At 40.3% G+C, this 72089-nt stretch overlaps 3 protein-coding genes across 7 annotated transcripts in view; 1 reads left to right on the top strand and 2 right to left on the bottom strand.

Annotated features, from left to right (window-relative positions):
* The window catches only part of RBMX2 (RNA binding motif protein X-linked 2), a 12011-nt gene extending 5277 nt beyond the window's left edge, over positions 1–6734 (bottom strand). Inside the window, exons 1-3 of the mRNA XM_080653910.1 lie at positions 6331–6734; positions 6009–6124; positions 4219–4270 (exon numbers count right to left, since the gene is read on the bottom strand). Coding sequence (XP_080510036.1) covers positions 4219–4270; positions 6009–6124; positions 6331–6395 — 233 coding nt within the window. The 5' untranslated portion in view covers positions 6396–6734. The remainder of the gene's footprint in view (positions 1–4218; positions 4271–6008; positions 6125–6330) is intronic.
* Positions 6735–12327: 5593 nt separating this feature from the next.
* Positions 12328–70511, bottom strand: SLC25A14 (solute carrier family 25 member 14). Of its 5 annotated transcripts, none has more exons than XM_080652092.1 (11): positions 70076–70470; positions 64413–64506; positions 61257–61404; positions 59789–59883; positions 57387–57472; positions 53732–53827; positions 48599–48723; positions 47747–47882; positions 39805–39885; positions 38797–38852; positions 12328–12454 (listed from the first exon to the last, which is right to left on the bottom strand). In XM_080652092.1, the coding sequence occupies exons 1-10, from the start codon at positions 70205–70207 to the stop codon at positions 38811–38813; spliced, it is 1035 nt and encodes a 344-aa protein (XP_080508218.1). In that variant the 5' UTR covers positions 70208–70470; the 3' UTR covers positions 12328–12454; positions 38797–38810. The 5 variants fall into 5 exon arrangements, with proteins under 5 accessions (XP_080508218.1, XP_080508221.1, XP_080508219.1 ...); XM_080652095.1 differs by lacking the exon at positions 12328–12454 and adding an exon at positions 69523–69945 and having other exon boundaries at positions 38402–38852; positions 70076–70193; XM_080652093.1 differs by lacking the exon at positions 12328–12454 and adding an exon at positions 69699–69945 and having other exon boundaries at positions 38402–38852; positions 70076–70193.
* On the top strand, positions 24306–25313 carry GPR119 (G protein-coupled receptor 119; the record flags this gene model as incomplete). Its single annotated transcript, XM_080652553.1, has 1 exon — positions 24306–25313. The coding sequence occupies one exon, from the start codon at positions 24306–24308 to the stop codon at positions 25311–25313; it is 1008 nt and encodes a 335-aa protein (XP_080508679.1).
* Positions 70512–72089: the final 1578 nt, after the last annotated feature.

Genomic DNA, 72089 nt, shown 5'->3' with positions numbered 1-72089 from the left:
AGCTGCTGGGGCGGTCGGTGCCCGCGTATGCAAATTAGCCCACCTTCTTTGTTGGGTTAATTTGCATACTCACTCCTGATTGGCTGGCGGGCGTTGCGAATGTATGGTCAATTTGCATCTTTCTCTTTTATTAGTGTAGATATATACAGAAAACCCAAGAGAATCAATGATAAACAATGATAAAAACAAACAGTATAACAATTCAGTAAGGTGAGACAGGATATTGTTAACAAAAATAAATTATCCTTTTACATACAAACAACATTCAGTTAGAAGATATATAATCAATGTATAAAGCCTTTATAAAGAAACCTTTTTAAAACTCCTGAAAGATACAAATATAGATTTAAACAAATATAAAGACACCCCTTGTTCTTTGATAGGATGAGTCAACATCATAAAGATATCAAAATCTTCCACAAAGTTAATACTGAAATCTAATGTAATCCCAATTTAAAATACAAGTTGTATGTTTTTTCCTCTGGAGCTAGATAAGTTGATTCTAAAGTCCTTGTGGAAAAATGAACATAATAGCTGGGAAAACTTTAAAAAAGAACAATAGGTAGAAGTAACTCTCCCAGATATTAAATACACTAAAAAGCTTTTATGATGGCACATGAAGAGACAGACAGACCAATAGAACAGAATAGAAAACCAAGAAAGAGACTCATGTATATATGGAAAAATCCCATATAATAAAAGGCTAATATGCAAATCGACCGAACAGTGGAATGACTGGTCGCTATGATGCGCAATGACCACCAGGGGGCAGACACTCAATGCAGGAGCTGCCCCCTGGTGGTCAGTGCGCTCCCACAGGGGGAAGCACCGCTCAGCCAGAAGCTGGGCTCAGGGCTGGCGAGCGCAGCAGCAGTGGCAGGAGCCTCTGCCACAGCAGTGCTAAGGATGTCCGACTGCCGGCTTAGGCCTACTCCCGATCAGTTGCACATACCACAAGGGCTCTCAGACTGTGAGAGGGTGCAGGCTGAGCTGAGGGTGCCCCCCCAGAGTGCACAAATTTCGTGCACCAGGCCTCTAGTCATATATAAGAGTGACATCCCACTTTGCTGGGGAACATATGGGCATTTTTATAAATGTTGTTGGGACAACTAGATAGCCACTTGAAAAAAACATGAAATTGGATCCTTATCTCACACTATATACCAGATAACTATAGATGGATCAGAGATTACAATGCATAACATTGAAACCACACAAGTACTAGACGAGAACACAGATGGCTGGATAGGGAGAAATACTTTCTACTTATGACTCATAATCCAGAAGCAATAAAAAAAAAACTAATAAATTTGGCCACATAGAATACTAGAGGGGGAGGCTATAAAGTGACAACATGAGGGAGTTTTTGGAACTGTTCTTCATCCTAATTGTGGGGGTGATTACACAACTCTATAAATGTATTAAAATTCCTAAAAAGTCCATTTTACCATAATTTAAACATTATTACAAATGAATGCATAAAAACAATAATCCTGCATAGCATAAAAATCACAATAAGTCAAAAGACAAATGACAAACTAGGAGAAAATATTATTTGCAATTTATATCACAGATAAGGACCAGAAAGGTATTTTTCCCTTTTGCTATAAAGAACATTATCAGGATAACTGGTGAAGCTGAATAAAGTCTTTAGATAATAATATTGTATTGGTGTTGATTTCCTGAATTTGATCACTATACTGAGATTAAACAAGAGAATGTCCTTGTGTTCTGGGAAATACACATTGAAGAATTTAGGAATAAATGGGCATCATGTCTGCAACTGACTCTCAAATGGTTCATAAAAAAATAATATGTATACATGGAGAAAAATAACAATAAAGCAAATATGGTAAAATGCTAACATCTGGGAGCTCTGAATAAAAGGAATAAAAGTATTCTGTATACTATTTTATAACGTTTAAGTTTTAAGCCTGAAATTCTTTCAAAAGAAAATAAGAACATAGAAGCTAGCTTGAAGGGACTCCTAACAGACCACATTGGAATAATTTGAACATCAAGAAATAATAATGATGGCAATGAAGTATAATACATCAAACTTTAATAAAATAAGTTCATAGTAATACAATACATGACAAAGTGTTATAATAAAGAGTTAATATCCTTAATACATGAAGGGCTCTTATAAAATCAGTAAGAAAATGAGGAACAAACTAATAGGCAATGGATATGAACAGACAATTGACAAAAAAACAAAACCAACAATGGCTTATAAAGCTATGAAAAAATATACTCCTCGCTGATGATGAAATAAAGGCAAAGTAAAATAATAATGAGAAGCCATATGGCAAATATTTTGAAGATAATGATTGCTGATTAGGAGTCAGAAAAATGGGCATTCTAGTGAGAGTGGAAATTGCTATAACCTTTTCAGAGAGCAATATCCAATGTTTATAAAACATCTTAAAAATGCTAACATATGGATCCCATAATTTCACCAAGGAAACCATCAGGAATACATACAAAGATATAGATATCACAATGAACATAGCAGTATAATTTATAGCAGCAAATATTGGAAATTATGCCCAGCAATTTTAAAAATGATAAAAAAAGGCCCTGACCGGTTTGGCTTAGTGGATAGAGCATCGGCCTGCGGACTCAAGGGTCCTGGGTTCGATTCCGGTCAAGGGCATGTACCTTGGTTGCAGGCACATACCCAGTGGGGAGTGTGCAGGAGGCAGCTGATTGATGTTTCCCTCTCATCGATGTTTCTAACTCTCTATCCCTCTCCCTTCCTCTCTGTAAAAAATCAATAAAATATATTTTTTTAAAAAAGATAAAAAAGTACACCAAATTAACAGTTTTTCCTTAAAGTACATTGTATTATCTTCTTTATACCTTTTTTCACCAAATGTTCTATAATGACTATACATTACCTTGATAATCAGAAAACAAACTATTTTTTAAAAGCCACTGTTATCAGTGACAAAGGCAATCTTCATGGAGAGCAATGTTGAGGCCATAGCAGAGAATTGGAATAATCCACACACTAGCTGATCATCACTCAATGCAAATAAGACAAAAACAGCTCTTAGATAGAAGGCTGGAGCAGGTAGAGGTACCATGAAGGGGTAGACATTATAGGCTGCACCTTCTGTGAACTTCCTGATGCTCAGAAGTTGGAGGAAGCAACCTCTATCCCTGCCATGGCCCTCTACCTGTGTGGACTGCCCAGGCCCTCCACCATGGCCCTTTCACATGTATTGCCCAATGTCTTTCCCATGGACTTCTGCCCTGAATGCTGCCCAACCACTAAGCCAGGGCCTTCTTCCTATGGGGTGACCCCAGCCATCCCTGGCCATGGCAACGTCTCTACCAGGGTGTGCTGGCTGTGTTTACTTGCTACATCCTGTTTGCCATGGTCCTCTACCTGTACATGCTATCCAACTTTCCTGCAATAGTCCTCTGCCCCTAATGGCTACACAACCCAGGGGCTGTGGACTTCTGTTCCTGTGAGCTGCCAAAGCCCCCTGGCTCTAAGGACTGTCTAATCACTCTGTGTAGCTCTGGGGTTGTACCCAGCCCCTCTCCTAAATCGGCTACCACTACCAGTGTGAGCTGCCAAGACCCTCTCCCACCCAGTGCTGCTGCGATCATCTCATAGAATGAAAAATGTAAGGTTCTCCTGTTCATTTGTGTTCCTCATCAGCCTTTGATTCTCAGCCTCTGGGTAAAGAGACAGACTCTGCTCACCAACCTTACACTCATCTAGAAACAAAGAAAGCAAACTACTGCCTAAACCTTTTGTTTTGTTTTTCACCAATTCTACTGTGCTTTGCCCAAATTCTACAAGGCCACACAGGTGTGGGCCCAGAAAGGCCCTGTGATCATGAAATACCCCTAGTTTATAAGAGCCCAAGGAGATGGGCCAACATAGTATCTTCCTGGGAGTTGCAGTCTGTTCCACTGTAGGCCCACACTGAACAATCCTCAGTGAAAAAGCAGTAAAAATACACCAGAATTCCCAAGACAGCCTCCTAAAACATCCAATTTCTTGGAATTTTCCACACTGGGAGAGTTCTAGAACCATGTCCTGTGATTGACCTAGACTAGAGTAGGAACTCCAGCCCTCACCATGCAGGCCGGCCAGTCAACCTAGAATGAAAACAAATGGCTTTTGTGATGCCACAAAAATACCTTATGGAAGCAAATTAGTCTGACAACCCAGAAGACAGGACATGAAAGGAGACTTACTGTGAGAATACACAGATGATATCTCCTTCGGTAAGTTCATAGGGAAGTCCTCCTAGAAGAGAAAACCACATTTCAGTTCAACTAACATTTACCAAATGTCTATTAATACCATGCACTAGGCCAGGCACTGAGGGTGCAAAAAAAAGTAAGCCACAAGGTCTGCCGTCAGAGAACTCATAGTCTGATGCAATGACAGAAGTGCATATAGACTGCAACAATAGTACAGAAAAAGGAGTGACTGAGTAGGAAGGTCAAAGTTTCCACTAACCAAACTAATCCTCCTCACATGTAAACTCTTATGGAAAAAGAAGATTGCTTCCAGAACAAAACTCTGCTTCCACAAACATATCTTGAACTCATCTGCTCCTTACTCACAAATTCACCACTAAGATCCAAAATCAGTTTAAATATGCAAATATTAACTCCACCTCACATAGACTAAGGATTAGTCAATTGTTAAGCATTTCATAGGAAATAAATTCCCCTGCAAAAGTTTCCTTCCTCATCTATAAAGTGGGGATATTAGTACTTACCTCACAGAATTGTTGTAAGACTTAAATAAAACAATGAATATAAAGTGCTTAGCACCATGACTGGTGCAATCACCTCTTTGAACAAACTGTCAAATTACTGGATGTGACACAAAATGAATAGAGAGATGGTAATATGAACATGAACAGAAGGCCAGAGCTAATCAGATGAAGAAAATGAATTCTGAAGGAAGGGGTTTAGGGTGGGAAGGAATTAGCAGTAATATGGGATAGTGGCTAAGACCATGAATTCTAGAATCCCATAGTTCTGGCTGTTCCACTTACTAGCTATGTGACCTTAAAAAGACCATTAACTTCTCAGTGCCTCAGTTTCCTCAGCTGATAATAATGATCTGAGACAGAGAAACACAAACACCATAAGATTTCACTTATATGTGGAATTATAAAACAAAAATGGAAAAACAAAACAGAAACAGACTCACAGATACAGAGAACAAATTGATGGTTGCCAGAGGAGAGGGAGGTTAGTGGGGGATGGGTGAAAAAGTAAAGGGATTAAGAAGTACAAATTGATAGTTACAAAACTGTCATGGGGATGTGAAATACAGCATAGAAAATATAGCCAAGTCCTAGCTGGTTTGGCTCAGTGGATAGAGCATCGGCCTGGGGACTGAAGGATCCTGGGTTCAACTCCCATCAAGGGCACATGCCTGGGTTTCAGACTCCCTGCCCAGGTTTCGGGCTCCATCCCCAGTGAGGGTGTGCAGGAAGCAGCCAATCAATGATTCTCATCTTTGATGTTTCTATTTCTCTCTCCCTCTCCCTTCTTCTCTAAAATCAATAAAAATATGTTTTTTAAAAAAGAGAATATAGCCAATAATATTGTCATAATTAAGTACGGTGTCTGATGGGTTTCAGACTTAATGGGGCGATCCCTTTGTAAGTTATTATAAATGTCTAATCACTATGTGTACAACTAAAACTAATACAATATTGTATGGCAACTGTAATTGAAAAATAAAAAACAACTATACAAATAATAACAACGGTCTGAGAAACAAAGTGGCAAGACTCTTAGTACAGTGAATGGCAGAAGGTAACTATCAGCACTGAGTTGCAGGGAGAGCAAACTAGGCAGGGGAGAAAAGAAATATGGAAAACAGATTTATGGGCAGACAACAGAAAGAAATAAAACTGGGTGATGAATGTCGGGAGGTATGAAGGGAGGAAAAGCTGAAATGTTAGGAAACAGGGCAGTAGAGACTGAGGAGCACTGATGGAGAAAGATGGGAACCTCACCCAGGAAGATCCAGGCGCTGTCTTTGTACTCGGAATGCCAGGACACCGTATCCGCCACCCCAAGCTGGACCTCTCGCTCATTCAGCTCATTTATCAGCTTCACTTTCGTTAAAGGGCTGCAGAGGGGGTGGAAGAGTAGACAAGTTTAAGTGCGGCCTGACCGGGGATGAGGAAGAGCAAAACTAGGGGACTAGTTTTCTAGAATTCGAGCCGCTCCCGCCCCTAGGCCGGGCAGACCACCCCAGCCCGGTAGGTCACCACCGTGGCCCGCCCCCAACCGATCCCCATCGCCCCCCTTCTCAGAAAGAAGCTGAGGTCTTACTTCATCTCCGCGGTTTCGCGCTCAACACAGAGGAATCCACTACCGGGAGAGGCTGCAGGGCGCATGTGCGGCTCTGGCACCACCCGCCCATAGGACTAGGCGGAGTTCCGCTGCTCCAGACTAGCTCCGCCTCACCGGGGCTCAGCGCCTGCGCACTAGTGCAGGAAACGACTTTATTCTTTGGATTGGGTTAAAGCCTTCAGAGAATTTTTTCTAGTACCTAGTTTCCTTCGTCTATGAAGTAGTGCAAGGGTGCGAGCCTGGTCTATTACAAAACCCCCAGTTCCTGGACGGACAACTGGCAGTGATTGGGTTAACTAAAAATGTTTGCTAAATGAAGACTTGAAAAGATGCCTGCTGTAAGGACTGTAGCGCCAGCTACAGTGCAAATCCCCACTAGGGCCAAGGGCGCGCGCGCGCGCACACACACACACACACACACACACACACACACACACACATCAAAGCATCCCTGTTCAGGGGTTAAGGCAGAAAAATAAAGCAGATATGTTAGAGGGTAAATCTCTTTTGTCCCTCAATTCCAATGCATAGATAACTGACCAGTCGGCCTCTATAGGCTTACTTGAATACCCAGTTTTGTGTGAGAGCTGCTATACTCACCCTTTTCCTTAGTCTCTCTCCTACTTAAGCAGGAGGCAGAAGTTAATATTGTTAAATTAATACCTAACACTTAAGCAGATAATGCTAGGTTATGTGCTAAGTAATTTGCATGTATTGACCCCTCTATCCTCAAAATAACGCCATAAAGTCTGTAGTTACCATCCCCATTTTATAGAAGAAGAAACTGAAGTTCGATGGAATTCATTAGCATGAAAGATACTCTGCCTCTACCCATGGGTTCTGGTTGACCTAATCAGTTCTTACTGGGCATCTATATTTGTCCTGTACAGCAAATCTGTACAGGAGTGTAAGGTTTGGTTCTCTGCCCTCAAGGAGCTAATAATAGTCTAGAGGAGATAATATATATTTACTTTATAAATTTCATATTAGAAGTAATCAGGAACCCATAAAAGAGATGGTGGCATATAATGTGATTTAAGCCATATTGAAGATTTGAATCCATCTTGCATGTGACCACATCAATATCTTGTCTCAAACCATGCATGGTCTAAAAGTGAAGGTCCAGAGCTGTGTAGTTCTGTGCAGACTTAGCTCTAAGCCTTTCATAAAAGCAATTTGATAATTATAGTGGTGATGACAACTATATCCTCAATGGCTCACCATGTTCACTCAATGTCCTGCCAAGAAGCAGAACAGAGGCTTCATTCATTCTCTGCCTCTCCCCCACTCTAAACCAGCTATTCATTAACTTTTTAGAATTATCTTGGCAATGAAAGCTAAACAGTGACAGATTGCACATGGGTTTTATCTGCTCCTAGAAATCTTGGGTTGCTTAGTTGTACGGTTGAAGTAGTCCCTGCAGATGCAGTATTATCTGGTTGGATTCTTCAAACCAGCTTTGCCTTTGTCATCACAGTTCAAAAGGAAGCTGAAGCAAAAAGAGAAGAGTAAGACCAATTAAAAGGGAGGACAATTTAGGTTGAGGAGAACATGACAAGACTGCTACTATCCAGTTGGTGAGTTCAGCAGATATTTTCTGAAGCTAGGAGAGCTGAAAACTGTCCCAGTTTGCCTGGGATATCTCAATGGATGTGCTTGGAATTTTTAGAAATTGGTATGTAAAATGATACATAGAGATTTTCATAAGTGAATGGGAAGGAGGTGGGGGTCCATAGGGCCCTCTAAACTTGTTATCCAAGGTGGCTATTAGTAATATCCACCAATAATATCCATGTAGCACCCACTGTATGCAGAGCTCAGTTCTAGATTCTGCAGACAATGCTAAGGAAGCCAAAGGCAGTCCCCACATTCAAGGAAAGGCTGAACAAAATGTCTAGCAAAATTAATCTCTTTACTTCATAGTTCTTCTGTTCCGAGTTATTATCTCATGCCTCCTAACTCTTTCAGTACTCTTATAACTGCCCAGCCCCTCTTCTCTAGTCTTTCCTCCCACTGGTCTCCAACATGAAGCCTCAACTTCAGCCAGACTCCACTTCTATTCATTTGCTCAAAGGCCCCTTTCATTATGCAAACTAGACACCTCTGCTGAGAGAGCTCCATATCCCAGGGCCACTCTCCTCCTGCTGAATGAAACCTGCCCCAGTTCCCAAACTCACATCAAGGCATCTCTCATGCAGAAAACCTTTTCTGACCTTGCCAGCCCACAGTGATGGTTCCCACTTCTGAATTCTGCAGCACATCCCAATTCTTTTATGTTCTCCCCACAGAAAGACTGTAAGATCCTAGAAGGTAAAGGCTCTGCATTTTTAAACCCTCAGCACCTCAGCCCTCAAACATTTTCCTGCACACAAAGTAAGCATCCAATACACTTATCTATATATATAAAAGGCTAAGTGACCGACTGTCCATCCATCTGACTATCCAACCGACTGACCTGCCAGCTGGTACATATGACAGTGCACTGGCAATTTAAAAATAAATGTTGACTCGCACATGTGCAATACATATAAAGCTCTCACTGGCGCCAATTGCACGCATGTGTTTTGATCTGTCATTGTCGATCATGAATTTGGTTGTTTTTGTTGACATTCTGAAGCTGAAAGAAAGCAGCATTGTTGACAGAATATGTCTGAAGACCAACTATTGGCAGAGCATGTGATGTTAAAGTTAAAGTTGTAAATACTTCATCACAAGGGAAATTAGTCAAGCACTCTGAAAGTGTTTTTACTCTTAATGTGGTATACAGGGAGATATTAGAATAAGTTTAATCAATTTATCAGTCATTTTTTTATCAATGTTGTTTTTATATCATGTTTTTGTTGTTTTTATATCATGTCTTTGTTGTTGTTATATCATATTATTGTTTATTTATTAATCAATTTATATATTATTAGAGGCCCAGTGCACAAAATTTGTGCATGGGTAGGGTCCCTAGTGGCTGCCTCCCTTTGCACCTGCCTTGGCCTGGTGCCGCTGGCTCATCTACTCCACCATCCTGCCATGGTCCCGCTCTCATTGGGGCACATTGGGCGGGCAGTGCCTCCACTGCCGCTGACTGCCAGCATTGCATCCCTGATGCCTGCCATGTTCCACGCCGCCCCCTGGTGGTCAGCAAACATCTAATTCCTGGTCAGTGGAACGCCTGCCCGTGTGGACAATTTGCATATTAGCCTTCTATTATATAGGATTTTCATATACATTTTACTAATTTTCTTCCATCTCTGACACTTCTATTATAAAGAAAGGGCAAATAGCTATATTAAAATATTTATTCTAATTAATTTCCTTTCAATGTGCATGAATCTGTGTACCAGGCCACTAGTTGGTTAATTAAATTGAAAATATACACAACTATGGTTACCTTTAGGGAAACAGATGAGCATAGGGGGAGAAAAACTTTTATTTTCCCTTTTTTCCTTTCTATACTATGATAATTTTCTTACCTTTATTCAGATATTGCTTACATTTGTATTGCCATGTTATCTTGAAAGAGAAATCATGACCTTTATTATTATTTCTCTCTTGGACTGTGACCAGCACGGCTAGAGAGTGGTCCACGAATCCCGAGTAGGGGCAGCTGGGGATTGAGAAAATGAAAGAAAGAGACAGACACAGAGACAGTAGAGAATGCTGGGACCGGGTGGGACAGATGTCCTCTGTTGGAGAGACAGTGACCCAGAACCAGTGCAGCGTGTTTTTTTATATACAGTATAATTCCAGGAAGTTTTCCTAGAGTTTAAAACAAAGGAAATTATGTGAAATCATGATTAAAGATCAAGCTATAGTCATAGTTAAAGATCAAGCTGTAATTTTTCATTCTTTGGGGCTTCTTTGTAATCGTCACTCCTGGCTAAGTGCAGATAATTGCGTGCGTTCCTTGCAACTGGCTGAACTTAGATAATGAAACCCACCCCCCTAGCACCTGAGCTAAGGGTCAGGCTGACGACGTACCTGCCTCTGCCAATGCCACTGGACTCAGCTGATTAAATAAATAAAGAAATAATTAAAGAAATGCTCAATGTGCCTTCCCAGGTGCTCTCTACACCTTATATTCTCACTTTTGTCTTTCACTCATTCATTCAAATATCTATTGAACAACTATTATATGCTAGATACTGTTCTAGGTGATGGGGTTATAACAGTAAACAAGGCAAGCAGAGTTCCTGTCTTCTTACAGTTTACATTCTTGTTGGGGAAAAGGAAAAGAAACATCCTATGTAATAAAAGGCTAATATGCAAATTGTCCCCTAGGGTGGGAGTTCAACTGACCGGGAGTTCAACCAGGGGGCGGGGCTGGCAGGCCAATCTCCCATGGCCCCTCCCCCTGGCCGCCCTCACCCCCAATCAGGGTGGGGGGGCCAATCAGAGGCGGGACCATCTGGCCAACCTCCTGCATCCCCTCCCCCTGGCAGGCCTGGCCCGATTGGGGTGGGCCACCCAGCCCTCACCCATGCATGAATTTGTGCACCGGGCCTCAAGTCTATATATGTATATAAAAGGAAAATATGCTAGGTGTCCAATCTTCTGACCAGTCACTATGATGCACACTGACCACCAGGGGGCAGACACTCAACACAGGAGCTACCGAGCTGCAGTGGCCTGGCAGCGGTGGTTCTTGGGTGACATACCCCAAAACCAGAAAGGAGGTAGTCCAATTCTTCGTGGGGCCGCGCAATTCCACCTTTCAGCCATGGGTTATGTTGTTGCTGGGACACTGTCGGCCCCAAATCTGGTTTACTACACACTTACATTTGCATTCCACACCCTGTACTACAGCAACTTTGCAGTGTGCCCTCTTGCACTCTGGGACCCCTCAGGGGATGTTGGAGCGCTGGTTTGGGCCCAATCTCTGCAGGCCAGGCCAAGAGACCCTACCTGCCAGAAGGACCCCACTCACTCCACAGATGCCCTTCAAGCCACGGCGCCACCCCAGGTGTGGCCAGCCAGGGAGGGACCATGGAAGATTGGCTCCAGAGCATGTCCAGCCCATGTCACCCAGTCCCACCCCTCCAGCCACCTTCTAATTAATTTCCTTTCAATGTGCATGAATCTGTGCACCACGTCACTAGTATAAATATATATTCAATGTTGATAAGTGCTATGAAGGAAAAATAAAGCAGGGTAAGGGTACAGGCAGTGACAGAGTGTTTCTATTTTACGAAGTGTGATCAATCAAAGAAGGCCTCCCTGATAAAGTGACATGAAGGCAGAGACCTGCAAGAAGATGGGGAGCAAGCCATGGGATATCTGGGAGAACAGTGTTCCAGGCAGAGGGAACAATAAGTGCAAAGGTCCTGAGACAGGAGTGTGTTTGAGAAACAATAAGGAAGCCAGAGTGGCTGAAAAGGAGCAGGCAAGGAGGAGAATGACAGGAGATTTTTGTTTATTTAACAAAATCTAATTTAGTAGCCAATATGTACCAGACACTCTTCTAGGTATTTTACTCACATTAACTCATTTACTTCTCACAATGACCCTATAAGGTAGACACTATTATCCCCATTTTGCAGATTAAACTGAGGTACAGAGTGATTAATTCACTTGCCCTAGGTCAGTGGTCGGCAAACCGCGGCTTGCAAGCCACATGCAGCTCGCGAGCTGCGGTTTGCCGCTCTGTTGACTAATGAGTTTGCCGACCACTGGACTAGACTAAATGTTACCGTGTAGTTGGAAGCTGTGAGGATTAGGCAATTGTGGCATATTGTGTGCAAAGAGGTAAAGGGTAGTATATGACAGTGGTCGGCAAACTCATTAGTCAACAGAGTGGCAAACCGCGGCTCACAAGCCGCATGTGGCTCGTGAGCCATGGTTTGCCGACCACTGCCCTAGGTCACACAGATGGCAAATGGTAGAGCCAGGATTTGGAGCCAGGTAGTGTCACTCCAAAATCTGCATCCTTAGCCACTATGCACAGGACAAAGGGGGGCAGAGGAACAGATCAGGCAGGGCCATATTGAGTAGAAACTTTGTATTTTGCTCAATGTGAGGCAAGAAACCACGGAAGGATTTTATTTTGTTTTACATTTTAGCAGGATCACCTTGGCTGCAGACTGGAGGCGCAGGGAGAGCAGATAGGGGGCACCTGGAATAGAAGCAGAAAAGCTAATTAGGAAGCTCTGCAATAATTCAGGCAAGAGATGATGGTGGTTTGTCTCAGGATGATAGCAAAGGAAGTGATATTCCAAGCTGATATTTTTTAAAAATATGTTTTTTATTGGGTTCAGAGAGGAAGGGAGAGGAAGAGAGGGATAAAAACATCAATGAAGAGAGAGAATCATTGATCGGCTGCCTCCTGCATGCCCCTTACTGGGGGTGGGGCCTGAAACCTGGGCATGTGCCTGACCAAGAATCAAACCATGATCTCCTGGTCCATGGGTCAACGCTCCACCACTAAGCTACACTGGCTAGGCAATGCTGGTATTTTTTAAGCTTAAACATATATTTAAAAAATAAATAAGAACACATAGGACATCAACATAAAGGCATATACTGTGCTTGTGAGTGCTCAGGTACTGGGCTAGATGCTGGGGATACTGCAGAGAATAAGACCACAAGACCCAGTCCCTGCCCATGACCAGCTCACAATGTTGCCAGACTATATATATATATATATATATATATATATATATATATATATATGAATAAATATAATACAAAGTGATGAATGTCATAATGAAGGTATGAGTGAAATGCTATTGGAACCAGATGAGAATTATTTCATTCTGACTACTGAGGGTAGAAGGAGCTGGGTGTAGAAAGCAGATTGTTGTGGGGAGAGCTAGAGAGATAGGTGCAATTGGATTGGGTCTTGATGGCAGTCACCATGTAGACAGAAGACAGAGGATGGGTGCCATGGAGAGAGAGCATTTCGAGCAGAGGAACCAGCAGAAGAGCCTCCAGAGGCAACAGCATCAAAGTGTGAAAAATGTATGGTGTGACCAGGGGATAGAATGGGGTAGGGCATCCCAGGAAGATGGAAGAATTCAGGCCATTTCGTGAAGGGCCTTATAGATTAAGCCAAGAAGCTCAGATTACAGCTTGTAGACAATGAGAAGTAATCATACAGCTCAATCATTCAGTCATTCAACCAACCAACAATGCAGCCATTTTTGTTGAGGAACTGCTATATGCAGACACTGCATTAGATGCTGAGATTACAAAGGTAAACATTCTCAGTCTCAAGGGAAAACATATGTGAAAAAAGACAATTCAAATATGCTCCCCTGACTCTGGGAATACAATGGTCATTTTATTTTAGATCACCTTGGAATCAGTATAAGGGATGGATTAATGTACATAAATCTTGATGTTGAGAGAGCAGTTGACTGTGGTGAGCAGGAACCAAGTGAACAGATTTCAGTGGCATATCAGGTTGACTAAATCAAATGTGGGTAGTAAGAAAACATATGAGAAGGATGCTTAGGTTTCTGGCTTGAGAGACTAGTTGGGCAGTAACCCTCTTTGCCAAACTAAGAAAGGCAGGAAGGAAGACTGCTCTGGGAGAAAACTGATAAATTCAGTTCGGAAATTGTTGAGTCAAAAGTGCCTGAGGAGCCAACAAAGGAGACTGAGAAGGAAGATAAAAAATGAGAATGAAGCATCATGAGAAAGTAGAATTCAAGAAGAGAGCAAGAGGTGACCAATATTGTCAAACTCTGCAAAAAAGTGTTCTTGATATAAGCACCTTTAATTTTTCAGTGTTTCCACAACTTATTTCAATTGATCCACAAACAATGTCCCCATAAGGATAGTGGACTCCAGAGGACCCATACTGGTCTATCCATCCTGTACTTACCTGCCCCCATACTGAAGACTTTGGGGCAATGCTATCTGATGGAAGCAAAATAGAAACCTAAAAGGGTGGGTGTGGACCACACTTTCCTTTAGTTGAAAAAAACTGATTAAATGTTTTGTTTAAAGATCTGTTTCTTAATTATAGGTTACCTAGAGAAATAAAGGGAGTATGAAATTATGTATTGTGTTAACAACAGAGGATCTCTTCTAGGGATATAAACCTAAAGTCATGATGTGTATGTAATGAACATGTGCATTTTTTAGAAGGTCCATGCTTACATCAGATTCTAAAAAGGTTACATGTGCCCAGCCACCATGGCTCAGTGGTTGAGCATCGACCTTTGAACCAGGAGATTACTGTTCAATTCCTGGTGAGGGCACTTGCCTGGCTTGTGGGCTCGATCCCCAGTAGACGGCATGCAGGAGGCAGCCAATCAAAGATTCTCGTCATTGGTGTTTCTATCTTTCACTCCCTCTCCCTTCCTCTCTGAAATCAATAAAAAATATCATATATAATAAAGAGGTAATATGCAAATTGACCCTCACACTCTCACACAAGATGGCCGCCCCCATGTGGTCAAAAATGGCCACCCCCATGTGGTCAAAGATGGCCACCACAAGATGGCCGGCAGGGGAGGGTAGTTGTGGGCAACTAGGCCAGCAGGGGAGGGAAGTTGGGGACAACAAGGCCTGCAGGGGAGGGAGGGCAGTTGGGGGCGACCAGGCCTGCAGCAGAGGGCAGTTGGGGGGGGAGGGGCCAGGCCTGCAGGGGAGGGCCATTGGGGGGGACCAGGCCTATAGGGGAGGGCAGTTGGGGGGGACCAGGCCTGCAGGGGAGGGCAATTGGGGGCAATCGGGCCGGCAGGGGAGTGATTAGGGGGTGATCAGGCTGGCAGGCAGAAGCAGTTAGGGGCAATCAGGCAGGCAGGCAGGCAAGCGGTTGGGAGCCAGCAGTCCTGGATTGTGAGAGTGATCAGGCCTAAACAGTCAGTCGGACATCCCTCGAGGGGTCCCAGATTGGAGAGGGTGCAGGCTGGGCTGAGGGACACCCCCCCCAGTGCACGAATTTTGTGCACTGGGCCTCTAGTAAAAAAAATTAAAAATTTCCATGGTTCAGAAACAACAGCCAAGGACCACTGCCTTAGAGCATCTAAGGATTATCTGTGAATACTGTCATCCACAGATAATTGAGAGCAGTTTGCAAAGCTTAGCAGGAAGCTGTTGCAGGAAAACATGCATGAGTTATATAAATCAAATATTGATGAACTGGAAGCACAACTGCACCCCCATTGACTCCCCCCCAGGCTCAGCACAGCTGCTTGCTCCCAGCAATCTGACATTTAGGTAGAAACTTGAGGAGCTGGATAGAGAATCCCAAACTCTTGAGGAGGAGGAGGCCAGGGGAAAGTATGCCTTCTAGAAAACACACAACAGATGTTCTCCTACCACCTGGATATCATTTTTCACCCTTCCTCCACTGTCCAGGCCAAAACAGCAGTTTGCCATACCTCAAGCAACACACATTTCAGAAGCTGCCAAAATTTTTGATGAGCTGACTTAAAAGGCAGAATCTAGTTCCAAGTAAGAAAGGGACAGAATAGAGAAGTTGCTGAGGAGTGTATGGCTCTAGTCAAGTGGAATCTACCTGTCATCACAAATCACATTTACTCTAAATTCATAATGTGAAGTCCCCATTGGCATGCAGGCCTATGGAGCATGTGTGCTAAACTGAACTGAGTAGAATAAACAGAGCAGGTGTGATGAGGAGCAGAACTAGGCCTATCTAAATGGAGCTAAATGGAAAAGAATATTCAAGGGATGACAGGAGCCTGCCTAGAGCAGGAGTTCAAAAATGGTAATCACAATTGCATCTAGCAGATAAATACAGAGTAGGCAATCGATAGGCCAAAGACTAGTGCCCCGCCCCCTATTCTCTAAAAGATTCCTTATATAGTCAACTTTTACCCTCCTCTCAGTCATTTTCACTGTCCCAAGTCAGACTTTTCCTGGGGTGTTCTATTGCTGAGAAAGATTATAGGATGTCATATTGAGACAAAGGTAAAGAAGCCAGTTACCAGGAGTACCAGGAGTACCAGGTAAAACACTGATCCAGGGAATAGGAGATAGTGCAGATTAGGGAAAGGAGTGAGTGGGCCATGAGGCAGAGAAGCCAGAACACTGAGACATATCATTGTGAAGAGCAAATAGGTGGTCAGAGAACAGGCTGAGGGGCAAGCGAAGCCCTCAGAGATGAAGCACAGAGCAGGCTTGTCTTAGCTCATGCCACAATGACATTGCATGTTGGCTGGCAGCATTGTTCTCGTGGGTGCTGGGGTTTGGCATCCCTCAAGAAGTTGAACACAGGTTCTCAAAGCTATAGAATGATGCCACACATTTTTATTCTATCTCTGTTCAGCAACTTACCATCCGGAGAGAACAGGTAGCAAGTTAGAAGAATTTAAACTCTGAGTCTTGACAGACTTGAGCTCAAATCCCACTTCCACCATTTGCTAGCTGTAAAACCTTCATCAATTTAGTTGGCTTCAATAATTTCTTGGTGCATTGGTGATAATATCACTTCACAGGGATGTTGTGAGAATTAAATGATATCATGCATGTAAAGTTTGTCTGATCAGAGGTAGGTATTACTAATATTAATAATAACCTTCTCATGTTCTAAATATCCCCAGCCATTGTTATAACCCCCAAATTGTTTTAATCTCCAAATTTTACCACTAGCTTTTCAGGGAAAAGTTGGAATGGCTGTCTAAGATATGGATGGCTGCAATACACAATTCAGGCTAGCATGACCCCTTCAGTGCAGTCTTTTTGGAAGAATAGCCTTCAAAAACTACTTTCAATGAAAAATGCAAGAAGTATTAATTGAATATATATTTTCACCTCTCACCTCACTCCATTCCATAAGCCATGGGAATGAATCAAAAATGTGTATGCCTCATTACCCAACTCCTACTCTGCATGAGAGGAAAGGATTTCAAAGTACTAGCCCAACAATATCCTATATAATAAAAGCCTAATATGCAAATTGACCAAACAGAGGAATGACCGGTGGAATGACTGGTAGCTATAACACACACTGACTACCAGGGGGCAGACGCTCAATGCAGGAGCTGCCCCCAGCCCACAGGCCCCAGGCCAGCCAACGTGGATGTTAGCAGGGGCCCCCCTATTGCCCTGCCAGTCGCCCCACAGAGGGAGGTGACCGGTGGCAGCGGCGGGGAGGCAGGGCCGGCGAGCAGGTGGCACCAGGCCGGCCAAGGTGGGTGCCAGCGCCGCCCCCCCCCAATCGCCCTGCTGGTTGCCCCATTGATTGGCCCTGATCGTCAGCCAGGCCTAGGGACCCTACCCATGCACAAATTTCATGCATCGGACCTCTAGTAAATAAATAAAAGGAGCAAAAAAGGTCTGATCCCGAGTGGCAAATGAAAAGGTTTTCATATTCACCATGCTCCTCTGGCCTGCATGAAGGCTTGGCCAAGATGCAACACAATCACACAGAAATCCAGAAGTGCCTGGAACAATCTTTCCTTTTAGAGACCTACCTGTTTATATAGCTACATGGGAGCAAAGCCTCTCCAAGGATTGCTTTCTCCCTACAGAGTGCCTGCCCTCTGCTGGGCTTCCTGGTCATTGGCATTTTGGCCTTCAAGCTTCTCTTTCCTGGCTAAGTAGGAACCTTTGTAGTATTGCAACCAAATGTCTCTTAGTCAGTAAGCACTGCCAAGCAGCAATATAACCAGGACACAGTTTTTTTAACTGTCTCCTCATATTAACCCTATAGCTCAGTTTATTCATTTCCTGTTACTGCTCTAACAAATTACCACAAATTTAGCACTTAGAACAACACTAATTTATTAGCTTACAGTTCTCAAAATCAATCATCTGAACTCAGTTTCACTTGGCTAACATCAAAGTATCAGCAGGCCTGGTTCCTTCTGGAGGCTCTAGGGGAGAATCTGTTTCTTGGCTTTTCCAGCTTCTAGAGGCTATCTGCAATCTTTGGCTTGTGACCCCTTCCTTGATCACTCCAAAATCCTGTTTCTGTGGTCATATATCCTAATACTGCTCACTCTGATCTCCCACCTTCCACTAATATGGACCCTTATGATTTTATCATTGGGCCCACCCAGAAAATCCAGGATAATCTCCAATATCAAGAGCCTTAATCACAACAGCAAAGGCCCTTTTGCCACATAAGGTAACATATTCACAGGTTACAGGGATTAGAACATGAATATCTTTGGGGGTCATTTTTCACCCTACCACACACCCTGCAACACGAGTAGCCAAAAGACCGTTGGACCAGGAGTGAGGATAACTGGATTCCAATCCTGGGCCACGAGTGAGGATAACTGGATTTCAATCCCAGTTTTGTCCCCCCTTCCCCATTGCATAATCTTAGGCAGTTCCTTTTGCCTCATCTTCATTTGTAAACTGGGGATAATAACATCTAGCTCACAAAATGTTACTTGAATGTATGAAAAGTTCTTTCCAAGCATAGTAACTGGCACGGAGTAAGCACTCAATAAACATGCTAGCAGAGGGATATCAGCATGGGGAGAAACAGGACGAGCAGTTAAGAGACCATAACCATAGTGTGGATGAAGATAAGAGAGGCAATAGCAAGAGTGGAAAGAAGCAGGAAGATAAATGGAGAGGTATATAGGTATGAATCCAGATTTATATATTTCCTTGGGCTTAGGGTAAAAATTATCCTCATTTCCCACAATCACTGGGCTTTAGCAACAACCAAAAAAAAGGGCTTCTACTTAATCTCAGCTCAAGCACCTTAAAAAAAATCCAAAGCATATGCCCAGCCAGTGTGGATCAGTGGTTGAGCACTGACCTATGAACCGGGAGGTCACAGTTCAATTGCCAGTCAGAGCACATGCCCGGGTTGCGGGCTCCATCCCCAGTGTGGGGCGTACAGAATGTAGTAGATCAATGATTCTCACTCATCATTGATGTTTCTATCTTTCTCTCCCTCTCACTTCCTCTCTGAAATAAATAAAAATGTATTTTTAAAAAACCCAAAGCATAAAAGTGTCAAGTTGAAGGTCACAGGTAATAGGATGTGCAAAGGTACAGAAGCACATAACTGGCAAGAAAAGAGGACAATATGTGGTCTCTATGGTTGATATGAGATAGGACAAACTCTTGATGGCTGTCCTACACAAGCTGATGGCCTGTATGCCAATTTCCGATATCTATGGCTTACAAGCTGTGTGACCTTGGGCAAATAATTCACCCACTCTGTGCCTTGGTGTCCTCAACTGTAAAACTGAGGTATTAGAAATGTTGTGAGGATAAAACAAGAATCCTCCTCCATGTTGTATATTTAGCACAGTACTCAGCACTTAAGGGCCCCACAAATGTTAGCTGGTATCATCATTGCTACAAGAAGGCTCAGGGGCCCCCAGAAGGTTAGGTCTGTTTCCTCAAAGTACTTCCCACTTCAAGGAGAGACTAAAGCCTCAAATACTGATTCTCCCACCCTATCTTGCCCTACCCTTTCTCACACACACAGGTAAAAATATGAGCAAAGAATATATAAATATAGGTAACTATATATACACACATAAATATATACACATGTATATAAATATATCTACAAATACAGATATAAATATACACTGCATTTTTGTGTGGTCTGTAAAAGGCCTTTCCAAATTAATGACTAAGCTAGAATAGGAAGGGGGAGTTTTGAGGTTTTTTCTTTTGAAATTACTTGACTATATTCTCAGTATGAAAATATATAACAAGTCAGAAAATATTCAAAGTAAATTGTGACAGTGAGTTTTTACCCTCCCCCACCAATCCCACTCCCCTCCTAAAAATTATTCACTGCCTGTTAACAATCTCCTTTCTGTGCATTTATACACACATATACATTGGGTTTGGGGTTTTATTTTCATAAGTGGAGCCCAGAATCTATATATTGATGTGTGACTTGATTTATCAATCAACAACATAGCTTGGAGGTCTCTCTGTGTCAAGACGTATAAACCTTATCCCATATTTTTCACACAGTTGCGTAATATTTCATAGTAATGGATGTAAGAGTCTAGTCATTCAGAAGAAAATATTAAATGTTACTGCTGCCTTTGTCCTTGGGCAAGATGCAACTAAACCATCACAGGCAGATGGCTGGTCTAGGAACCATGAGAAATCAGGCACAACTTGCCTTGGATATCTTCCTAGAGCTCCTTTTCAAGGGGCTTGGCTCTGAAGGTGGGCTGTGTTGAAGCCAGGTGTCTCCTCCTTTCCCATTCCAGCCAAAACCTCTGGTCCTCAGCCCCATGCCCTCAGGGTGGATGAAGCATCCTTTTGCTTGCTTGGTGACAATCCAGTATGACCAGCCTTTAATGCATTCATTATGGGATAGTTTGACCAGAGAGTAAACCCTCTTATCCTTTTCCTTCCTTCCCTTTATCAATCCCTCATTTGTTTGCCTTGTTGACACTCCATTCTAGAGACTGTGAAAGCCCTCAGCCAACTCCAGTGGAGCAGGACTATAAGCTCCAGCCACCGACATCCCAAGAAGGAACCACATTCTCTGTGGTCTTGACCTCACTGTATAGGCACACACCTAGGATGCACAGTTAAGACCATGTGGTAGTGTCAGAAAAGGGGTATAAAAGACCAAGGCTGATATAGAAGTGGAGGTAGCTAAGAGAGAAGGGAGGGAGCTGAGGGAGAGAAAAGACTCCAGGGGCCCATCAAAAACAGATTGTGTAGGAACTGAAAGATAACTCAATGAGAGTAATGATATTTTGCACCACTGCAGGAATTCCATCTAAGGCCCTCCAGGAAGGTGAGCATTCAGCCTCTGCTTGCATATTCCCAATGACAGGCAGCTTAGTATTTTACAAGGTTGCCTATACTAGTTTGAATCAGCTTGTGGGTTCCTGAGAGGACAAGACAGAAACAGGGATATGTTTATGGTTAAAGGAAAAGAAATAAATGTTTAGGGTATGGGCAAAGAAATAGCAGACTAAGAAAAGCATCTGTTATGGGGTGGAGGAAGAAGAGACCTGGCAGCAGAGAATACTGATAAGGTAGGTAGAATAATGCTCCCCCCTCAAAGATGCGCATGTCCTAATACCCAGAACCTGTGAATATTTTACTTTACATGGCAAAAGGTATTTTAAGTTAAGGGTCTTGAGATGGGGAAGATATGGATTATCCAGGAAGACTTGATGAAACCACAAGGTCTTTAAAGAGGGAGGAAGGAGGATCAGAGTCAGAGAAGGAGTTGTGACTAAAGAATCAGAGATCAAAGTGATGTGCCATGAGCCAAGGAATGTACCAAGCATCTGAAAGCTGAAAAGGCAAGCAAGTTATCCTCCCTAGAGCCCTTAAAAGAAATGCAGCCCTGCCAACACCTTGAGTTGAGCCCCTTAAGACCCTTTTGGACTTCTGACCTGGAGAATTTAAATAAATTTGTGTTGTTTAACCTACTAAGTTCGCAGCAATTTGTTATTGCAGGAGAGAAAACTAATACAACCAGGTACCTGAGAGTGAGAAAGAGAAAAGTACAACCTTAAGGTGCATATAAATCACCTGGAAATCTTATTTAAATGGAAGCTCTGCTTTAGTAGGTCTTGGGTAGGACCTGAAATTCTGTACTTCTACCAAGATCTCATGTCATACCAATACCTGATTTGATAAATACTTTGATTAACAAGAGACTAGAAGACATGCAATAAAAATACCTGTGTAACATTTTACAGTTTATGAAGCCCTTTCATATCCATCATACTCATTTTATCATCCCCGCAACACTGTAATGTAGCTATTATTGCTCCAATGATACACATGAGGCGGTCAAATCTAAGTCAGAGAGGTGAAGTTATTTGGCCAAGCAAAATCACAGATAGTATTAGGCCAGACCCCTGGTGTCCTGACTCCAAAGCCTGTGTTTTTGCCATTTGACAATAGTTCTCACCTCTGCCTGAATATGTGAATCACCTGAGAAACTTTTGAGACTCCAGAAGCATAGGTCATATCCCAGACTAATGAAAGTAGAACCACTTGGTGTATGGCCAAAATGTCAGTTGTTTTGGAATTACCAAGTAATTCCACTACACAGCTAAGGTTAAGAATCATTTCACTAGAGCAGTGGTTCTCAAAGTGGTTCTGAACCAGCAGCATCAGCAACACCTGGGAAGTCGTTAGAAATGCAGATTCTCAGGCCCACCGCAGACCTAATTAATCCCAAATTCTGGGGATGAGGCCCAAGCCCCATAGGGGATTCTGATGCACTCTCAAGTCTGAGCATATTGGGCTATCTTGACTCCATGAATGGAGTTTAGGGCTGGGGAAACAAGCACATCTTAGATCCACGTATAAAATTAGGCCAGGTGCCAAGCAACTGAAATCAGCCGCCTAATGGATGTAACAAAGAATAAGAACAGTTCTCAGGCTGGCAACTGAAATACCCATGCCACAGCATTTCTGATCCTTTGTAGGAAAAACATCTGCCAAAGGTCCACTCAGTCTGTCAAAACATCTGAATATATTTGCCTCCAACTCTGCACCTTGCTCCACTCCCTCACTTAAAATAACCTTTCCCATTTGTGCTGTCACCTGAACTGTGTAAATAAGCTTCTAACAACTCTTCTCCCCACCCCTCTCTTCTTGGTATCCAAGAAGAGAGCAGCAGGCAAAAGGTTAGTTCTAATGTACCTGAGCAAATGGATATACAACCTACGGTAAAATAGGAGTGACCTACACAGCTGCCCTTCCTGAGCCTATCTCACCTGCCTCAACAACACTATCACCCTTTGACCTAACTCTATCCCTGGAAAATGGAAAATTCCACAAACATTAGAGCAGACACTTTCTAGAATGCTGTCCGCCTCCTCTTCTCCTGACCCAGATATATCTTAGGTTTACAGGATCAAGAAAGACAAAGATCAAGAAAGGCAAGGTTAGCCCAGCTGGTGTGGCACAGTGGCTGAGGGTCAACCTATGAACCAGGAGGTCACGGTTTGATTCTCCGTCAGGGCACTTGCCTGTGTTGTGGGCTGAATCTCCAGTGTGGAGTGCGCAGGAGGCAGCCAATCAATAATTCTCTCTCATCATTGATGTTTCTATCTCTCTTTCCCTCTCCCTTTCTCTCTGAAATCAATAAAAATCTATTTTAAACAATTTTTAAAGAAAGGCAAGGTTACAAGATAAAGGCAAGGCTGGCAGCTACTATTCATGACCAGAAACATGGCCTGACATGCATGGTGCAGAAAATTTTTCAGTGTGTATATCTCACAGACACAGCCTTAGACGGGGATGGGATCTATTCTAAATGAAATAAAGGCTATTTACAGTTCTCAGCTTGATTTTTCTCTCCCTTCTAAATCCCAAACTGACTGAATTCTGAGGGATGAGAAAGAGGGAAACAGCACACCCTGTTTAAGAAAATTAGAATCTGAGGTATTAGGAAGCAAAAGATAAGAAACAGCTTAAATGTATGATAAATCCCCTGGAAGTGTGCTGGGCCCTGAAATAGCTTGCTTGCCCTCACTTCCCACTTCAACTGATTATGATCATCTTGCTTCATTAAAAGCAGTCATTATAGTAACTGAGAATTAGTTATTGAGCAAATGCTTGATTAAGATGAGATTAGTTGTTAAGCTTGAGGCTGAGGAAGAAAAGAAGTGGAAATTTTACATCAAGCTGTGGAGAAGAAAAGGTGTGGTTAGTCAATTGTATCATCTGCTAGACAGGAGATCTGCTGAATGCTCCAGTCCCTCCAAAGTCTGTGAAGCATCAGTGAAAGGAGAGAGAGCCTGGTGAGAGTGTGCACCAGGTACTTTCAAGTTGTCTAGTAACTTGGTTGTTGGAGGGGGAGGGACTAGCTCAGGGCCCAGGGGAGGTCTGCACAGGGATTGCTGCCTTCAGAGAGCTGGAGAAGCAAGAGGCTGAGGACCGAAAAGGGAAGGGTGAGTGATTCTTAATAACCATCAGGATCCCAAAGATGACAAGCTGCCAGCCTGGACTGTCAGTGATGGCCAGAATGATGCTGCAGCTCTGAATCCACAGCTTCTCCTCCAGCCCATGAAAAATTGATCTAGAGAGCCAGCATGCCTTGGTAAGTGGAAATCCTGCCACTTCCAGACATGGAGTCATCTTTCCCATTTGGAGTGATCCTTGCTGTCCTGGCCTCCCTCATCATTGCTGCTAATGCACTAGTGGCCGTGGCTGAGCTGTTGTTGATCCACAGGAATGATGGTGTCAGTCTCTGCTTCACCTTGAATCTGGCTGTGGCTGACACCTTGCTTGGCGTGGCGATTTCTGGCCTAGTCACTGACCAGCTCTCCAACCCAGCTCGACCCACACAGAAAACCCTGTGCAGTCTTCGGATGGCATTTGTCACTTCCTCCGCAGCTGCCTCTGTCCTCACAGTCATGCTGATTGCCTCTGACAGGTACCTTGCCATCAAGCAGCCTCTCCGCTACTTCCAGATCATGAATGGGTTTGTGGCTGGAGCCTGCATTGCTGGGCTGTGGTTGGTGTCTTACATCATTGGCTTCCTCCCACTTGGAGTCCCCATATTCCAGCAGACCACCTACCAGGGGCCCTGCAGCTTCTTCGCTGTGTTTCACCCGCGCTTTGTGCTGACGCTCTCCTGTGCTGGCTTCTTCCCAGCCCTGCTCCTTTTTGTCTTCTTCTACTGCGACATGCTCAAGATTGCCTCTACGCACAGCCAACAGATCCGGAAGATGGAACATGCAGGAGCCACAGCTGGAGCTTACCGGCCCCCACGGACTCCCAGCGACTTCAAGGCTGTCCGCACTGTGGCTGTTCTCATTGGGAGTTTCACTCTGTCCTGGACCCCATTCCTTATCACTGGCATTGTGCAGGTGGCCTGCCAAGAGTGCCACCTCTATTTAGTACTGGAACGGTACCTGTGGCTGCTTGGTGTGGGCAACTCCCTGCTCAACCCACTCATCTACGCCTATTGGCAGAAGGAGGTGCGGCAGCAGCTCTACCAGATGGCCCTGGGAGTGAAGAAGGGGCTCGCTTCATTCCTCCTCCTTCTCTTGGCCAGGGATGGTGGCCCAGACGTGTCGAGGGAAAGTTCCTGTCACATTGCCACTATCTCCCACCCACAGCTCGATGGCTAAGACGGTAAGGGGAAAGAAGTTTCAAAATGCCCTTTCCCTCCTCTCTCTTGGTTCCAACCAGAAGATCAGATGGAGCTAGGGGAATGAATGCACTTATATCAGGCAATTGATTATCACCCCACACCCCCTCACCCCAGACTGAGAGGTAAATGAGGCACGTTGCTGACTTTCTTCTATAATCAGTTTCCCCACTTGCAAATCTCCATTCCTGTGTCCTTCTCTTGCAATAAGTCTGTTTCTCCTGTATAGATATACTTACTTAAAGCAAGAAATGTACTACTGTGCCCACCTGGTATGGCTCAGTCGTTCAGCGTCAACCCATGAACCAGGTCATGGTTTGATTCCCCATCAGGGCAGATGCCTGGGTTGTGGGCTGGATCCCCAGTAGGGGGTGTGCAGGAGGCAGCCAATCAATGATTCTCTCTCATCATTCATGTTTCTATCTCTCTCTCCCTCTCCTTCCTCTCTCTGAGATCAATAAAAAAATGTATTTTTAAAAAGAAATGTACTACTGTAAAGATGCTTAAAAGTAAAACCCTATTTTTTAATATAATAGAGCAACACCGTCCAATAGAAATATAATGCAAGCCACATACATAGTTTTAAATGTTCTATTAGTTACATTAAACAGGTTTAAAAAATAAGAAATAGGTGAAATTAATATTGTTTTATTGAATCCAATATAGCCAAAACATTATTTCAATGTAATCAATATTTTAAAAAACCGTTGCATTATTTTTTGCACACTAAATCTTTGAAGTTTGGTGTGTATTTTACCTTTACAGAACATCTCAATCCAAACTAGCAATATTTCAAATGCTCAATAGCCACATGTGGCTAGACCATATTGGACAGCACAGCACTAGAAAAAATTAGGTCCTGTTCTTTTTTGGTATGTTTGAGATTCTATTCTTTCTAACTTTACTATAGTGATTGCTTTGGTAAAGTGAGGAATCCTGTCCCCCTGATATAAATAAGACATTTTAAGTACTGAGTTTGCACAAAATGTAGGAACCTGTATTAGATTCTAAAATGTGTCTTTTCCCACACATCATGGTGTTCAAGACAGTGTTTCTCTGGGAAATAGCCTAGTTGTGATTATTTCTATTAACTCTCCCAATCCACCACCTTTCGAACTCTGTGGTGCCCCTTCCTCTGTTGGCCTCTTACTTAATTTGTAGCTACTTGCTGATGACAATGCTGAACCACAAATTCTGAGACACAGAAAGGGGAGAAAGAGGGAAAAGGGGTCGGTATCAAGAAAGACACTACCAAACTCTTTATACTGGACCCACTTTACTCCCTAGACCTTGACTTTCTTCCATTTATTCCCAAACTTTCATTTTCCTAAGAAACCCAGTCGCATAAAAGGATATCTCCACAATGGCTCAGGAGACCAGCTGAGGAGCAGGTGCCTCTTTCTGCTTTCTGTGGGTACGGAAAATAACTGTTGGAATCTGGGAATTATGCTCAGGTTCCCTCTTGGCAAGTCTAGCAGCAAAAATTCAAGAACAGAGTGGGGAAGAAACCCGGGAACTACACTCAGCCTTCCTGAGCTTCCATGTAACCCTCTCCTCAACCTCCTGGTCTCTACAGTGGATTCCTAGAAAGTTTGTCACTAAAGGCCCTAAACTAGATTATCTCCCTAGAAAGCTGAATAGACAAAAGGTGGGAAGAAGAAACCTCAACAGCATTAATTTGTCTGGGATTTGGTACCAAAACAGCCTTGGAAGGTTAACCTCTCTGTATCTCTAAAATGATGGCCTGAGAACTTGGATGCTTTGCACTTGGGTTTTAATTCCCCTACAGTCTTAGATGAACTCCCAACTTGCTTTCCCTAAGTTGTTCAGAGGTTAATGACCATCCCTTTCCATTTCTATACTCTCAAAAATTCCTTTATCCATGTCTTCAACCTTTACTTTCAGCACAAATGGCCTGTTTCTCACTAATTTATTCTAATACATAAACTCTCCTTTGTGAGATCTTTTTTCAGTTGCTTTGCTTACCACTTTGGACCAGGGGAAGACTGTGCTTGCCTTCACCATAATAGGTTTTATATTCCTACAACTGAAGAACTTTTTGGCTCTCGAGAGGATGATGGAAGTCAATATGTGTTGAAGTACTGCGCACCCAGCAAGACCAGTTATGCCAGCAATAAGGAACACCCTTGGACTGGATTATGAGTTATTGGGAACTAGGTAAAACACAAACAGTAACTGAGTTTTTGGACAAAATTGAAAGCCAGCTCAAATGACTACCCTCCTTATTAGTGGTTCAAAGCTTAATTTCTTGGCCTTGCTGCAAAGGACTGATCTCATCAAGGTAACACAAGCAAAGTATAATGGAAATTAGTTACAGGAGAAAGCCAGGAGCTGAGGAGAAGCTAGGTGATTATGGTGTTATTAAGTTCCATTTAAGAAACCTGCTATCCCTGGGAGTCAGTATGTGCAGTGGAAAAAATCAAAGACTTTGAAGTCCCATAGACCAGCGTTCAAATTATGATCAGCCATTTACATTTTCAAAGCTGCAGTCTCCTCATTTGTAAAATTGTGGTAATAATGCCTACCTTATTTGGTCACAGTGAAGACTAACTCTGATAATGTATGTAAAAAATGCCTAATAAACTACAGAACATTGTTAGTGCTTAGAAAATGTTTTCTCCCTCTTCCTTAAAAATCCTGAAGAATACAACAACCAGCTGGCCAATTGAAGCGAGTCCATCATATCTGTAGATATTATGACCTCCAGGACAAGAACAATTTTGAAAATACATAAATTCACAGTTCAGAGCTGTGAATTCCTCAATCCCTAAATAAGGTTTTTAAAAATGAATGATGAGAGGTGACTCAGGTTGAAAAACACAAACAGTGAATCTAATATCTTAGCAGGATCAAGGCAGAGCAGATACAAGCAAGGCACTATAATCATCCACTTGGGTTTAACAGTAACTGCAATGAAAAAACACTGCATTTAAAAAGCCACCAAGAGCAAAGATACAGAATGCTATGTGAAAGTCTAATGGCTTTCTTTGACGCAGGCCCCTTCACAGATAAGGGAATGCACTGGAGAAGAAACATTTAGATTTCATTCATGCATCCAGTGTTGTCTCTGGATGGACGTGCAAAAAAGCCAGATTCTATTTAGCAATTTGATCAAAATAGCCAAAGGATATTAAGACCTTATATGATAAAATGTAGGTCAATCAGTCCCATGTATAATTTCCATGAACAGATTATTGTAAATTTGTTATAAAAATTGTGACATGACTAAGTTTTATACTGACTTCTCAGGTAGCTAACATTATACAGAGCATACCAGTTGCAGAAGACTACTTTCAAGAACATAAGAACACAAAGCACTCTGTGCAGGGGCATTTTGGGTGGTCTCAGAAGTGTTAAAGGCAGGTTTCCCTAATCCACCCACACTCACCTGTTTATCCATATGACCAATAAGCCCATCTCTGAGAGTTGGCCAGCTGGAGTTAGCCTTGGGATATCTTTTTCTATATGAAGACGTGTACATGGTTCAAATGGGAAATGAACTCGTGACTTTGACTTCATTCTCTCAGTAACTGGCCAAACTGAATAGAGACCAGTGAAATCAGCAGGCATGAGAGAAATTTCAAGAGGAAAAAATGGTGTTGATAGCTGGGCAGCAATGGACCCAAGGCTTGACCACAACTCCCTGGCTGCTGTCAGCCACTCACTTATTTTGTGATTCCCTCACTACCCTCCATGTCATCCTTCAAACCATTGGCTGAACTGAAATCTTCTCCTTTTAATCAAAAAATACTTATTTGTTATTTCTGCAGTCACATAAACCCAGTTATGGTACCTACAAGTGTCAACTGTCATTCATTCATTTATCTGTCTATTCATCTGTTTACCTACCCCACAAACATTCATTATTCAGAGCTAGGTATTAAAACTGCCCCAGCTTTGCTGGGATTTGTTAGAGATATATATTGATCTACATATGATTTTCATGATTCTTTTCTGATTATAATAGCAATTTTTATTCATTTTAGAAAATTTTTGAAAATACATAAAGCTATCCATAATTGTATCATCCAGAGATGATCACAGTTATTCTCTTTTATCTGTTTTCTTCACTTAGCTTTATATTGTGTATTCTTCTGTCATTTAAGTTTTCTTGAAAAATATGACTTGTAAAGGTTGCATGTTTTTTCAACATAAGTATATATTTTAACCATTTCCCTATAGTTATACATTTATGTTATTTCCAATTTCTCACTGTTATAATACCACTATAAATATCCTTTTGTATAAATATTTGACATGTCTGTTTAATGCCTGTGGATACATTCTCCAAAGCAATATTACTAGTTCAATGAGCATTAAACATAAGAATTCTGATTTATATTCTTGCTGGAATTTCTTGAAGTGTAATGTTTCCCTAGGATATTTGCTAACAAACATGAAAAGTGAGTTATAAAAGAACAGACCACACTGATATGAATATCTCAAAAAAAGTACATGGCTTCCTGAAAGTATAAACCATACTGAGGGGGATTACCTAGTTGGTATTTACAAAAGGAAACCTATTGATATGTCCTGCTGCTAGAGTTAATCTGCAAATTTAGAAATCTGAACTAATGGGACACGGCACTTAAGAACAGCCCTCACAGTACAACTAGATCATCAATATAGCATTGTATAATATCCAAGTATTGATTTCAATGTGTTTTCACTCTTAAAATTTTCTGAGGTAGTTGTTTTGCACAATACTATCAAATGCTAAGGCATGAGAATATAAAAATATGATCACATGGTGCCAGGAGACAAGTTTTGATGCAGTTAAGCCTTGAAGCCATAGTCTCACAGCCTTGCTGAAAAGGAAAGGTGTGCTCCACCTAATGGATCACCTATGGCAGGGTAAAGTTCATAAGAGCTTAACATGCTACTACCCAACCATATGTCCACTGGATTTACAAGTTGTTGGGACCATAATCAGCCACTGAGCTCAAAGAGCCCTCTCATGAGGAGTCCTAGAAACGACCTAGGGTCTCAGAGTCTGTTTCAACGCACAAAGCAGTTCCTGTTGTTGTTATTGTTGTTGTTTTTTCAAAACACCTCTATACCATGAGTCAGGCAGGATTCATTTGCTCCAGAGGACTGGGGGGACTAAAATCATGTAAGACCAAGAGCTTGAGGGGGGTCTCTTATTTCTTTAGGTTTGTGATTGAGTCATATTTCCTATTTACTATAATAAATCTACATCAGTTCCAGTTCTGTCTCAATTGTGTTGACATTAGGCACTAAAAAGCTGATAAACACACTGAGATAACACAGTCATTGGCCCAGTGAAATGCCACACTGTCTTACAAAACTGTTCATTGTGCTTTTATCACTCATAATATTTTTACAGATTTGCCCACTGGGCCATTTAACAAATACTAAAACACTTCCCACATAAAAGCAAACTGGTGTCATGTCATCTCAAGAGATGGGTTAAAAAGTGAGAAAACTAAACCAGGCAATTATAGCTGAATGGCTAGAGGTTATTTCAAATGTGAAAACCAGACTCATAATCCAAAATTCCAACTACTACTTTAAGATTACCAGGTCCCTTAGTAGTTTTATACAATGATGTGTTAAATTGTTTATCTTATTTACTAAATGAATGGGATAGACAAGGATGTACAATGAATGTTTATAATGAGTTAGGCACAGCCCAAAATAAAACTGAATATTGATGCTATAACACTGAATAAAGAGAAGAAATATCCTTTAGTGAAACCTTAGGAATTGAGATTAATGCAAAGTGGCCATTCTGAGAAGATATGAAGACATTTGTTTTTTAAAAAGCAATATCATTACTCTAATTTACATGTAATATCCTGACTGGGCTAGGCTAACAAAACTGTTGTCCCTTATATGATATACTTTAGTGAATGAAAAAGTACTTATAATCAGGTTCATAGTAGTTTAATCACTCCTCCCATAAATTTATTTATAAGCCTAACAACACACTTCTTTGCACAGGATGAGAGACAGTGAGAAGGCTAGCCCCATGTCCACATTATTAAATTTCAAACTAGTGGCATCTGTATCAATAATTCCAAGTTTTTCAATAAGTAGTTTAACACACGACAAGAACAAGTTCATCTGTGTGTGATGGGCTAGTGATGAAGGAGGTCATTGAGAAGGAAGACCAAAAGAAGGAAGAGAGGGAAAGCAGTACAAAGTGGAGAATAAGAGGAAAAAAATATATTTAGTTGCATGTCTCTAGGAAAATAATTTCAGTCCAGTATTACAGTTAAGTGTCAAAGAGTGACCAACCACAGCTATTGAACTTCTTTCTCCCAGGGTGCTATAAAGATAGGGGAATTAATGAAATCAATATTCTTTACTGCTCACCTGCCATAAACTTTAAGTAACCCTGGATGAGACTGTGTCAGTACACCTCTAGCATAGTCATTACAAGCATGGGCTCATGAGCCAGACTGCCTAGGTTAGAATCCTAGTTCTGCCATTTCCAGGAACAAAAGTATTTTACCATTCTATACCTGTTTCTCATCAGAAAAATGAGAATAGTACCTACTTTATAGGGTGGTTGGAAGAATGTAAACTGTTTTTTAAATATATTTTTTGTTGATTTCAGAGAGGAAAGGAGAGGGAGAGAGAGATAGAAACATTAATGATGAGAGAGAATCATTGATCAGCTGCCTCCTGCACACCTAGCATGTCCTGCGATCTCCTGGTTCACAGGTCAACACTAAACCACTGAATCAATGTAAACAGAGGTTTAGAAACACAATATACTTATAACAGTATCTGACACATAATAAAGCCATATAAGTGTTATTATTGTTATTGTTATTATTTTTCTAATGTTGTAGCATTTCAAATTTTAAAAAATTGGAAGTTTTTTCATCATATAGCCTACAGACCTTGATCACTATTTTATCCCTTCAAACCTAGGGTTTCCTGATCAGAAATGTCAGTTATTTGATCTTCAGATTGCTGGTAACATGAGGGATTTGCTTATTCAAAAAAAAAAAATCCATGTAATCATCTGGAGTTAATATGAATCAATCTGTATTTTGTTATTGAGTAGCTTCATTGAAATCCCTCACTAGCTATCTCAATCAAGCTAAACCACATTCATGCTGGGCTTTTATAAATACTTGATTGAGATAATTTACATACCATAAAGAGCACCTGTTTAAAGCATATAATGTTTCTTAGTATACTTACAGAGTTGTGCAACCATCACCATAATCTAATTTTAGAATATTTTCATTCCAAAATGAAATTTTATACCCACTATCAGACCTTCCCCATCTCACCCCCCCACACACACCCATAGGCAAACCACTATTTATTTTCTAACTTTATGGATTTTCCTATTCTGGGTATTTAATTTAACTGGGATCATATATGTGGCCTTTTGTGTCTGACTTCTTGCATTTATAATGTTTTCAAGTTTAGTCCACATTGTAGTATATATCAGCATTTCATATCTCTTTATGGCTGAATAATACTCTATTGCATGGATATACTACTATTCGTTTATCCATTCATCAGTTGATGGGCATCTGAGTTGTTTCTGCCTTTTCATTATTGTGAATAATGCTGCAAGGATGATATGGCAATTCTATGTTTTACTTTTGAGGAACTGTCCAACTGTCTTCCAAAGGAGCCACACCATTTTACAACCTCTCCAGCAGTGTATGAGAGTTTTAATTTCTTCACCAACTCTTGCTATTATCTTTTTTTATATAGTGGGCTTTTTACTTGGGAAAATAATTACTTCTCTTCCAAACCAGCAGTGCCTGCTTATCTTTGTGTTATCCTTTCATTCTAAGCATTTTTTTAAATTTACAGACTTTATTTTTCAGAAAAGTTTTTGATTTACAGATAAATTGAGCAGACAGTACAGAGAGTTGTCTTGTTTTGAGACAAATAAGATTTCAATCAATGTCCTTAGTCCCTTTAAATATTGTTTCCTTGTATTCATTGACTGAAAGAGTTCCCTTCTCAGTATACCTTCAAAAGACACTGGATCTATTTCATATCTGACATGCCCCTAAAAAGATATTTTTTTAATCAAAAATTGTAATTCAAACATACAATGGAGAGTTATTACTTAAGGTGACTCTATGGTGAATAATCTTTGTGAAACACTAAATTCTTCATACATGTAAATAATCCCATACAAATGTTATGTGGCAAGAGGCAGATCTTTATGTATTCCCTAAGGCACCCTTACTGCAGAGTATTTCACTATAGAAATGGGTTAATCCTGAGTGTTCAATCAAAATACTCTATCCATCAATAGGTTACGGGAGGGAGGGGGGTGAGGAGGATAATATATTAATCCATCACTAAAAATAGGATAAGAAACTATACCAAAAGAGCAAATCAAATTCTTTAATTTGAACTATCTTCCCATGATTTTGGCTACTATAAAGACAGCAGTCCTTAAAGCTTTAGTAATTTGGCTAAAGACCTCATCAGCTTCAAACTATTTTTCTCCAAATTCCATATTAACAATAATTTACTCTCTTGCCCTCTTAACTATCATTCATCAGAGTATTAGTCTCATTAAGACAACTTCAGGCTGAGTATGTAGTCATCGCTAGTGTCCTCTGTGTTTTTCTGCCCTATTTTATGTTGGACTTCCCCAGGCTCAGTACTTGGACTTTTTCTCGTCTGACACTTACTCCCTTGGTGATCCCTTTCAGTGTTATGGCTTTAAATATCATATATATATGCTGATGATTTCCAAATGTACACTCTCCATCCCTCTCCCCTGAACTCCACACTTACATGTCTCACTGCCTACTACACATCTCTATTGAAGTACAATAGGCATTTCACACTTAACATAAAAAATTATTGCTTGCCTCCCCGCAAAAAAAAACCCTATACTTCCCGAGTCCTCTCCATCCCTATGGCAATAATGCCCTTCTAGTAGCTCAGGCCTTAGAGGATCTTGGCTCTTTTTCTCTTACAACCCACATCCTATCCCTTAGCAAGTCATTATTTACTCTTCTTCAAAATATAGGTATTTCAACCCCTTCTCAGAGCCTCTACTGTGATTACCCTCATCCAAACCACCATAACTTATACCATCACATTAGACTCTGGGTACATGCTCACCTCAGGGCCTTTGCATTTGCTTTAAACCTATATTGGCTTTTTATCTTACCTCCTATAAATTACAATCAAATTTGGCTTGCTCAGTGTACAACCTTACCCAAATATTCCTTGTGCCTCTTCCCTGTTTTTTCTACAAAACATATATCACCCTCCAATGTATTATATATTTACTCATTAATCTTTTATAGACAGCAAGCTACATGAAGCCGAGATAGTTGTTGAATCAATAGTTAACAAGATTAGGTATATCTTCCCAAACCCCTCAATTTTCTCTTAATAACCTATTCTTTTTTTTAATATATTTTATTGATATTTTACAGAGAGGAAGGGAGAGGGATAGAGAGTTAGAAACATCGATGAGAGAAAAACATCTATCAGTTGCCTCCTGCACACCTCCTACTGGGGATGTGTCCACAACCAAAGTACATGCCTTGACCGGAATTGAACCTGGGACCTTTCAGTCCGCAGGCCAACACTCTATCCACTGAGCCAAACCAGTTAGGGCAATAACCTATTCTTTATCTACCAATCCATCATTATCAGTAATTCAAAATTTAATTTCATTCCATTTAAATCTCACAGTATTTGCTGAACCTTTGCTATATTTTAGACATTTTATCAGATCTTTGCATACAGATCAATTAATTTATTCATTTAACAAATATTTACTGAGTAATATAACTGTGCTAGGTTCTGAGAACACAGCAGTAAACAAGATCCACAGAATCTCTATTTTTATGGAACTTAAAGACTGATGGGAGATAGAGGTGTTAATCAAATAATCACACAAGTATATAAATACATAGTATAAGAAATGATAACAAGAGAAGTTACTTAGATTGGAAAAATTTTCTGAAGAAATAGCATTTAACCTGAGGTTAATTAAAGCCATTTTACAATATATATAAACCCTTTAAGAAACTATCTTTCAGTCTATACCATTGCAAAAACATGGCTTCCTTTTTGCTCATCTATTTGGGAATGAGTTTGGTATCTGCGTGGTGTATTAATTTTTATTTTATTTTTAAATTACAGTTTACAGTAAATATTATTTTACTGGTGTAGTAGTCTTCAAATAAATATAAACAATGAGATACCACTGCACACCTATAAGAATAGCCAAAATGCAAAACACTGACAATACCAAAAACTAGCAAGAATGTGGAGAAATAGAAACTCATTCGTTGTTGGGGGGAATGCAAAATGGTACAGTTACTTTGGAAGACATTTTGGAATCCTATATAATATGCAAATTGCCTGGGACGCCGTAACATCACGACAGCTCAGCAGGTGGCATGCACAGCAGGCACGGGTGGGCGGAGCCACACTGGGGGTTAGGCAGGTGCATGCAGAGGGAGGCCTCTGCTGTCAGCCCGCCTCTGGGGGTCCGCAGGCCTCCGCTGCAGCCCGGCCCGGGATCCGCAGGTCTTCCTTGGCTCCGGCCTACCTCTTTGGGGCAATCCATTGAGGAGCCACGGATGGGTGGGTGGGGCCTACCTCTTTGGGATGATGGATCATGGGGCTCCTGCACTGTGACAGGGCACAGGCCAGGCTGGGGGATCCCCCCCACGAGTGCATGAATTTTGTGCACTGGGCCACTATTTTTCTTATAAAACTGAACATACTCTTACTATACTCTCCAGCAACTGCACTCCTTGGTATTTACTCAAATGAACTGAAAGCTTGTGTTCACATAAAAAATTTGCACATGAATGTTTATAGCAGCTTTATTCATAATTGCCAAAACTTGGAAGCAAGCAAGACATCCATCCTTTTCAGTAGGTGAATGAATATACTGTGATACATCCAAAAGAAAATGAGATATAAAGCCAAGAAAACCCATGGAGGAACCTTAAGTGCATATTACTAAGTGAAAGAAGCCAATCTGAAAGGACTTCATACTGTGTGATTCCAACTATATGACACTCTGGAAAAGGCAAAACCACAGAGACAGTAAAAGGGTCAATGGATTCTAGTATTAAGGGAGAGGAATGAATAGGTGGAGCACAGATGATTTTCAGGACAGTGAAACTAATTCTGTATGATACTATAATGATAGATACATGTCATTATACATTTGTCAAAACCCAAAGAATATATGACCCCAAGAGGGAAGCCTAATGTAAATCATAGATTTGGGGTGAAAATGATATGCCAATGTAGATTTCTAAATTGTAACAAATTAATCACTCTGGTGAACAATTTTGTTGTGGGGAAGGGAGCTATGCTAATGTGGGCATAGAGTACATGGGAAATCTCTGTACCTTCTGCACAATTTTGTTTTGCAACTAAAACATCTCTAAAAAAATAAAACCTATTAAAATTAATTTTGAAAAGGTAGTACTTTAGAGTGGCAGTTAAGAAGGCACTGTGGGTGGTAGAATGAGACAAAGAAATCTGATAACTATGTGCTAGTCTCAAATAACCTATTCTTTTTTTAATATATTTTATTGATTTTTTACAGAGAGGAAGGGACTTTAATTTGAACTATCTTCCCATGATTTTGGCTACTATAAAGACAGCAGTCCTTAAAGCTTTAGTAAGGATATATATATGATATTTAAAGCCATAACACTGAATGGGATCACCAAGCTTCGTGTAGCTTGCTGTCTATAAAAGATTAATTTTGCAACTAAAACATCTCTAAAAAAATAAAACCTATTAAAATTAATTTTGAAAAGGTAGTACTTTAGAGTGGCAGTTAAGAAGGCACTGTGGGTGGTAGAATGAGACAAAGAAATCTGATAACTATGTGCTAGTCTCAATATGGCTATGTGACTTGGGACAAATTTTCTTAGTTTATCTGGACTCTGTTTTGTTTACCTGGACATAAAGGGAAGTAGATTTCAGTGTGTCTTAACCTTTTTAGGGCTGTTCCCCTCCAGGATGCCCTCCACACTAGGGTTATCTTCCTAAAAACAAAGGTTGTTAATGTTATTTCCCTATTTTAAACTTCCTTTGTCTGCCCTATCCCTCAGGATAAAAGTCAAACTCTTTCTTTGGGCATATAGAGACCCTTCATAATTTGACACTTTGGCCACACTATTCTTCCTTTCAGTCTAGCCCACATTTTTTTTACCAGTGTTTCTCAAAGTATAATGTAAGGACCAGGTTTAGTACCTGTAACAAAAGCAAAATGCCTTTGCCCCAAGTAAGTTTAGGTTCTCAGATGATGGGAACTTACATTTTCACAAGATCGCCAGGTGATCTGCCTCACGTCGTATTTGAAAACCACTGTCCTACATCTTAGCCACACTGAACTTTTCTCATTCCCCTGTCTGGAATGTCCTTCCCTGTCTCACCCATATTGTAACATATGCTTTTTAGCACAAATATAACCTCCACTATGAAGTCCTTGGCCAATCCTCTAGTTCCCTCCTCTGTGCTCCTGCAGTTCATCTTTCACATAGTATATAGCACCTACTGTAATTATCTATTATAATGTGAGCTTGGAAACAGAGACCATCTTAACTCATTTTTATATTCCCAGCATCTAAGACATAAGAGACACATAATGTTGTTTGAACAAATAATGAATGGATAAGGATGAAGAACTAAACTACTTATTCCACAAATATTTGCGTGCCTACAATGTGCTAGGCACTATTCTAGTACAAGAAAGTAGGCAGAACATTTTGCTTGTAAGACAATTCGAAGCCTAGACACAGAGTTCTATTTTAAGTCTCTTTTAGCATTTTATCTGTACAAACTTCTAAATTAGTTACTTGTTTTTTTATTCATGATTAGAAAAGGACCACTTGCCTAACGTTTACAAGTGAGTGGTATTATGACAATGAATGACAGTGGGAAAGCACAATGCACTTAGTCTGTGCTCATAAATATGCTGTAAGAGTCCAGACTCCGTTTCATAGACACCTTCTCTTTATCAGTCTCCGGAGAATGTAACTTATAAAGAGTTGGGAAAGGAGAAAATGGTAAATGAAGACAAAACCAAAGGAATTCTTCCAATAAATACTTTAATGAGAACCGAGGTCTGTAACATACATAGCAATAACTGCCCTGGCCTATGCCTTCTGCTCTCACCCAAGTCTGAGGCTAACAAACTACATTTAACCCACATTTGAAAAGAAGGCCATTTTGAATGTCACCCATCAGTATCCATCTTCATAGAAGATACCAATCTGGTGCCAGAATCTCAATGTTAACACTTCCTCTCAAGGAAGTTAACAAGGTAACACAAACAAATGAACAATTTTGAACAATCCTATCTATTGTTCTTCCATCAGGAGGCCGTTGGGAGACCAATGGTTCAGTAAACACTCACAACTTTGTCAAAATACATTTAAAGAAGGAAAAGGGAAAAAAAGTAGAAAGATTGGCAGGGCTTGGCTCACATGTAATTCAGTCCTTAGATCTGAAGTCTCTTAAGCTGCTCATACGTGATAAAAAACTGAAGAGTAAGTCATGGAAGATCACTGGATTAACACAGAAAGCCAAACCTAGTTCAAAAATTGTGCATTGCATTCTTAAATTAAGGTACTTAGTTTGTGCTATTCTAAGTTGCACGTGCTTAAAAGTCTTTTTAAAAACAATACCTGGCAAATCAAGCATGTACTGAATGCCCACCATGTTCCCATTATCTTCATTGGCATTTAGCAATATAAACAGATTAAAATTCTAACATAATTGGAGTCTTCAGGGGCAAATAACACACAACCAAGAACATCAATGGTAACATGTAATTCAGTTCTAGAATAATGGTTTGCAGACATTAAGTAATCAGAGCAATCCCAAGGAGGGTGAGAAATACTACCTCCCTCAACCTATAGACTCCACAAGGGCAGGAAATAACTTTTCAACCATGCAGTGCTCACCACTCTACACACACCACCACCCACAGCATCCAATTCATGACTCTGCATGTAGAAGGCACTCAAACACAGTTAAAGGAAGGAGATTCACCCCTGAGGAAATAGCCCTACTTGGCCTTAGATTCTTTCACCCTATCAATGTTTTCTGTCTTATTATTTCCCCAGCTGTTTTGGTCCTATAGTTACGGGATAGGAAATATGGATCTCCTCAGCATGGACTTTTCTGTGGGCATTTCCCAGCAGGGTTTCCAAAAACTTCATAGCCCCTTCCAGATTTGGCTGTTATTGTTAGTGTTTTGTGTGTGTGTGTGTGTTTTTAAGGACACTTTGCTATGTCTTTTCTAGCCCTTTCAGTTTGTATTAGACTCCAACTGAAAGTTATTTCTTAATTCCATCCTCAATGGTCACCATTAGAATGCTTAGGTTTCTCACTTGCCTAAACGCTTCAAGGATCAAATTTTCCTTCCCATAGCTTAGAATTACCTGGGAGCTTAAAGTATTTGCTTTCATTCTCATGTTCTAAAAGGATACAATGATGTTCCAGGGTCCAAGTCGAAGCCAGTTTGGCCAAAATCCTTTATAGAGTGCAAAAAAGCCCTCGTGTTTCCACATCTGAAAGATGTAATAAAAAATAGAGTGAATTCCCCTTACTCTTTACATCTGACAATTACTTGCATTTTAATACTCATCTTCCAAGTCCCTCCGCAACAACTCTTGGCTCCATGAATAGTTCTTTTTTTCTAAAAACACACATTTGAATTCAAAGGTAATCTAAATAAATCTACCCATTCATTCAACAAATATTGAGCACCTACCATATGCAAATGTATTCTTGATGCTGAGATAACAGTAATACTAGTAAACAAGAGAAACAAAGTATCTGTGGTAGACAGCTTCCAAGATGGTCCCCAAAGAAAGCCACCTCCAGTTTTTCACACCCTTGTGTAGGCTCACCCACACATATCAGGATTGGTCTGTGTCTCAAATAGAATAAAGCAGTAGTGAATATGTCACCTCCAATGCTTTGTTATAAAAGACTAGAGGCCCGGTGCATGAAATTTGTGCACTCATGGGGGGGGGGTCCCTCAGCCTGGCCTGCGCCCTCTCACAGTCTGGGAGCCCTTGGGGGATGTCCAACAAGGAGCAGGCCTAAGCCGTCAGTCAGACATCCTTAGCACTGCCGTGGACGCAGGAGAGGCTCCCGCCATTGCCGCTGCGCTCACCAGCCATGAGCCCGGCTTCTGGCGCACTGACCACCAGGGGTCAACTCCTGCGTTGAGCATCTGCCCCCTGGTGGTCAGTGCACGCCATAGCGACCGGATGTTCTGCTGTTTGGTCGATTTGCATATTAGCCTTTTATTATATAGGATGCTTTATATATAAAGCTTCTGCCTTGTTCTCTTTTAGATCACTCACTCTGGAGGAGGCCAGCTTCCATGTCATGAAGAGGCCCACATGTGAGAAACTAAGGCCTCCTGCCAACAGCCAGAGAGGAACAGAGGCTTCCTGCTAACAGCCACATGAATGATTTTTGAAGCAGATATCCCAGCCCCAGTCAAGCCATCAAATAACATTTCATCACTGGTTCATCACTGTAAGTTCTATGTAATGCTAGGGCCTACCTCATATCAATGCTCTGAGGATCACATGAGGAAAATTGTGAATTCCTTTGAGTTTGGGTTTCCTGTTTCAAAGGTGGTCTACACATACCAGCTTAATGGTTATTATGAATTAAAGGAAAAATTATGTATATCAAAGGTCATAAACCAGTGGTATATAATGAAACCAACCTATAGAAACAGTTCCTATTTAATGGACAGGTTATCTCTTAAGTGACTCCTGTAATTTAGGCATTGTGTTAAGACATTGGAAAAAATGTTATTCTGCTCTAGTCGGTTTGGCTCAGTGGCTAGAGCAGGGGTGGGCAAACTTTTTGACTCGAGGGCCACAATGGGTTCTTAAACTGGACCGGAGGGCCGGAACAAAAGCATGGATGGAGTGTTTGTGTGAACTAATATAAATTCAAAGTAAAGGAGCGGAGGGGAGAGCAAGAGAACCGGATAGAACAGCCGGATCCGGCCCGCGGGCCGTAGTTTGCCCAAGGCTGGGCAAGAGCATCAGCCCACCTGGGTTCAATTCCAGTCAAGGACATGCACCTCAGTTGCAGGCTAGATCCCCAGCCCTGATCGGGGCCCATTTGGGAGGCAACCAATGGATGTGTCTCTCTCACATCAATGTTTCTTTTTCTCTCTCTCCCTGCCTTCCTTCCACTCTCTCTAAAATCAATGGAAGAATATACTCAGGTGAGGATTAACAACAACAAAAAATGTTATTTTGCCTTTCCACTGGTGAAGTGAAACCCACCACTATACTAAAAAGTAAATATATCGGGACTAGATAATAATTTGAGAATCCACACTTATAAATATCCCTTATCCTATGCTTGATTTCTTTAGATAAATTCCCCAAAGTGGAATTGCTATGTTATATGGTGGTAATCATATCATAAGGTATATAAATGTCAAATCATTATATTGTACACCTGAAACTAACATATTGTATACCAACTATACTTAAATTGAAAAAAAAATGAGCACTCGAGATAATTATCCTTACTAAGCATTTTTTGGAGCAAACAGCAACATAACTAGGGCATTACTTATGAAAGCACAGTGATAATATGCTTCCCCCAATGGATTATGAGCAAATGTCAAAGGATTATGAGCAAAACAAATGTTGAAAAATTGTGAAAATCAGCAAGAGTAAAGCTCAGATGCAGATAACCTAGAACCATAGATAGCTAAAATTATAAGGGACCTTAGAAATACAATCCAACCCCATCACCTCTCACCTAGACTACCACAATAAACCTCCGAATTGGTCTACAATCTCCACCTGGAAGCCAAAACAATCTTTTAAATTTTTAAATGAGACAGTGTCACTTTCCTGCTTAAAGCTCCCCAATGACTTCCCAGTGGAATTCATTCTAACCGCAAGTTTTCTGTGATGACATTTAGGATCCTACATAATTTAGCCCCTCCCTCTCTCTCCAGTTTCATTTCCTACTACTTTGTCCTTCATTTACCATACTCAGGCACGCCAGCCTTATTTTTAACCCTTGAACATGTCCAGCTCATTCCTAACTCAGGACCTTTGTACCTGTTCCTTCTTTATGAAATACTTTTCTCTCCAATCTTCACATGGCCACCTTCTCACCATCAGACCTCTGCTCAAATGTCAACTGCTCACAGCCTTTTCCTGGCTACCCTAGCTGAACTAGTTTCCCATCATTATCACTGAGTCACTAGCTCATACATTCTGTTAGTTTCTTCACAGCATTTACTTCTACCTGAAATTATACTGTTTATTATTGTGTATTTATTGTCTGTCCCCTTCAACTAGAACAAAATCTCCAGGAAAGCATGGACTATGTTTGTCTCATTCACCATTATATCCCCACCAGCTAACACTGTCTGGCACAGTAAAGTTTCCAATAAATATCTAAGTAAATACAGGGTGCCCAAAATAATGTATACATACACTTTGAATAATTATAAAGGCAGTGTTTATTAAAATACATTTCATTTTCAAAATTGAGTTATCAGCTGTTAAAAGTGTATAAAAATTTTGGGGGGATGCCCTGCATTTGTTGAGTGAATGGACATACACAGTGAGAGTGTCTAACACTTCCACGCCATCTGGATCCTTATAAAGCTCCAAAATATTGACTAACTTCTTTAGAACATTAGTACTAGGAGGCACATTTTTTGGCTTGAGGCAGTTGTGTAAAAACAAACAAGAACTTTTATAGATAAACAGAGACAATAGGCTACTTCATGAAGTTATGCATTCATTTAACAAATAATTTGTTGTAGATAAAATGATAAACAAGATACACACTATCCTGCCTTCAAGGAACTTACAGTCTATTGGATGACAGATATTAAATGTAATTACAGAGGGGAGGGGTTTGGGGGCTGGGTGAAAAAAGGTGAAAGATTAAGCAGAAAAATATAAGGGGTGGCAAAAGTAAGTTTACAGTTATGAGTATATGAAACATAGTTTATTCTTGTATTATAGTTTATTAATTATTATATTACTTTCCATACAAATAACTATTAACCTACTTTTTCCATGCATTATGGTGATAGCCAGAGGGAAAAGGGGTGGGGGAAGGTAGAAGAGGACAAAAGGGGGATAAATGAGGACGGAAAGAGACTTTACTTTGGGTAATGAATGCATGATGCAAAAGTAAAGCCCAGATACAGATAACCTAGAACCACAGATTTAGTCAATAAACACACAAATAATAAAGAGTATAATTTCAGATATTAGTAAATGCTGTGAATAAACTAACAGAATGTATGAGATAGTGACTCAGTGATGATGATGATGGGAAACTAGGGCAGATGATGTCTTATTGAGTTGTACACTTGAAACCTGTATGGTTTCATTAACCATTGTCACCCTAATAAATTAAAAAATAATTAAAAAGTAAAAGTAATTACAATAAAATGAAATGAATGTGAATGTGATATAGCCATATGATGGGATATTATCCAGTTATAAAAAGGAACAAAGTAAAAAAAAAGATCAAATTAAAAAAAGGAACAAAGTACTGATACATGCTATAACATGGATGAACCTTAAAACATTATGGTAAAATGAAACCAGCCAGTCAAAAAGGTCACATTTTCTAAAATTCCATTTATATGAGATATTCAGAATAGGCAAATCTGCAGTAAAGAAAGATTAGTATTTTCTTAGAGCTGGGGGAGATAGAGGGAATGAGGTTTCTTTCTGAAGTAATGAAAATGTGGTGATGATGGTTGCACATATCTGTGAATATACCAAAAGCTACTTTGAATAGGTTAATTTTATGATATGTGAATTAGTCCTCAATAAAGATTTTTAAAAATATAATAAATGCTATGATAGAGCAAGTGCACTAAACTATATACACATAACCTAGTTTAACAATCAGGGAAGGCCTTTATGAAAAAGTAACGAGATCTAAAAATGAGCAGGAGCTAGCCAAGGGACTTAAGGTGGAGTGGGGAGCATCTAACAAAGTATATGGCTTGGAAGAAAACTTGGGATGAAAGAAAGTCAAGTACTAGAAATTGCTCAGTAGATCTGGAATGCAGAATAAAGGTAGGAAAGATAAGACTGTGGAAGTAAAAAGAGGTCAAATCATATAGAGCCTTGAATCAATGAAAATCCACCCAATGGTTTTAAGATGGAGGTGACAGTATGAGGTTTGCAGTTGCTCATTTCTATGTCAGAGATTAATGCATTATTCCATTCGCCAAAGTGTTTAGGGACTCTTAGAGATAAAATAACAAAGTATGATGCTATTATATATCATGATAATATAGAGTTAAATTGTTTTTAAAGAATTTTAATAGCAGATAAGTGAATCAGTGAGTAGATATAAGCAATTAAAGGTTACTTCCAACATGAAAATGTTTCCTCCTATATAACACAGGAGAGTGGTTACAAGTACAAACTTTGGAATCAAGACAGGTCCTAGTTTAAATCCCAGAGCTGACACATATTAGGTGTGTAATCTTGGATAAATACTTGGCTACTCTGAAACTAAAATCAATTTTATAAAATGGTGTTGATGTGAGTTAAAGGATATATTACAGTGTGATACATAATAAACATTCAATAAATGCTAGCTATTACTATATTATTGTACCTTCTATCTCCTCTTAACCAACATTCTCTACTTTCCTCACTTCCTATGTGTTTATCTGTCTCTTCCAATTAGAATTACAGTGTCATGAAAGGCAGGACTTTTCTGTTCACCAACCTAGAACAGTACCTGGCACATAAAACACAAACATTTTTGTATCGAATGAATGATTAAACACACTCAATGCACAGCAATCTGGCTTTTGCTAACACTAACCTAGCAAACCTCTTATAGAAAATATTAAATCCAATAGATACTTTGCAGTCCTATTCTGATCTCTTTATTCCATTTGACATTAAATAATTACCCCTTCTTGAAACTCATTACTCCCTTTGCTTCCATGATGTCTACTAGTATTCTCTTCTAAGTTTCCTCATATCTTTTGAACTGTTACCTTTTTATGTCTTCCCTGAATTCCTCATCTGCGAAGGTCTTAATAATTGCATTTCTTTCCTTAGCCCTACTCTTCTCTCTACTTCAGTGATTGTCAAGTGGAAGGGTGAGCATGTGAGAAACAGCAAGGGGGGCTTTTGTCAAACTCTACTCCCCGAGTCTGAGAATCACTGCCTCTGAATCACCATTAATGGAAGGAATTTTTTAACACTCCAGTGTGCTAGGAAGACAAAAATGTTGTGAACTCCTTTACCTGCTCTCCTTGGTCTCCCCCTCCACAGTTATGTAACACCTGTACACTATTGATTCCCAAGGCTCTTGGCTACACCCACGAACTCTCCTCTGAGTGAAGACTAATATATCCAAAGACTAGAGGCCCAGTGCACGAAATTTGTGCACGGCGGGGGGGGGGGGGTGGTCCCTCAGCCCAGCCTGCACCCTCTCTAATCTGGGAGTCCTCGAGGGATGTCCGACTGCCCGTTTAGGCCCAATCCTAGATTGGGCCTAAACGGGCAGTCGGACATCCCTCTCACAATCCAGGACTGCTGGCTCCCAACTGCTCGCCTGCCTGCCTTCCTGATTGCCCCTAACCGCTTCTGCCTGCCAGCCTGATCACCCCCTAACCACTCCCCTGCCAGCCTGATTGATGCCTAACTGCTCCCCTGGCAGCCTGTTTGCCCCTAACTGCCCTCCTGTGCAGGCCTGGTAACCCCTAACTGCCCTCCCCTGCAGGCGTGGTCCCCCCCAACTGCCCTTCCCTGCAGGTCCAGTTGCCCCCAAATTCCCTCCTCTGCCGGCCTGGTCACCCCTAACTTCCCGCCCTGCAGGCTTGATTGCCCCCAACTGCCCTCCCTTGCAGGCCTGGTCCCTCCCAATTGCCCTCCCCTGCTGGCCTGATCACCCACAACTGTCCTCCCTTGCAGGCCTGGTCCCTCCCAACTGCCCTCCCCTGCTGGCCATCCTCTGGTGGCCATCTTGTGTCGACATGGGGGCAGCCATCTTTGACCATATGGGGACAGCCATCTTGTGTGTTGGAGTGATGGTCAATCTGCATATTACTCTTTTTATTAGATAAGATAGAGGCCTGGTGCACGGGTGGGGGCCAGCTGGTTTGCCCTGAAGGGTGTCCCGAATCAGGGTGGGGGTTCCCTTGGGGCGTGGGGTGGCCTGGGTGAGGGGCCTGTGGTGGTTTGCAGGCCAGCCATGCCCCCCAGTGACCCAAGCGGAGGCCCTGGTATCTGGGATTTATTTATCTTCTATAATTGAAACTTTGTAACCTTGAGTGGAGGCCTGGGCCCGCCAGGGCAGGCAGAAAGCTTGGCTTTCTCCATTGCCGGAGAAACCCAAGCCTCCTGCTCTCTCCGTGGCCACAGCCATCTTGGTTGGGTTAATTTGGATACTTCCTCCTGATTGGCTGCTGGGAGTAGCGGAGGTACGGTCAATTTGCATATTACTCTTTTATTAGATAGTATATCCACTGTGTGTTACTCATGAACTTCAAACTAAGTGCCCAAAACTATGATGTCTCCCACAAAACCTGTTCCTCTTCCTGTGATGCCTCTGTCAATGAATGCCACCACATGGTCACCACTAAAATAATATGTAAGGTCTCATTAGAATAGTTCCAAATATATAGTAAAGCACTCAACATATGAGTTACTATTATTCATGATGCCACCACCTACAGGGAACCCATCCCAAACTTCCAAATTGGATTAAAATTTCCTCCCATAGATCCCTGAGTTTTTCACTTACCAAGCTGTGTTAATTATGTTGTACACCTACAGTATACTATAATTTCTCTGTGCCTACTAAAATGTGGCTGATCTATAATAGAAAGTTGTTAAACTAAGCTGAACCACAGAGAAACTATATGGCAATATCGTATTTTAGCCTCAAATTTGTTTTTGTAGAAGTATTATCACCAGTGATTATATCATACAAAATTCATTTACGATATTCAACTATCTACAAGAATAACATAGTGGAAACTTTTAAAGCAAAAGTGTGAACAATAGCACAATGCTGAACTGAAACTGAGTACCAGATTTTCTATCACAGGGTCTCTGTCTTGTTTGAAATGGGCAAATGTGGGATACATTACGTCCTTTATATCAATTGTACATGGTGCTATTGATAAAAGTATCCTACAGTCACAAGCATTCAAATTGGAATAATAATATTAAGGACGACTAAGCATCAGCAGATTGCCAAGGACACAGCTTTTCTACCTGGAAATTACTCTGACAGTCTATTAACATATACATGATAACTCTTCCATCTTCAGAATTATATGTAGCAATTAAGAATAAGGCTTGAAAGAAGGTCTAAGACATCAAAGAAAACTTAAAATGCAATGCAAGCCCACAGTGTGCATACCTTTAAAATACCATCCAAAGTACCCTTGTAGAGGTCCACATGTCCCACGATTGCCCTCTGGTTCATCATGCGAGTTCGAACCACATCAACTGGATTAGAAGCCAGAGCCCCAGCCAAGCCACATGTAAAACTGGAACTAAAAATGAAAAGTTCAAGTAGATAGACTGCCCTTCTTCCACTCATGCCCCCTAAACAGAAATGAGGGCAAACTTAAATGTACAATGAGTCAGACTCATCAGATAAAACCTGGCACTTGCCCTTTCATTATAATCTAAAAAGAAAGAAAATATGTTCTAAAGAGATATCATTTAAAAGTTGTCCTTTTCACTTTTCAATCTGAAACTTACACAGCTTTTTTTTCTTAAAGGGGGACAATTTAAAAGTCTAGCAAGATTCCTAAACAGGAAGTATCATACATCATGTATTAGTTATGTAGATTTTTCAAAACATAGGATCATATGCCAAATGCATTTCAGTAGTAAAATACCATAAAAGTTGCAAGATGAAGAAAATGTAGGATGTGACTGGCAATAGTCTTCAGCCCAAAATTATGGTTTTGTTTCACAGGCCCTATACAATTTGACTTTTCTGATTCTCATTGAGAAAAGTTTGCTTTCTGTCCTAAAATAAACCAAAGCAAATAACAGATGAGCTTATTAGATATACAGGCTGTGTATGAACAAATGCAAACACTGACAAAAATCTGACAGCCTGCTGTATTAGATACTGCCCCCAAGTACCAAAGCGCCCATAGCATCTGGGATGTAGAATAAAGGTATCAATTCTATGAGGATTTCAGTGAGATTTTTTGTGTGCTGGTAATATGGCATGAGCACAACCTATCATACTTACACAAAGTGAGTTAAAATTGTGTCTCCCATCACCCCTGACAATATTAAGTGCTTCTTCGTAATATCATAGACTGGTAGCTCTACTCCCACAACAATAGCAGCCCGCTGAGCAGTTGGAACGACACCCTATAAGACGTAAGTGACATTAGACACCAAGAAAATACACAGGTAGTGTGGCATAAGTCCAAAAGTGAACAAAATAAATTGTGAGTTAAAAAGTGACAGAAAAATCCAAGTCTGGAGTACAGACATCACTCTTTCAAATCAATGCCTACTACTGGAACAAGTCTGTGAATTACTAAAAACCATTATATTGTACACTTTAAGACGGTGAATTTAATGGTATGTGAATTATCTCAATAAAGATGTTATAAAAAATCAAATAAAGCCATGAAGCAGAAGTCAGTGGGGAGAGAAGCACTTCCAAGTTTAATTCACAGAATTTTAGGATATGCAGAAAAAACACACTAGGATGCCAGCAAAGGTATGCTGCAGCCAGAGAGAAGGCCAAAGCAAAAGCAATACTTCCTTATAAATCCTCCTGGGATAATACTACCAGAGTTTCACTCAACAGCATATTACAGCTCACATTATAGTGCAGGGCTGCTAGAGCATTTAAAGTCATATTTTGAAGAATACTGACACAAGAAAATACTTATGATATAACCTTAAAGAAGGCAAGACATAAAATTACACATAGTACTATTCTAACTTAGGCAAAAAGGTATGCACACATGCCAAATTTTTGTAAAAGATTAGAGGGAAATACACCAAAATATTATTCTTCATCTGGCATTAGGATAACAGACCAGTTTTCATTTTTATATCTATCTATATTTTAAAAATCACAATGAATGTTTTACTTTTATTTTTTTAAATTATTTATCTTTATTGTTGAGGGTATTATAGATGTCCCCATTATCCCCCCACTTTCCTTCTCCATCTGATTCCCACCCCACCCCACCCCACCCCAGGCCTTCACCACAAATGTTTTACTTTTATAAGTAAACTAGAGGCCCAGTGCATGAAATTCATGCAGGGGGGTAGGGCCCTCATCCCGGTCTGCACCCTCTCGCAATCCGGAACCCCCTCAGGAGATGTCCGACTGACGGTTTAGGCCCAATCCCGCAGCAGGATAGCCTCTAAACTAGCAGTCGCACATCCCTCTCGCAATCCAGGACCACTGGCTCCTAACCACTCGCCTGCCTGCCTCATCGCCCCTAACCAATCTGCCTGTCTGCCTGATCACCCCTAACCACTCGCCTGCCTGCCTGACCGCCCCTGACCATTTGCCTGCCTAATCACCCCTAACTGCTCGCCTGCCTGCCTGATCACCCCTAACCACTCTGCCTGCCTGCCTGATCTCCCCTAACTGCTCACCTGCCTGCCTGATCACCCCTAACCACTCTGCCTGCCTGCCTGATCTCCCCTAACCACCTCTGCCTTGGCCCCCGCCACCACAGCTTCATCCGGAAGGTCGTCCGGAATGACATATGGAAGGTCGTCCGGAAGGATGTCCGGAATGACATCCAGAAGGTAGTTTGGGCACTAACTGGTTTGGCTCAGTGGATAGAGCATCGGCCTGTGGACTGAAGGGTCCCAGGTTCGATTCCGGTCAAGGGCATGCACCTTGGTTGCAGGCACATCCTCAGTGGGGGGTGTGCAGGAGGCAGCTGATCGATGTTTCTCTCTCATCGATGTTTCTAACTCTCTATCCCTCTCCCTTTCTGTGAAAAATCAATAAAATATGTTTTTAAAAAAAGGTTGTTCAGCTGTCCAGTCTAATTAGCATATTATGCTTTTATTATTATAGATTGTGTTCAAATGTCATTGAAAATTGAACATAACATACTGTGGGGACAACTGCTTTCTGGAAGACCTGTTATATTATTCAATCATCTCTAAATTTCCTAACTCACCCTAGCTGGTTTGGCTCAGTGGAAAGAGCATCAGCCTGCGGACTGAAGGGTCCTAGGTTCTATTCCGGTCAAGGGCACATGCTCAGGTTGCAGGCTCAGTCCCCAGTAGGGGGCATTCAGGAGGCAGCCAATGGATGATTCTCATCATTGGTGTTTCTATCTCTCTCTCCCTCTCCCTTCCTCTCTAAAATCAATAAAAATATATTTTAAAAAATTCCTAACTCAATGTATTCAGTGGAAGTAATATAGCTGTGCTGTCACCATGTTTTATTCTGCTGATCAGGCTGACTGGCCCAAAAATGCCTTCCTCTCTGATCCATCCATCTGCTCAACTCTGTTAGAAGACTACCTTTACAGAAGACTACTTTGGTGAACACTAATGTCCCAAACTGGAGTCCATGGGCTGAATTCAGACATGTTTTGTTTCACCAAACGGTGTTTCTAGAAGGCTGAATAAGCTGTCAACACATAAAAAACCAGGACACTTCACATAGAAATGCAGATTTCCAGCTTCTCTTGAAAGTCCAGAAAACTTGGCCACACTGAATTCACATCACACATGGCAACAATGAGCGGAGCAGGTGCTTTACAGTTACCAAAGTCCCCACCACTCTATTGTCTCTCCAAATCTGACATTAGTGCCAGTTACGCTTTATTGTTGTATTCATGCGATTATTTCTCCCAATGGAGTAGGGAAGAAAGTGAAATGTTTCCAGTATCCATATTGTAATCAAAGCAGGGAAATGAAGCATAAACAAAGAGGACCATGTGTTTGAAGAAACATGCACACAAACATATTTCCCTTTGAAATGAAAAATATAATTCTGTATTTTAATATGCAAATAACATGTCTGTGTCAAAAGAATACATAACACAATGTACATGCCTGGATGATGTAAGTAGCCTGGATCATAAAAGTAGCTATGTTCAGTTCCTCAAAAAATTAAACATAGAATTACCATACAATCCAGCAATCCCACTTTTGGGTATATACATAAAAGAACTGAAGTCACAGTCTTCACTCACCCATGCCCATAGCACTATTATTCATAAGAGCCAAGGTGTAGAAACAACCTAAATGTCTATTAACAGATGAGCAGATAAACATACACAATAGACTATTATTCAGTCTTAAAAAGGAAAGAAATGCTGACACATGTGACAACATGAATGAACCTGGAGGGCACTATGCTAAGTGAAATAAGCCAGTCACAAAATGACAAAAGTATGATTCCACTTATATAAAGTACCCAGTATAGTCAAATTCATAGAGACAGAAGGCATAAGGTTGTGGGGAAGGGGAGAATAGGGGATTGCTTAATGGGTACAGAGTTCCAGTTTTGCAAGATGAAAAGAATTCTGGAGACTGGTTGCAGAAAAATGTAAATGTACTCTACACAACTGAACTTGAAATCATTAAGATGGTAAATTTTTTAATGTGTATTTTACCACAACTAAAATTTTTAATTAAAAATAAAGTAGCTATGTTCCCCTGACCAAATCTTCAATTCTATTTATTTAGAATTCAATTATTTCCTTTAGCCTTACTTTGTAAAAAAAAAAAAAAATCTAGCTAGTTCCATTTTCTGGCTTTAAATTGAACTAATCAAGAAACAGCACCCTGCTATTATTAAAAAGCAAACCTCAAGGATCATTAATGGATACCAAGACCATTAGGTGAAAGGTTATTAGATAATAGGATACATGCATGATGCTAGAATATAACCCTACAGACTACTTGCTAATTGCCAATGGGGAAACAACTTATCTTTTACGCAGGTGAGATCTAGTAGACATCATCTTACCAAGTAGTCAAACTTGACATCACTAACTATGGGATAACCCAACATTATCTGCCTGTTAGTATGTTGCATATGAAATACAGTCTTACCCATGAATGTCTCTTACCAAAAATGTTTAACATGAATCTAATCAAGCCAACCGACTTAACTTCTAGTTTATAGAAAGTACAGAGGAAATATGAGGAATCATTTTATAAGAAAGCTAGCCTGGTCTCATCAGTAAAGGAAATTTGAATATGGGCTGGATGTTAGGTATTAGGGACTTACTGTTAATTTTCTTAGGTGTGATAATGGTATTATTATTATTATGTAGGAGAATGTCCATATTCTAAAGAGATATATAATGAAGTATTTAGGGGAATGCCATGATGTCTGAACTTTCCTTTCAAATAGCTTAGCAAAAAGAAAAAGGGTATATATACATACATAAATAGATAAAGCAAATATGGCCAAACTTTAACAGTCATTTAATCCAGGTATATAGGTATTCATTGTTCTATTCTTTCCACTTTTCTGTATGTTTGAAATTTCTGTAAGAAGAAGTTTGGGAAAATTATAAAGGAAGAAAAAAAGCAAAGTTCTCTTTTTTAAGAGTCTATTAATAGAATTTCCCTTCTACTCTCTCTGCATATTCTACTAGTAGTCTTACTTAATATTAAGTGGTTAAAACAGGATAAATCATTACAGGAAAACAACAAAAAAAGAAGTATGGATAGAAGACTGAAAGATAATAAGACAAAATGTTAAAAGTGATTATCTCTAGCTAGTGGGACTTGATGGATTTTTTCTCATTTATATATTTTCTCAATATTTTATAGTACATCTTTTACCTTTAAAAAGATTTAAAAAGGTTGTTTTAGGCCAGTGGTCGGCAAACTGCGGCTCGCGAGCCACGTGCGGCTTGTGAGCCGCGGTTTGCCGCTCTGTTGACTAATGAGTTTGCCGACCACTGGCATAGGGGCTTAATCACAAGGAACAACAACAGCCTGTAATTATTGAAATCGAGAGTCTAGGTCAGTGGTCGGCAAACTCACTGTTTTAGGCAACAACTTTAGAACGTAAGCATTACAGAGGTATCATGAACAGACATTGCTGTGTCAGTACAAAACTGGCAAAAATAGATATTGAAGAACTAATTCACTGTGAATTTGAACAAATCAAAATGATATCTCAAATAATGTAATATCTTATCTCATATACATAACCCCCAAACATTAAGTAGAAAAAAAGACAACTGATAAATTCTGGTCCTTTCATAGGTGATAAGGAGCTACTTACCTTATTTTTTGAGTTACCAAGAATCTTACACAGTATAAGATGACAGTTCACAATTGTATGGCTTTATATATAAAAATTATTCTTTGCAAATTCTAGGAACTGAGTATACAACAATATCAGGAAAAGAGTACTCACCCTCCACAGGCCCTTGGTACCTTCTTGCTGGTATATATCAATGAAGCTGCCAATCATGCTGCCTTGGAACAAGCTTCCCTGAGCCTGCATTCGAATCTAAAATAAGAAGAGGTGAACATTTTGTTTTGACTGAGAAAACAAAAATGAGATATTTTACTCATTTAAAATTTAAGAAAATAGTTTTTGGGAATTAAAGGAAAATCAGGCCAAGCCGGCTTGGCTCAGTGGTTGAGCGTCAATCTATGAACCAGGAGGTCACATTTCAATTCCCAGTCAGGGCACATGCCTGATTGTGGCTTGATCCCCTGTGTGGGGCATGCAGGAGGCAGCTCATCAATGATTCTCTCTCATCATTGATGTTTCTATTTCTCTCTTCCCTTCCCTTCCTCTCTGAAATCAATAAAAAAATTTAAAAAAAGAAAAATGAACCTGCTATTATTATGAAGTTAATGACTTAAACTATATATAGAAAGTATCCATAATAATAAAAGCATAATATGCTAATTAGACTGGACGTCCTTCTGGACGACCTTCCGGATAAAGCTGGGGCTGTGAGGGAAGCCCAGGTCCTGGGTGCCTACTGGGGGCCAGAGGGAAGCCCGGGTCCCAGGTGCCTGCCTGCAGCCAGAGGGAACCCCAGGTCCTGGGTGCCGGTGGCTGGAAAGAGGCCCGGGTCCCAGGTGCCAGAGGGAAGCCAGTGCCAGTAGCCAAGGGAAGGAAGGCCTACTCTTGCACGAATTTCATGCATTGGGCCTCTAGTATCTTGTAAAGATGATTTTATCAGCCTCATATTCCTCATATGTAGGTCTATCATTTCTGGAGTTGAAAGAAAACTTGAGGAAAAGAAAGAACAAGTACTCAGTGTAGGTAAAAAAACAATTCATTTAAAATATGAGTAATTTAGTGAAAAATTAAAACAGTCTACATATCCAAAAACCACAAAGGATTGGCTGCATAAATTTATGGTGCATCCATTTAATGGAATACTGTGCAGCCATAAAATTATGTTGTAGAATAATATTTGACACTGAAAAAATGTCAATAACTAATTGCTAAATAGAAAAAACAGGCTGCAAAGCAGTATGTATGCTATATAAATTTTATTAAAAACATGTGCTCTTAAAATAAGCCATATGCACAACAAAGAGAGTGGATGAATATACACACGCAAATGTTGACCATGGTTTAAGTCTGAGAGATGAGGCTATCCGTGAGCATTTTTTCCCCTTTTTGCTTTTTCTGCCTCCCACTTTTTTCTACATTTAACATGAACTACTTATGTAATTATAAAAAGCAAAAATGTTTTAATGTAACTTTATGCTACAAGACATTAAACTGAATTTTATTTGTAAAAAGCATGATACTATATTCTGCAAACGAAGGAAAATCAGCTTGCTATTATTATGAGAAGAGCACAGGAAAGGAGATAGAGCACTCTGCACACACAGAGTCACAGGAGTTGTGCCCTAGCCAGTTTTTTTCAGTGGATAGAGTGTCAGCCCACAGACTGACCTGTCCTGGTTTGATTCAGATCAAGGGCATGTACCTTGGTTGCAGGCTCAATCCCCGCCCTGGTCTGAGAGCATGTGGGAGGCAACCAATCAATGTGTCTCTCTCACATTAATGTTTCTCTCTGTGTGTCTCTCCCCCTCCCTCCCACTCTCTCTAAAAATCAATGGAAAAATATCCTCGGGTGAGGATTAACAACACACAAAAAAAGAATCACAGGAGTCATCACTAAATACTAGTGGCCCAAATGTAGCACTGATTTTCATTAAGCAAAATTCTAGGTTTCCATACATATCATGTAACAGCAACATGTTTCTATGTAGAAAATCAACTGCTACTACTAAAAGTTGAAATAAAAACCTAAACCAAATTATATCAGAAATCACCACAAAGATAAGCTGAAACCACAAATATTGTATGGACTAGTAGCCCTGCACACGAATCCGTGCGTGAGTAGCTCGCTGCCGCGCCCTCCTGTAGCTCTCCCCGCTCCAAGCTCGCTGCCCCGCCCTCCTGTAGCTCTCCACCACTTGTAGATTGGTCGTGACATTACAGTGTAACCGATAATTAGCATATTCCTCTCTTATTATATAGGATAAGTACAAGATTTCTTTAAGGAGATGATTCCTGAGCAGGTCTGGGACTAGGGTGGAGCAACAAGCAGGGCACTTCCCTCAGGCACAAAATGTAGAAGGAAAACACAAAAAACTTCAGTAATCCAGATAAATAACATCTTAATGAAACATTTTTTTAAAAAATCAAAATTAATGCACAAAAACCAACAATAAACCAATTATCAAAATTGCAACTAAAATAGGATCCAACATGGTGGGATTAAGGTGAGGCAAAGAAGATTAATTGTACAAAATATTGATATTCTATTCACCATTAATTTTTTGCATTCATCTTAATTTCTGAAAAATATTGCATAAAACATTATCTCTTGATTACTGAGTTTTTGGTACCTCCTTACATTTTGCAACCAAAGAGATTGCCTTACTTGTCTTGTCCTAGTCCTGGCCCTGTTCTTAAGTCTTGAAGGATAAATTCATAAGGAAAGGGGGGAAAGCAATTGAGGCAGAAACAGAACTATATGCACAAAGGCGAAGAAGCAACACATAGTAAGTCAGAGAAAGAGCTATCCAAGGATAAAAGGATTGAACAGCCCAACTGTGATTATAAATCTTATATTACCATCACAGTCTAAGTTTGTGATCTGGGATTCTCACATACATTTTATCATGTATTTAGTAATTTTAATTAATCATAATCTGATTCATCATACATTTAAATAAGTTAAATAGAAAATGTCTGCCTTTTAATGAGATAAAATAAGGTGAAGATTTATATTAAAATAAACGTTTCATTCTGTGTTTTGATAAAATCTGAAAGCAATCCATATTTTGAAAACTCAGCACCACTAACCTATATTGTTCTGATTCTGAATTCAGAATATCCCAACACAAGCCAAAATATGCATACCATTTCAAAGCCAAATCTCACTCTTAATAGAAATGTGGATGAGACAGGAAAAGACAGAAGCATTATAGACTTAAGGTACCTCAATTAGGTACTAGAAGAGGCTTTTCCAAAAACTACATTTCAATTTATTCCTTTGTTCAGTACCCCAGGTTACACCACAGGTCAATATACCATACTAAGCTCTAGAAGGGGTAAGGGATATGCCTTTTTTTTGTAAAATGGGGAAAGGACTATTATATATACAAGTTCTCCCTCAGATCACTTTTAGAAAAGAGTACAAATGGAAGTAGGGGATCTTAAAATTAATTTCCTTAAAATTGCACAGTCCTTGGAAAGAACCTATAAAAGGTTTCAATATTCTAGTTTGAAGACCAATGGATTAATGCATACCTTAACAAATTGACTACTATTTATTGAGCATCTGCTACGAACAAGTACAATGACAGGTGGTTTATACTAGTATATATGTATTATCTATAATCCTTAACAACCATATGTGATTAAGTACTGAATTATCTTCATTTTACAAATGAAGCAATTAAGTGATTTACCCAAAGTTTTACAGCAGACCAGTGAGAGTGGGGAATCTAAACCCGAATCTGATTCAAAACTCATGCTCTTTTCACATCACACTGCACATCCAATGCTACCAGACCTCTCTTACCTTTAGTACATCGGTGGGATTGGCTATAGTAGAAGATATCACTCCTGACACTACCCCACAGATCATATTAATTAGAAGAGTTTCATCTGTAAAAAGGAGGGGGGAAAAAGAAAGAAAGAACGAAATGTCTGCTTCTATTAGGTACCAGTTTCTGAGAACAGAGTACTGAGCTATCAGAGGAAGGGAAACTTAGAGAAATGTCTGTAGAAATGAACTACAAAGCTTATGAAAATGAACACATTTCTAGATCTCAAGTCAGTACTGAAACGTATAAAAATTGTAATACATAAATCATTTTTAAACTATTTCTAAAGGACACTGGGACATGTTCTATTATTATATGTAACTGCTAAGTACACACACAAATTCAAATGTGGTATTTTACCCTTCAATCATTTCAAACATCTAAAGAAAACTATTTTAAGTCTTTTTCTGGAGAATCATTAACTCAAAAGACTCAGGACTGAATGTTAAAAGATAAATGATACTCACTTATATGGAATCTAATGAACAAAATAAACTGATGAACAAAATAGGTCCAGAGGCATGGATGCATGGAACAGAATGACAGATCTCAGTGTGGAGGGGATGGGAAAAGATTAACCAAAGAACACATGCACATATACATAAACCATGGACACAGACAATAGTGTGGGGAAGGCCTAGGGTGGGGTGGGCAGGGTAGAGGGGGCAAAGGGTGGGAAAATGGGGGACATCTGTAATACTGTCAACAATAAAAAATTTTTTAAAAGATAAAATCTTTGCCCTAGCCAGTTTGGCTCAGTGGACAGAGCGTCTGCCTGTGGACCAAAGAGTCCTGGGTTCGATTCCGGTCAAGGGCACATACCTCGGTTGCAGGCTCCTCCCTGGCCCGAACCTGGTCAGGGCGTGTGCAGAAGGCAACCAATGATGTTTCTCTCACATAGATATTTCTGTCTTTCCCTCTCTCTTCCACTCTCTCTAAAAATCAATGGAAAAATATCCTCAGGTGAGGATTAAAAAAAAAAAAAAAAGATAAAATCTTTGTCTAATAGAAAAAAATTATCTAAATACTAATTGTTATTGGCCTTAATATCTACTAGCCTCAATATCTACTAGCCTCTATTTATTTACAGGAGGTTTCTATAATCAAATGTGAAAAACTAGTCATTTGGAACTAAATCCCCTCGGCTACCAAAAACAAAACAAAAGAGAAAAAACCCACAGAGCCCCTGGCCAGATGGCTCAGTTGGCTGGAGCATCATCCCATGCATCAAAAGGTTGCGGGTTTGATTCCTGGTCAGGGCACATACCTAGGTTGCAAGTTTGATCCCCAGTCAGGGCTCATACAGGAGGCAACCTATTGATGTTTCTCTCTCACATAGATGTTTCTTTCTCGCTCTCTCTCCCTTTAAAATCAATAAAAACAGCCCTAGTTAGTTTGGCTCAGTGGATAGAGATTCGGCCTGCAGACTGAAGGGTCCCAGGTTTGAGTCCAGTCAAGGGCACATGTCCGGCTTGCGGGCTCGATCCCCAGTAGGGGGCATGCAGGAGGCAGCCGATCAATGATTGTCATCATTGATGTTTCTTTTCTCCCTCTCCCTTCCTCTCTGAAATGAATAAAAATATGTTTAAAAGATAAATAAATCAATAAAACCAATAAAAACATATCCTCAGATAAGGATTTTAAAAAAACAGAGCTTATTTTTCTGAAGTTAAAATTTAATCTTCACCATGCTTCTTCACCATGAAGAGCCCACAAACAGAAACTAGGTAAACCCAAGTGAACAATCTGTGAAATGAAATTACTTTAGGAAGAGAACCCTTCAGGATCCTCAAAGAAGAAGCTCCAGAATAAGTTGATTTAGTAAAGTGATTCAAAGGCCATTGCTAACCAAAAGGCCCTCCAGCTGTCTCCAACCATGCAACAGTTCCAGGCCTGTAGTAAAATAACCATTTAGTACAGCATCAGGCTGGAAATGTTGCAGCAGCAAATACAGGGCCATATAATACTACTGAATGTGGATAAGGTGGCCCTAGGTACATCAGAATCTAGAATAGCCTAAAATTACTCCACCTAAGAAACATTTGTCAAACTCAGCAGCTAGAGAAGTCCTTTATAGTCTAAGTCCTCTTACTGACAAGAACAGCATTAATTTTCTGGACAAGCTTATTCCATGTTCCCTCTGTGATGTCCAGAAGCCTTTTTTTCCCTTTGATAGGAAAAGGGACAGACTTGAAGAGCAGATCCCTCTAACACATTATCACCTCTGCAAGGATTAATCCCAAATCAGTACAAGCTCACTTTGTCCTTGCAATGACTGTCACCCATTCTCACCCAAAATGAACACTTTCTTACTAAGCATGATTTCAATAATCCCCTTGAGTATTACCCCCAAAGAAAATAAGGAGTCTATACTGACCTTCTAAACGTTCTACAAATAATTTCTTCAAGCTTTGATAAATGCCAATTTTAATGGTGCCATATGATGCCTGTCTTAGTAAAGCAGGAGCAATTCTGCCAAAAAAAGGGGGAAAAAAAGTCAATTATACTCAACATGAGCTTGCAAATTATACATGTCTAGACAGCCTACTCATTTCCATTAGCTATCTCATTCCACCCAACAGCAAAATATATATATTTTCAAGCACCCATGGAACATTTCACCAAGAGAGCATATTAGGGTACTAAAATAAACCTCAACAAATTTTTAAAAATTGAAATCATATAGGTTATGTTCTCTGGCCATGATGGAATTAAACTAGAAATCAAGAAGGAAAATCCTTCAACATTTAGAAATTAAAGAGCATACTTCTAAACAATCCATGGATCATAGGAATTCTAAAAGGAAATTTTAAAAATACATAGAACTGAATTAAAATGAAAAATTCACCCTTTAAAATATGTGCGATGCAGCCAAAGCAGTGCTGAAAGAGAAATTTATAACACAAAACACTTAGATTAGGAAAGACAGCCTCAAATCAATCATCTAAATTCCTTCCTCAAGCAACTAGAAAAAGAGCAAAATAAACCCAAAGCAAGCAGAAGGAAATAATAAAGAGCATAACTTAATAAAATTGAAACAGGAAAATTGAGAAAATCAATGAAACAAAAAGTCAGCTTAAAAAGTCAAAATATTAGCAAATTGAATCCAGCAATATACGAAAAGAAGTATACACCATTACCCACATCACAGATACATTTTAAAAAATCAACCTTACTTCCTAACAGTTGCAGATTCATCTTTCATCCTTTCAAGGAGGTACCAGGGCCAAAATTTCACCCTATTTAAGTTATAAACTTGAGACATTCTCACTCTTGTGTCGTTCGAGATTCTTCCAAATTACAGAACTATATGTTAGTAGTTATAAATAGAAAGACATCAGAAGCTCAGCCAGATAGGGATAAAATTATGGATAAATATGCATATTTCTGACTTTATTTGCTTGCTATCAGAAAAAATAATAATCTTGTGATTATCCATGCTGATGAAAGAATGTGGATGTATTACTTGATTTTCCCCCAAGAAAATTCTTTGAAATTCAGCCTAACATAGATTAATAATAAAATTGATGTCTATTCTCTGAACAATAAACTGGTACCCTAGATGCAGGAGCAGCCTAGGAAACTGGCAGCAGATAACAAACTGGACAATAAACCACAAAGATATGGCTAATCAAAAGTTGACCTCTAATAGCTTCACACACTTATAAATGAACACAAAATCCAAAGCTCAAGGCTTTAAGCAAGTGAAATATAAACTGGCACATCAATATTCAATTACAAGTTGGAATGGTGAATATGAACAGCATAAACTATCAGACAGCTAAAATACGTGACTTCTTTAAAAACTATTTCTATTCATGATGGAAGGTAGAATCCAGTCTTACCCTGAATACAAAGCCAATATACCTTCTTCTTTATAAATTCGGAACAAGGCATGAAACATTCCTCGGTATTTTATCTCTTTGAAGCGGGCATCAATGCTTTGGCCTTGAACCTGAAGTCGAGTTTTGGTTAGGTCCACAGGAAAAGTTCCTATAAAGAACACACTCATTTATAAGGTTTTTTTCAAGGAATCACAGTTAACTGTTGGCTGAATGTATGCAAATGACATTTTTCCCTTTAATTTATTACTAAAGGCCCGGTGGCAGTGGGGTGGGGGGGTGGTCCCTCAGCCTAGCCTGTGCCCTTTCACAGTTCAGGAGCCCTCAGGGGATGTCCAACTGATGGCATAGGCCTGCTCCCCACCAGTGCCTGTCATAGCGACCGGTAGTTCCTCCGTTTGGTCGATTTGCATATTACCTTTTATTATATAGGATTTTTTCCAATCACCATTTATTCCCCATATACCCTCTTCCACCTCCACCAATCCTCCTCCCCACCATGAAGTCACCACACAATTAACCAATGATATTTTTTAAAACATAAGACAAAGTTCTTTTTATAACACATAGAAGAACACTAGAATACCACTGTCATAAGTCATGTCTTGTATGTGGTAAAGTGAAATGCACTGTATTCTATCTGGTCAACAGGATTTTACCCATAGTATAACTGAAATTGTAATATAATAAAGTGCTTTTAAGATTGTCCTAATATATAGTAAAGGCAAAACAATTTAAATGTTTTAATTTCATGAATTACATACAATCTGGCATTTACCTCTGTCTCTTCCTTCTGCCCACTTCAAGTCTCCCTACTTCTCCCTCTTAAAATTTCCCTAAATTTTTACAAAGAAGATAGGAAACTGTGAGAGTGTTGCTCCAGATAGTCTTATATACTATTACAAGGTTTTGTGTTTTTCTTTTTATCTGTTTACAAGAAACAAACAATTCCCTAGTATTATAATGACAAAGTCCTATTTAGTCTACTCATCCTGGTTCCTTAGGTAATTCAAGACTAATACCAGTCTTGAATTTTCTTCAAGAAAGTTTTCTTTAACCAAACTTCTTTCTCTTATTATATTAACACATAAAAGTGGTCATTACATTGACGAAATATGTTTCACAGAATATTTCAAGGTCTAAAACTAACAAGGTGATTATATAACTCTGGTCACTGATGACCTTGATATAACAATACCAGAGCATATGCCAAGAAAGTCAACAAATATCAGTGGATTGGAATCACTTATTTAGTTTAGGAAGAGAAAATCTGGAAGATGAAAAAACAAAATCTAAAAAATATTTCAAAATTAAGATCAAATAAAGAAGAATCTGCCCTAGCTAGTTTTGCTCAGTGGACTGAGGGCCACAGGTTTGATTCCAGTAAGGGCATGTACCTCAGTTACAGGCTCAATCCCGTTGGAGTGCGTGCAAGAGACAACCAATTGATGTGTCTCTCTCACATTGATGTTACTCTCTCTCTCTCCCCCTTCCTCCCTCCTTCCTTCCTCCCTCCTTCCTTCCTCCCCCCTCCCTTCCACTCTCTAAAAAAAAAAATCAATGGAAAAAGTATCCTCCAATGAGTATTAACAAAACAAACAAATAGAGAAGAATCTGATCTTGTTAGTCAATTTCCTTCTAAAATGGAACAGAGGTGCCCTGGCTGATTTGGATCAGTGGATAGAGCATTGGACTACGGACTGAAGGGTCCCAGGTTTGATTCAGGTCAGGGGCACATGCCCAGGTTGGGGGCTCAATCCCCAGTTGGGGGCCTGCAGGAGGCAGCCAATCAGTGGTTCTCTCTCATCATTGATGTTTCTGTCTCTCTCTCCCTCTCCATTCCTCTCTGGAATCAATAAAAACATATTTTTTAAAATAAATAAATAAAATGGGACAGAGGTTTGAAAAGAAGTTTGGATACTTATACTAAGAAAGTTATAAATAACATCATAAAAGACCATTCTTACAGGAATATAGCAGAAACGCCTATCTTATCTAACTCCCTTTGTATTTTCATGTATATTACTTAAGCCTAGCAAATTAACAAATCATTAAACTATCAAAAAAGCTTTCTAGGTGCAGAGCTGAGGTCTTAATGAGCAGTGTCCTGTGTGCACAGGTGGCTGGGGCTGTCCAGGTGCTGAGGCTTGTGCGCTGGGCTTCCCAAAGCCTGCTTACACAGCCCAGATCAGGCCCGCAGCCAAGGGCGAGGAAGAGGAGGATCCTAACTGCCCCATTCAGTTTTCCACCAGCAAAGTCAACCGTCCCGTCCCCTTGGACGGTGGGGCATTCCTTGGGAAAAGAGCAGCAACGACCCTAGTGGAGGGTGTTGCCCTTAAGCCTGTCCCTCATAATTCTGCTCATTTGGTGCTTCCTTAGGGAGGAGACCAGCACGGACCGCTGGTTCAAACAGGTATTGGAAGAAGAGGTGCCAGAGCCCAGCGATCCTTCGGATGAGCCTGGAACTCCAGCTGCCTATGGAGCGAGAACTTAAAGGGGCGCCTGCGGGGACAATGAGGGACCAGGCAGCGGCCCATAGGTTTGACATCGCGTTTGATAGTTTCTGTCGTGGTTATGTGCGTCCCCAGACTGAAGGATTTGGATGGAGGAGGACCTGGCCACACTGACCCTCGGGGAAGGAGAGAGCAGAATGTCAGCAGACGGGACCCAGTTCTTTGCCTGATACTTTGATACCCAACGAATATGCACAAAAGACTTTTTTTAGATCCATATAAAAGGTTTTGGATTTGTGTTTTTGTTCAACATTATGTTTCCAAAGTAATTCTGGTGACACTTGTAATCCAGTGTAATCTAGTTTGCAGGTCTTTTGCTTTCTGAGACAGAATAACTCAGAAGAGTTAAGTTTTTTATTTTATAATGTACTGTGGTATGTATAAATTGATGTTAGTTTTACAAACTAACAAATTTATAATAAATTTTAATTAGCTAACGTGGGAAAAAAAAGCTTTCTAAGTTTGACTTTCATTAACTTCACTTTCCATACCATTAGTAGTACTTTCCCAGAAAATGTTAATTGATGGCTTTGAGACAATAGTTTTTAAAACAAATAGGGCCTTTCTTTTTTCTCTTTCTCTACCATTCACCAAAAGCTGCCATTTATACTATAAGAAGCAGATTTGTCAGTTTTCACATTCTTACCAAATTCCGCAACAATAGAGGCAAGGCCGCCATATACAAAGGGTTTCCAATTCAGACCAGACATTTCATGGCTTCCAGTGTCACTTTTCTGATGCTAAAAATAAACATAAATCAGAACAAGGCACAAGAGCAAGGAGCATCTATCAGTGTCTGATCACCTAACACACATCAACAAACTTGGCAAATAAAACAGACATAGAGGAAAAACCCTACCAAATGGAATGACCAAAAAATGGGGGATCCCGTTTTATGTGGTAGATGATCATGAATGTGTTTATTGCCAAATAGGGGTAGGGGTGAGAATCACTCAAAGATCAACCTGTGCCCTTCATTCTCTAATTTCTTTAATTTTATACCCGTCCCCACCCCAAAAAAGAGGTTCCAGGCCATCTAGCACACCCAACTTAGACACTCAACTAGACCAGTGGCCGGCAAACTCATTAGTCAACAGAGCCAAATATCAACAGTACAACGATTGAAATTTCTTTTGAGAGCCAAATTTTTTAAACTTAAACTTCTTCTAACGCCACTTCTTCAAAATAGACTCGCCCAGGCCGTGGTATTTTGTGGAAGAGCCACACTCAAGGGGCCAAAGAGCCGCATGTGGCTCGCGAGCTGCAGTTTGCCGACCACTGGTCTAGTTCAGTGGTCGGCAAACTCATTAGTCAACAGAGCGGCTAACCGCGGCTCGCGAGCCGTATGTGGCTCTCGCAAGCTGCAGTTTGCCGACCACTGAACTACACAATTATTAGTGAAGGAACCTGAAGAACAAATTATATAGGCTGAGGCATCTCATAAAAGCAGTTCATGGTATTCAGTCACATTTATTCATGTGCAAAGCACAGCTGACACCACTACCCTCACATACTAGTATACTTAGCCCACACATCTCACCACTAAACTTTAGGGTTTTAGTTCATTAGCTCGTTCTAGCTATCCACAACTCTTCCCCCGCGCGCGCACACACACACACTAGGCCCAGGCTGAGTTAAACACCTTTTCACCTTCCTTCTGGTTCCCAAATGAATGACAGCAATATTGTATCTCTCTTGTGACATTTAACATCCAGTGAATCTTCTTTTCCCTGGCCTTTTAAAGCACATGCATATAAATGTTGTTTTTCTTTGAGTTCAGGTTCTTTAACAAGGTATTTTACTCTTCATCTCCTTTTCTTCCTTGCTCATCCCACCCCCAGTAGACTTGTCATCTTCAATCATTTCAAGTTTTTTTCCCCTGCCACTCTCAGCTATCTCTCTTGAATCTTTTCTTTATAGTTCTGCCCTCCAGATCAGTGATTTTCAAATTTTAATGTGCACCAAAATCATCTAGAAGGTGGATTAAAAATGGATTGTTGGGTCTCACCCTCAGGGGTTCTGATTGGTGGTCTGGGTCTGGACTATTTGCAAGCTTCCAAATAATGCTGATGCTTCTACATGTTAAGAACTACTGCTCTTGGCATCACCTACTAAATCCTAGACCAGCTGAAAATAATCTCTTTTCTTAAGTTGGACTCTCGGGTTTCTTTAAATATTCCTTTTTCAGAGCTTCACAGATGTATATTATTGAATTTCAAAAGCAACTTCAAGTAGTTTATGGTCAGGAATGAAGACTCTGAAATCAGACTGCCTAGGTTCAAATCCTGACACCACCACGTACTAGTTCTATGATCTTGGGCAAGTTATTTAACCACTCTATGCCTGGGTTTTCTGAACTATAAAATGGGGATAATAATAAATACTATATTATAGGGTTTTGTGAAAATTAAATAATATAACGTAAAACACCTAGAAAAGCACTTGGTACCTAGTTCAACAACTATTAGCTTTTATCATTATTACATTTTGAAAAGTTAAATACTCAAATATACATTTTCACAGATATTACTTGCTGTCTACTTCCCTCATTTTCCAATCTGGGGTTAGCACCATTGATTTGCAGTCTCTTTTTAAGTGGAGGCAAGGTTTTGCTTTGTTTCCACATAAGGAATTCTCTGTAACTAAGCACAGAACAATTTTCCAGAGAGGATAGTAAACTGCAGACAAATGTTTTAGTTAGAGGTCACAAAACTAATTATGGAAATTTTCTTTCAAGCATAGTGTGATCAGCCAGTTCATCTGACATAGAGTCTCAAATAGATAGCTCCTTTGGAGGAAAGTTGTTGGAAAGAATTCTAAAGAGCAAAGAAGGAATAAGTACTTCACATAGCTGCAGCATAAAATTAGAGACTTGAGTACTAAACGCTATCTTATCAATATTTTCAACTTTGCCCACATTTTAATATTACAATTGATAGCAAAGCATGATACAAACAGTAAGAGGGTAAGCACGGAAAAGCAAGAACCATGGCATATCCCCTCTCTGAGTCTGTGGGGGAAAATGCCCGCTCCATTGACCAATTTATAGACCCCTAATACAGCCAAACATTTCAAATGGCTGCTATGCTTCTCTCCAAAGCTTTATCTTTACAGATTCTTTGAATCTTCTCATTATAAGATAAAGCCTCTATCAGAATTTTACTACCTGCTATCTAGCCTTTTTAATAAGGAAGATATGTTTAGGGTTCAGGGTTCAATAATAATTCAGTTAAAGGCAGGGGGCAGAACCAAAGCAGAGCAAAAAGACCAGTCACTGAATCTTAGGCCAGTTGCTCAGTAGTTCCTTAATGAAGTTTTCACAATTCTGAGGTGAAATGAACAAAACAAGAGTAACTAGTGCTTTTTGTCAGTCCAATATATTTAATTTAAAGAATTATTAGGAAATCATGTTCTTCCAGTACCTGGAACATTTTTTAACATCACTTTGCTTGTATGAGATAAAAACAGTAGTTTGGTAGTTAATTTTGCTTAATGCCATAACAAAATAAGACTGGCAACCCTAATCTGTGCCTCCTCCTCGCACTTTCATTTAAATTTTATTGGTCTATAAAATCCAAAAGTCTGGGAACCACTGGCCAAATTAACAATGCTACCACTCCTACCTCCCCACTCCCATCTGATAGTAAAATCCCTTTCCTTCTAATGTTAGAAAAGAATCTTGCTATGAAGAAGTCCTGTATTATGTTTAATTAGGTCTTATTTTAGATATTTCTTCCTCCTACTGAGCCAAAAGTCTGCCATCCTGTAGTTTTCACCATTTTTGGAGGTAATATTGGACAAATTTAGTCTTTTTCCCTAGGAAAGTCCTTCCAATATTTAAAGACAGATATCATGTTTTCTCTCCTACATCTTATCTCCTTCAGGCTACATAACCACAACTATTTTCATTATTATACTTCAATTATTATAGCTGAAAATTGCAGTTGCTTTTATGGGGGCCACATCACACTAATGAATCATTAAAATGTCAGCTCAAGCCTCCGATTCTTTTAAGGCTATTAACAAGCATGTATGCTATGTCACACCTATTCTACAGTTGTGCAATGTTTTCTGAATCTTCATTTTTCCCTTCTATATCTTAATCTTAGGTATACAAATAATGGCTAGGATGAGATTTTTCTTCTCGTTGCCCATGTTATTTTTCTCTCTTAACTAGGTAAGATCCCTGAAGGCAGAAACCATGTCTCACAGCACTTTATATAACCACTACAATAGCTTGCACAGAATTGGGTACACATCCATTAAATACATGGTTGGCTCCAGTGTAATGTGCTTTATCTATATATGCAGCCTATATGTAAAAGATTACAGGAAAAATCATGAAAATTAAGTTGCTGGGCCTGACCAATACTACATACTGGGTACACGACACTTTGCTGATCCTCAGAGATTCTCTGCCTATTAATTCTCTTCCCTTGCTTTTGTTGCAGAGAATTACTTGTGTAAAATACCCCCAGCATCTAACAATGCCTTTGGCTTGTGGGGGCTATCCCCAGATATGGGTAAAAGGAGAAAAGTCATATCTGAGTTAAAATAAAAATAGAGTACCTTATATATTTTTATTGTATAAAGAAGCCAATGAAAAATGTCTTCAAAATGCACACATGAAAAAAATGCACACACGTATTCTGAAGTTTGACTAAGGAAAATCTGATATACTAAAGAGTGAAAAGAATGTCCTAAAATACAAGTTACATAGCCCTGCACTACTCCAAAGATCTGATGAGAAAAATCTGGGTGCCTTTCTTGCTTTCTCTTTTAAGAAAGAGTAGGCATCAGATTTTCAGCTTCAAGAGGTAATAATGGAGAGTCAAGCAAATATTTATTGAAGGGATATTAAATGCCCAAACCTGCAATGTGCTCTGGTCTAAATTTGGTGTTTAAAAAAAAAAAACAGAACAAATGTTCTAACACCATGACAATATTTATCATTTTAACCTATATTTCCTGGATAATCAAGGAGAATAAGGTGGTGATAAAAGTTCTATAAAATATAGTGCTTGCCTTTCAATAATTTATAATCTGGTAGAAGAAATCAGAGTAGTTCATTAAAGAAAAGTTAAGTGCTAAACTATATAATACAAACTATAAGAGCAAGATAAGCATGGAAAAGGAGACAATCAGCATGGGCCTACATAATTTGAAAAAGCTGGTGGAAGTGAGAGAATTTAAAATGGGCCTTGACACAAAGCAGGATAGGTATAGGTAAGGAAGAAGGCAGGGGGAGGAGAGCAGGATGAACAGAGACACAAATGTGGGGAAAAGTATAGCACGTGAAGGCAGGCATCAGCATGGTTTACTCTGAGAAGAGTGCAACCTAAATGGAACAGAAAATTCCCTTACGTCATTGAAATAATATTAATCAAGAATTACAAGGAACAGGTCACGTTGAAAGACTTGAAATCAAAGTATGTGGTGGGGTATGAGGGATACTGCAAAATTTTAAACAAGGAAGTAATTTGAGGAAATCCACATTTTAGTTAGCCTACCAGGGCTGCAGCAAAGTGATTACAAATGGGAGAGCCAGGGAAACTAGCTTAAGATGGTATGAAGTAAAGGAGACAAGGTATTTGTTGGCAGTGAGGTTAGAGATAAATTCCTAAAATGGAGACACAAAGGAACTTGATGATGTAGGGAATGAAGATGAGAGAGGAGTTCATGGTAACTCTAAGCATTCCTAGCCTGGAAAAAACAAGAAAATACTAATAGAAAATTACAAATGTCCCTGCTATTACCTTGTCTGAGAAATTAATTCGTGTTGATAAAGGCTGTCATCACAATTAGTTATCTGAACTGCATTTTAATAGATGCCTTCAATGCCTTGACCTCAAGGAGTGGAAGGGGTAGAAACTGAAGGGGAGCAACTTTCAACAGCACCCCTCACACTAATACAATGGAGGTGTTTGCTTACTCCGCTTACAATCACGGCCGCCGTTGCAAACTTCACCCTTAGAAAAATTAGGATTATTCCAGGAAAGATACCCATTCACCCTCTGGGTAGCAGGATCTTGCCAGTTCCTCAGCTGTCAGAGCGAGTTCGTGAAGAGAAGGGAGGCGCCTGAAGGAGGCGGCCTCCCAGGGGGGTCGAGGAAGCAGGGTTCAATCGAAGAAGTAAAACCAACGATGCCAGAAGAGTGAAAGACAGGGAAGGGACTCAGCTGAGGGGAGAGAGAGACCAAAGGACCGTTAAGCTCCTCCCAGGCCGGGAACCAGGCCAGCCCGGCCCCGCGCGGCCTGGCGCGGCCCAGCCCCGCTCCCCAGCCTGGAAATCCAGGAGCACCCCCTCACCTGCTCGGGTTCATCTGACGACTGGGAAGCCGAGGCTCCCACAGTCGGAAACGCCACTGCAGCGCCAACCCGGAAGCATTGAAACCAACGGAAGTAACCAAGCTGTTGCCCTGGTAACGGTGGCGCTGGCATCCCAACTCCGCCTCCTTCAATCCTTAAAAAGAAGGTGCAAAATAAAAGGCGAAAACAACAGGGATCTTAATGGGGGAGGGGAGTCGGCAGGCTACAAGTGTACAGGCCCAAGAGGGCAACCTGACTTTCGGGAGGGGTCGGGAAAGGGTAGTAAGGCCTGAGAAATCAGCAGCTTTGCAGTGAGCACGCTTTTCCATGACAGCAGAGATATTTCCTCTTCATCACGTTACTACCCACTTCCAGCGAACTAGGCCCAGGAAAGGAGGGGGTTGGAAAAAAACCTCTGGCCCGCGAAGGGCAGGGCAAACGGGGAGGCGGGGCAAGCGGAGTTGAAAGGGCGGGGCGCCTGCGCAAAGATCACAAAAAAGGAGGGAAAGTGAGGGAGCGGGACAAAGGGCTTAAAACCAGTGGGAAAATGAGGCAATGGGGATGAGTGGTATTTCGCAAAATTCCTAAACTCGGGAAAAAAAGATCAAGTAAATAAACCTCAACACCCACTAGGGCCCAGGCATTCAGGAGTGAAGAATTAGACTCAGGCCCTGTACTTAAAGCATACGGTTGAGAAAGAGCAAGTTGGAAACAGAAGAGAGCTATCAGAAAAAGTTAAAGAATCTGAAGAGTAGAAATACAAACAGGGGAGTTCAAATTCATCTGCAACTCACAATCAGCTAGAAAACTAAGTGAGGGCCTGCTGATTGCCTCTAGCACCTCCAGGATGGAAGGAATATGTGCAAAGCATTCTGGGTTATTCCGTTGCCCAATAAATAGGCTTCATCTGACTTTTAAGCCTCTCGCGTGAAGACTCCCCCCACCCCCATAATCTCTCAAGATTACACAATAATAGGGTTTATCCATATAACAGTTTAGTTGGTGCAAGGCACACGACCCTAAAATGATTATTTGTTGAATGAATACATGTTCAGAATACCTTTGTTCCCCCCATTTAAAAATGTCTTAAGGCAGCATACATGTTAGCTGACGTTATGGAATGCTATACTGAAGATGACGCCAAGAGCTTCATGTGCACACAACTACCCTATGAGACAGGTACTATTACATTCCCCTTTTGGTAGATGATAAAACTGATGTATTAAGAAGTTAAGAAAGTAACTTAGTAAGTGGCAGAGCTGAGGATTCAAATTCTGGTCTGAATTCAGAGACCATGGTCATAACCACTATACTATACTGTTCTCAGTTTTAATATCCTTGTTACCTTCAGAAATTTAATAAAAATAGAGATAATATAAGAAACATGTGCATGCATTCCAAAATGTGAATTCCCTTCAATTTACATCTCAGTAAAGCACTACCTTTCAGTCAGCCAAAGGAGATTGCAGCTTCGAATCCTTATTTGGAGGGACTATATTCTCACCAGTGATATGAATTGTATGTCCAGCTGTGGCCTGGGCTATCCCTCATATCCAGGTCTCTGAACCTTTTAGAATTATAGCTCTCTTTGAGCAAAACACTACCAGCTTTTCTACAAAATTGTACTTTTGCTTCTTCAGCCCCTGCCACCACAAGTTGATCCCACTGACCACATAAATAAACTTTGTTTAAAGGAGATTTGTTTCAATTACTTATTTTAAAAGCTCAAGAATAGATAAAATTTTAAGTAACATTTGTAGAAACAACATAATAAACACATGTATTGAAAACATTTGCAGTTTGATTGCTTAGTTTTTTCTAAACATTTTTCTAAAACTACAACATTGAAAAATCTAGTCTTCATTATCAATGTTGGCCATTTTCCTTTTTAAACACCTCTATTTGTAGTCTTTACCACATAGGCCAGTATTTGATTATACTGTTATGCTTGAATTCTGATCTCTATAAAATCCTGGAATCTTCAAGTGGGAAAGATATTTAGAGGTCCCTTCTA

The sequence above is a fragment of the Plecotus auritus genome (assembly GCF_963455305.1).
Source record: "Plecotus auritus genome assembly, chromosome: X".
Classification (NCBI taxonomy): domain Eukaryota; kingdom Metazoa; phylum Chordata; class Mammalia; order Chiroptera; family Vespertilionidae; genus Plecotus; species Plecotus auritus.
Note: the sequence above shows the minus strand (reverse complement) of the source record. Positions and strands in the feature narration are given on the sequence as shown.

Bases quoted from the DNA above. Each gene is read 5' to 3' on its own strand.
- SLC25A14 (XM_080652091.1), bottom strand. From the start codon at position 70,207: ATGCCAGCGCCACCGTTACCAGGGCAACAGCTTGGTTACTTCCGTTGG. The intron at 64,507-70,075 runs GTGAGGGGGTGC...GTTTATTTTTAG, and splicing joins CGTCAGATGAACCCGAGCAG to CATCAGAAAAGTGACACTGG. The intron at 39,886-47,746 runs GTATGCACACTG...TACATCTTTCAG, and splicing joins CTTTGGATGGTATTTTAAAG to ATGTGGAAACACGAGGGCTT.